Source organism: Talpa europaea, assembly GCF_964194135.1.
Source record: "Talpa europaea genome assembly, chromosome: 7".
In the NCBI taxonomy this organism is placed as follows: Eukaryota; Metazoa; Chordata; class Mammalia; order Eulipotyphla; family Talpidae; genus Talpa; species Talpa europaea.
Genome location: NC_140074.1, coordinates 55,579,216 through 55,651,304, shown reverse-complemented (window position 1 = coordinate 55,651,304; position 72,089 = coordinate 55,579,216). Strand labels below are relative to the sequence as shown.

The 72,089-nt window shown below is 41.7% G+C and overlaps 3 protein-coding genes across 3 annotated transcripts; all 3 read left to right on the top strand.

Moving 5' to 3' along the window:
* Positions 1–8,567: 8,567 nt before the first annotated feature.
* PGAP4 (post-GPI attachment to proteins GalNAc transferase 4) lies at positions 8,568–9,779 on the top strand (the record flags this gene model as incomplete). Its single annotated transcript, XM_084238498.1, has 1 exon — positions 8,568–9,779. The coding sequence occupies one exon, from the start codon at positions 8,568–8,570 to the stop codon at positions 9,777–9,779; it is 1,212 nt and encodes a 403-aa protein (XP_084094624.1).
* A 31,000-nt stretch (positions 9,780–40,779) lies between these two features.
* ALDOB (aldolase, fructose-bisphosphate B) lies at positions 40,780–48,980 on the top strand (the record flags this gene model as incomplete). Its single annotated transcript, XM_084237643.1, has 8 exons — positions 40,780–40,891; positions 41,681–41,892; positions 43,048–43,102; positions 44,014–44,174; positions 44,695–44,778; positions 45,873–46,047; positions 46,462–46,661; positions 48,885–48,980. 8 exons carry the CDS (start codon positions 40,780–40,782, stop codon positions 48,978–48,980), a joined length of 1,095 nt encoding a protein of 364 aa, XP_084093769.1.
* Positions 48,981–66,898: 17,918 nt separating this feature from the next.
* On the top strand, positions 66,899–70,378 carry LOC311174322 (large ribosomal subunit protein mL50-like; the record flags this gene model as incomplete). The annotated part of the gene is made up of 2 exons (XM_084238596.1): positions 66,899–66,990; positions 69,985–70,378. The coding sequence occupies 2 exons, from the start codon at positions 66,899–66,901 to the stop codon at positions 70,376–70,378; spliced, it is 486 nt and encodes a 161-aa protein (XP_084094722.1).
* Positions 70,379–72,089: the final 1,711 nt, after the last annotated feature.

Sequence of the window (72,089 nt, the reverse complement as noted above, 5' to 3'; positions counted from 1 at the left end):
ATTTATACCAATTATAAATGTATTTTCTTTGTCATCAAAACATTTTTTTGTTTGATCTAAGCAAGGCAAAATATTTATCTTGCTACATTAATATCTGTCTTTTTCCACAAGACATGAAATTGATCCTCATAATTCACTCATATATGTCACTTTATTTATAGGACTACCTTCTGAAACTTTTACTCTTCAGACTTAAATGCTATTTATTTCTCAGAAAAAAATCACGATATAAATTGTTTTAGTTTTATATAATCTGTTATATTGTTCAATAAATGATTTATACATATTTTAAAAAATGGTGGGAAGGTGATATTTACATTAAATATATTGATTTTTTTTTTTTATAAATTTTATTGTTATATTCCCCATACAATTGCAGCCCCCCATTCTGACCCCAATCCCTCCCCTCCCGCCCCCGCCCCCCTAAAAGTGTCTCTGGTTCATAGTTTTTTGTTGATTTTGATTTTCACTTTCTTATAGTTATTCATTTTCCTGGTCCCTTATTTAAGTTTTCTAGATTCCTGCTATGAGTGAGACCATCCGGTATTTTTCTTTTTCTTTTTGGCTTATTTCGCTGAGCATGATCCCTTCCAGCGCCATCCATGTTGCAGCAAATTGCATGTGTTTATCTTTTTTGAATGCTGAGTAATATTCCATGGTATATATGTACCACATCTTCTTGATCCAGTCATCTATTTTTGGGCATTTGGGTTGTTTCCAAAGCTTAGCTATTGTAAACAGTGCTGCTATAAACATAGGGGTGCAGGTGCTCTTTGGAATTGATGTTTCTGTGTCCTTTGGGTAAATACCTAGGAGTGGAGTTGCTGGGTCATATGGAAGCTCTATGTTTAGTAGGTCCAGAAATCTCCACACAGCTTTCCACAGTGGTTGGACCAGTTTGCACTCCCACCAACAGTGCAGAAGAGTTCCTTTTTCTCCACACCCTCGCCAACATTTGTTATTGCTAGTTTTTTTAATATGTGCCATTCTCACTGGTGTAAGATGGTATCTCATGGTAGTTTTGATTTGCATTTCCCTGATGACAAGTGATGTTGAACATTTTTTCATATGCCTGTTGGCCATTTGCATTTCCTCTTCAGAGAAGTTTCTTTTTAGCTCTTCTGCCCATTTTTTGACTGGATTATTTTCTTTGTTGTTGTTGAGACTCATCAGCTCTTTGCAGATTTTTGTGATCAGTCCTTTATCATTAGTGTTGGGTGCAAAAATGTTCTCCCAGTTGGTGGGGTTTCTCTTTGTTTTTGTTATTGTCTCTTTTGCTGTGCAAAAGCTCTTTAATTTGATATAGTCCCAGCTGTTTATCTTTGCCTTCACTATCACTGCTTTGGGTGATGTGTCTGTAAAGATGTCTTTGATGTGCAAATCACGTAGTGTTTCGCCTATATTTCCTTCTATATATTTTATGGTTTCAGGTCTTATGTCTAGTTCTTTAATCCATTTTGAGTTGATTTTTGTGTATGGTGTGAGGTGGTGGTCAAGCTTCATTCTTTTGCATGTAGCGACCCAGTTTTCCCAGCACCATTTATTGAACAAACTTTCTTTGCTCCAATGCATAGTCTTTGCTCCTTTGTCAAAGATTAGTTGACCATAAACCTGTGGGTTTATTTCTGGATTTTCTATTCGATTCCATTGGTCTGTATGTCTGTTCTTGTTCCAATACCATGCGGTTTTGATGATTATAGCTTTGTAGTATAGTTTGAAGTCTGGGAGTCTGATGCCTCCATTCCCTTCTTTTTTTTTCAGGAGAGCTTTGGCTATTCGGGGTTTTTTGTGATTCCATATGAATTTCATCAATAATTGTTCTATTTCTTTGAAGAATGACATTGAAATTTTGATTGGAATAGCATTGAATCTGTATATTGCTTTTGGAAGGATGGCCATTTTAATAATGTTTATTCTTCCAATCCATGAGCAGGGGATGTCTCTCCATTTCTTTGTGTCTTCTTCTATTTCTTTTAACAGTGTTTTATAGTTTTCTTTGTATAGGTCCTTTACCTCTTTTGTTAGATTTATTCCCAAATATTTGATTTTTTTTGTTTCAATAACAAAAGGGATGGTCTTTTTGATTTCTTCTTCTTCAGATTTATTGTTTGTGTATAGGAAGGCTACTGACTTTTGCGTGTTGATTTTGTATCCTGCCACTTTACTGAACTGATTGATGAGTTGAATTAGCTTTTCTGTGGAGTTTTTGGGGTTCTCTATGTATAATATCATATCGTCTGCAAATAGTGATAGTTTGACTTCTTCTTTTCCTATTTGGATTCCTTGGATGTCTTTCTCTTGTCTTATTGCCCTGGCTAGGACTTCCAGTATTATATTGAAAAGCAATGGTGAGAGTGGACATCCTTGTCTTGTTCCAGATCTTAATGGAATTGCTTTCAGCTTTTCACCATTGAGAATGATACTGGCTGTTGGCTTGTCATAGATGGCCTTTATGATGTTGAGGTATGTTCCTTGTATCCCAAGAATTTCAAGGGCTTTTATCATGAATGGGTGTTGCACTTTGTCGAAAGCTTTCTCAGCATCTATTGATATTATCATATGGTTTTTATATTTCTTTTTGTTGATGTGTTGGATAACGTTGATTGATTTTCGGATGTTAAACCATCCTTGTGCCCCTGGAATGAATCCAACTTGGTCGTGGTGAATTATCTTATGGATACATTGTTGGATTCTGATAGCTAAAATTTTATTCAGGATTTTTGCATCAGTGTTCATTAGGGAGATTGGCCTGTAGTTTTCCTTTTTTGTGTTGTCCTTGTTCGGTTTTGGTATTAGTGTAATGTTGGCTTCATAAAATGTGTTTGGTATTGTCCCTTCCTTCTCAATTTTTTGGAAGAGTTTGTGAAGGATAGGCACTAATTCGTCTCTGAATGTTTGGTAGAATTCATTTGTAAATCCATCAGGTCCTGGGCTTTTGTTTTTGGGGAGGTTTTTGATTACCATTTCAATTTCGCTAATTGTAATTGGTCTGTTTAGGTGTTCTATTTCTTCTTTATCTAGCTTTGGGTGATGGTAGAGTTGTAGGAATTTGTCCATCTCCTCTAGATTGTTAAACTTGTTTCCATATAACTGTTCATAGTAGTTACTGATTATTCTTTTGATTTCTGCTGTGTCCGTTGTGATTTCTCCTCTTTCATTGATGATCCTGTTTATTTGTGCTTTCTCCCTTTTTTCCTTTGTGAGCCTGGCTAGGGGTTTGTCTATTTTATTGATTTTTTTCAAAGAACCAGCTCTTGGTTTCATTGATCTTTTGGATTGTTTTTTTAGTTTCAATTTCATTTATTTCTGCTTTGGTTTTTATTATTTCTTTTCTTCTACTGGTTTTGGGGTTTTTTTGTTGTTCTTTTTCTAGATCTTTGAGCTTCGAGATTAGGTTGTTTCTTTGCGTTCTTTCTTGTTTCTTGATGTGAGCTTCTATTGCTATATATTTTCCTCTTATTACTGCTTTTGCTGCATCCCATACATTTAGGATATTGGTGTCCTCCTTGTCGTTCAATTCAAAAAATTTTTTAATTTCTTCTTTGATCTCCTCATTAGTCCAATGGTCTTCCAGTAGTGTGGTTTTTAATCTCCATGAGGTAGGAAAGTTCCTTGCCTTCTTTTTATGGTTTATTTCTAGTTTGATGCCTTCATGGTCAGAAAAGATGGTTGATATGATTTCAATCTTGGTGTATCTGTTGATGTTTGTCTTGTGCCCCAGTATGTGATCGATCCTGGAGAATGATCCGTGTGCGCTTGAGAAAAATGTGTACTCCATTTTTTTGGGGTTTAGTGTTCTATAGATGTCTGTTAAGCCCAATTGCTCTAGGTCTTTATTTAGAGCTTTGGTTTCTTTACTTATTTTTTGTCTTGTTGATCTATCCATTGTTGATAGTGGTGTGTTGAAGTCTCCCACTACGTATGTGTTTTCTCTGATGTCTGTTTTCAGAGAGGACAACAGTTGTCTGATATATTTTGGTGCTCCTTCGTTTGGTGAGTATATGTTAATGAGTGTTATTTCTTCTTGAAGTATTGTCCCCTTGATCATAATGTAGTGACCATTGGGGTCTCTTTTTATCTTTTTGAGTTTGAAATCTGTTTTATCTGATATAAGTATAGCTGTTCCTGCTTTCTTTTTTGGTCCATTTGCTTGTAGGATTGTTTTCCATCCTTTAACTTTGAGCCTATTTTTATCTTTTGTAGCTAAATGTGTTTCCTGGAGACAGCAAAAGGTTGGGTTTTGTTTCTTAATCCAGGCTGCAACTCTGTGTCTTTTTATTGAAGAGTTTAGTCCATTTACATTTAGAGTTAATATTGATATGTTAGCATCTGTATTTGCCATTGTGTTTGTCTTTCCTTTGATTTTATTTATTCTTTTAATAACTTTTTTTTTTTGGCCTTCTTTCATTGTTATTCGTCCCTCTGAGGTTCTGGCTTTAGGACTCCTTGTAGTATTTTTTGGAGTGGGGGTTTAGTTGCAATGAAATTCCGGAGTTTCTGTTTGTCTGGGAAGGTCCATATTCTTTCTTCAAAGAGGAAGGAGAGCTTTGCGGGATAGAGTATTCTTGGTTGGCATCTGTTTTCTTGGAGTCTGTTGACTATGTCCCTCCACTCTCTCCTTGCCCGTAGTGTTTCTTCGGAGAAGTCTGATGTCAGCCTGATTGGTTTTCCTTTGAATGTTATCTGTTTCTTCCCTCTTGCCAGCTTCATTATTTTTTCCTTGTCCTGGATTCTTGGGAGCTTTACTATTATGTGTCTTGCTGTATTTTTCCTTTCGTCGTGGAAGTTTGGTGTTCTTCTTGCTTCTTGTATATCAATTTTCAGCTCCTTCTTCACATTTGGGAAGTTCTCTTCAATTATCTCTTCGAATATTTTCTCTGTTCCTACATCTCTCTCCTCTCCTTCTGGTATTCCTATAACTCTTATATTTCCTTTCCTCATGGAGTCAGATAGTTCCCGAAGTCTTTCTTCGTTCTTTTTCCTTCGTACTTCTCTTTCCTTTTCTGTTTTGGTTCTTTTTATTTCTGTGTCTTCAAGATTACTTATTCGTTCTTCCATTTCATCTATTCTGCTTTCATTGCTTTTCCCAGAATTCTTTAGTTCTTCCATTAATTCTTTGATCTCCTGCATTTCTTTTACTTCCCTCTTTAGGGACTCAATTTCTTTCTTCTGACCATTGTTTTCCCTCTCTAGGGACTCAATTGCATTCTTCTGATCGTTGATTATTTTTCCCTTATCATTGTTTTCCTTTATGACTTCTGTCAGTTTTTTAATCACGGCAATTTTAAATTCTCTTTCTGGAAGGCTCAGAAATTCTTCCAAGTTATTGTCGTTGCAATCTGGGGGCTGGCTTTCTTTTTGTGGTGTGCTTTTTCTCTGGAGAGTTGCTAGGTTGCGTGTGGTTCTTCTCCTCCCTACTGTCTGTTTTCTAATTTGCCGTATGCGTTGGGACACTGTGTTGTTGGGACTTGCCGGCATCTTGGGTGGGCTTCTCTGTTCCCCTCTGGTTCTTCCAGGAGTCATCTGTCAGTTTCAAGCAGCCTTTACTGGAGAAAGGTCCCTGTTCTAAAATGCCGATGTGGGGACACACTCCCCTGTGCGCCTGGTCTGCCCCGGCGGTGGGTTCCTGCTCCCCTCTGGGCTTGGACTGCAGGCCAGAGGGGGTCTGGCGTGGGCGAACTTCCCCCGCTCACCTCTGGCTCCTGAGGAAGCCTTCTGCAGGTAGTCTTTACTGAAGAAATGTCCCTGTTCTAAAATGGTGATGTGGGACACACTCCCTGCGCTTCTGGTCTCAGGCACACTCTTCTGCGCGCCTGGTCTGCCCCGGCTGTGGGTGCTCGCTCTCCCTGTGGGCTCAGACTACTTGTTCAGAAGGGGCCCGGTGTGGGCTAACTCCCCAGCTGGCCACTAGCTCCTTCAGTAGCCTGTGCTGGGGTCAAGTCGCTAGGTGGCACCAGAGATCTCTCCTAGAGCCCTTGGGGAGCTGATTTTCCACCCCGTGGGACAGGGAGCAGAGCGGGGATGGTAGGGTACACCTCAACGGCTTTGGGGTGCTGTGTCTGCCTTGTGCCCCACCGTCGTGGGGAACCCACGCCCCTAATTTCGTGCCCCGGGTCTCAGTTCCAAAGCCCTCAGTTCCAGGATGCGGGCTGTAGCCCAGATCAGTGGCGCGGGAATGGCGCCTTTTGAATCCCGCTCCCCTGCCTGGGCACCTTTTCCTGCTCACTCAGGGAGGGCCTCCGCCGTCTCCCCGCAAGCCTAGGTCGCACGGGGACCTGGGCAGCTGCAATCCGAGCGCCGCTTTCGTGCAAGCTTACCGGGGACCTGGGCAGCTGCAATCCGAGCGCCGCTTTCGCGCAAGCTTACCGGGCGGCCGGGGCTGTGTGCTGGTGCTGGTCTCCTCCTGGTGGGCGGGGCTCTCTTTAATGGCTTGTGGAGCTCACCTCCGCGGCGGATCCTGCAGGGTTCGCCTCAGCTCCCGTTCACGGTGTGTGGTGGCTGAAATAGTTCCTTTCCACTCACAGTCCCGCTTGCTGCATCCGTTTTTCTTGTTGGGCGTTTTGGTTTGTTGTTTCCCTCGTCTCTGCCGGTCGGAGAGTGCCGCCTCTGTGGGCGGGGGAGGGGAGCAGGGTTCTGCGCTTCCCTCCCTTCTCGCCCTCTTTTATGGCAACTTTCTTCTTCGGGCAGTTTGCTGGAGTCGTCCGTTTATCTTCCGTGTCCCAGTTCTCACTGGGACCTGCCGCTTTTCCTCCCTATTAACTTTTTTTAATGGGAGATCTTACTCGCAGCGTCTCCTCGCCGCCATGTTGCTCCGCCCCTCTACATTAAATATATTGAAACTTTTATTTTCTATAAGTCGGTACCTTTAAGTCAAAAGTTACAAATAGTACCTAAGCTACTTAGCTCCCCTCTTCCAAGGCAAAGTCACCAGTCTCTTTTTTATATCCTTCCAGAGATAGCCTATGTACATGCATACATATATCTATAAAACCTAGAATGTTTGTGTATATTTCCCCCCTTTTCCCACAAATTATAGCATGCAATACATACTTTTCTATTTCTTCTTTGGCCCAATTCAAAGGAGACAGGTAATGCAATTTCTCAGTAATGGCTCCCAGCTTCACTTTAAAATGACTTCACAAATGTCCCTTTTCACAGTAAGAAGGAGAGAACATGGATATGAGAGACTTGGCACTGGTACATGTGCCATCTTTTCAAAAAGGCAGTTTTCTTCTGGTACATGTGCCATCTTTTCAAAAAGGCAGTTTTCTTCTGGTACATGTGCCATCTTTTCAAAAAGGCAGTTTTCTTCCAAATGAGTACAAACTTTATGATGCTTCTTAGTTAAGAGCTTACCTGCTAAGCTATAGATACCATTCATTTTACATTGACTTTATTGGTATCATACTGACTTGGTCCTTTTAATTCTGTTTTTCGATGCTAGTCTGTTTGCCCTCAGTTCAATAAGTTTACCTACTCTTTAACAGATCACTTACTTTGAACATATGGAAGTATTTTAATGGCATTTTTACTTGGCGTTATTTTGATCAGTAACACATTTACTCCTTGTATTAGCCCCATGAGATAGATATATCATTATCTGTCTTAGAGATAAGGATGCAAGAGTGGACAAGTGAAGTGACTGTCCACCGAGTGTCCACTCTGGGATTCACACCAGCGGTGCCCCTCCTCGGGCCTGTGCTCAGAACCGTCTCTTTGCCTTTCTGGACCAGCTTGGAGCCTGTCTCTTTTGTCTTTATATCTGCTTACCCTTGCCGAAAATCTACTCATGGATCTTCCTTCAGATAGTTCAGTTCCTCTGTCCCCAAAGTCTAGGACTCTAGATTGCTTTCTCTCACTGGTTCCTATAGTTGTTCTGTAAAATATAAAATGGAACTATAGCCAGGATTAAATTATTATGCACCTGTAGGTGTTAGAAAAATTAGAGATTAGAGAAAGGAGAGTAGAAAAATATGAAGGAAAGATCTTGACAAAGACATTTCAGGGAATGCTAAATAGTTCTTGACTTGCGTGGGATGTACAGATAAAAACAAGTTTTTAGCAATTACTATGCATGTTTATTCAACAAGTATTTACTTGCACTTACGTTGGAATTTATTTGGAATATGTATTTCTTCTGTGCCTTGCCATTTTGCATCTATTTTAAGAACCCATCTCTATGTTGCTGTTGAATTGAAATAATGATCTTCTAACCTATCTGGTAGTTTTCTGGTACATTGTAAACCTAACTAAGCCCAACAGGCATGAAAACTTTGTTGGATAGATACACCAAGTTTTCATTACTCATAGAAGTAATAAAAGAATCCCAGAGGTCATGAACAGATACAACCAAAGAATTGTATACTAGAGAAAATACTTCCAAGTCTCTAGTTGGCTGCACAGCCAGGGTTAGAATTTCTGGTCTGGAGTGTGTTGAGCTCTGTCCCTGGGGCTTTTTAAGTCCTCTTGACCATTCTCTATCTCCTTTCGCTTTAGGTCTGACTCACACTGATGTACATTCCAGGATGCTTTGTTCTTGGGATCAGACCTGACCAGAAGTTGACCTCATGAGTACATCAACCTCTCCAGCGGCCATGCTGCTCCGGAGGCTGAGGCGGCTCTCCTGGGGCAGCACTGCCGTCCAGCTCTTTATCTTAACAGTGGTGACGTTTGGCCTGCTGGCCCCTCTGGCCTGTCACCGTCTTCTGCACTCTTACTTCTACCTGCGCCATTGGCATCTGAACCAAATGAGCCAGGAGTTCCTGCAGCAGAGCTTGAAAGAGGGTGAGGCTGCCCTCCACTACTTCGAGGAGCTGCCCTCTGCCAATGGCTCGGTGCCCATTGTCTGGCAGGCCACCCCCCGCCCCTGGCTGGTCATCACCATCATCACTGTGGACAGGCAGCCTGGCTTCCACTACGTCTTGCAGGTGGTGTCCCAGTTTCACCGGCTCCTTCAGCAGTGCGGCCCCCAGTGCGAGGGGCACCAGCTCTTCCTGTGCAATGTGGAGCGTAGTGTGAGCCATTTTGATGCCAAGCTGCTGTCCAAGTATGTCCCTGTGGCCAACCGCTACGAGGGCACTGAGGATGATTATGGCGACGACCCTTCCACCAACTCATTTGAGAAAGAGAAGCAGGACTATGTCTATTGCCTGGAATCCTCCCTGCAGACTTACAACCCGGACTATGTTCTGATGGTGGAAGACGATGCCGTTCCAGAAGAGCAGATCTTCCCGGTATTGGAGCACCTTCTTCGGGCTCGCTTCTCTGAGCCACACCTCAAAGATGCCCTGTATTTAAAGCTCTATCACCCCGAGCGGCTGCAGCACTACGTCAACCCCGAGCCCATGCGGATCCTGGAGTGGGTCGGTGTGGGCATGTTGCTGGGGCCCTTGCTCACCTGGATATACATGCGGTTTGCCAGCCGGCCAGGGTTCAGCTGGCCGGTCATGCTCTTCTTCTCCCTCTACAGCATGGGGCTGGTCGAACTGGTGGGCCGGCACTATTTCCTGGAGCTGCGACGCCTGAGTCCCTCCTTGTACAGTGTGGTCCCCGCCTCCGAGTGCTGCACCCCGGCCATGCTCTTCCCGGCCTCTGCAGCCCGCCGGACCCTCACCTACCTGTCCCAGGTGTACTGCCACAAGGGCTTTGGCAAGGACACGGCACTGTACTCGCTGTTGAAGGCCAAGGGGGAACGGGCCTATGTGGTGGAGCCCAACCTCGTGAAACACATCGGCCTTTTCTCCAGCCTCCGGTACAACTTTCACCCCAGTCTGCTCTAGTGTGCTAAGAAATGCCTTGGTGAAATCGGCCACTTCGTGGAGATTCCAGTGTCGAGTTCGTTTGTTTCGGACGTGGTTGCTGGCAGACATCTGAGTGTCCAAGGTTCTAGGGGTGTGGGCACTGGGACAGCCGAGGCTCACTGAAGTCAAGAAGCCTGGCTTTGCTGGCCCTCTGGCCAGGGCAGCGGCCCGGCCCCCTCCCCCCACACAGCCACACTGCCTCACGTGGTCAGCTCTACACAGCCAAGGGGCATTTAAATACCGGTTATATTCTCCAGTTGTTTCCAACTCTGCTTTGTGATAGAGTTTGTGACTGTAAAAATATATTGTGTGCAGTGATACGACGGTTGTAGGGTTTTAATTTGATGAAAATTGAGATCTTTTTGAATGATTTCTGTCTCGCTGGGCATGACAGTGGATATATGTTTAGAATATATGTCCAAGATGGCAAGACCCTGTTGATAGATTCCATTTGTTTCCTTGACCTGGTGTAATAAAAGCTGATAAAAGCCGTGCAATGCCCGGCATCTTGGAGGCAGGTGATCTGGCTTCTGTTCCCCAACACTTTCTTTTCCACACACCTGTAGTGCACTGATAATCTGCGTCATTAGCGAGAACTTTCAGGCATGGCAAGATCTGGAAGCACCTCTGAATCGTCTAAGCCAGATTGTTTATGTTCAGTAGTGATTTAAATGTTGACGATTTCAATCATATTCTGATTCACTGAAAATTGGACACTGCAGAGTGACAAAAATAGGTGAGCTCGTTATTAATCGTCTGTTCTTTTCCCCTAACTTTGCTGGTAACTATTCACCCTCATTTCATTTTCTTCTAGGTGGCATGATGTCATAGTAGAAAAGTCATGGACAGTGAAGTCAGAAGACCTGACTTCTTGCTTCAGATCTCTGCCATGTCCTCATGGTGTGAATTTGAGCAAGTCTTACCCATCACTGAGTCATAGTTTCTTCACTTGTAAAACTGGGACTGTGATAGCCACCTTTTGAAGTTGCCTTGAGGATGAAATGACAGAATATGCTTGATCCATAGGGGATAATGAGCACCTATTAGTTCTTTTCTCTCCTGTAAGAAGTATACAGAACTCAAGTGTATTTTGGATTAAGATACTAGCGATACATTTTAAAAAGTATGAGATGAGGCAAGGGCTGACATCTATGAAGCAGCTGTTCCAGGCTAATCAGTGTTAGAGTAAAAGCTGATTTTTCATTGTAACATTTGAAGGGTCTGCAGCTCAGCTTTCATCTCACCAAAAATAAGAAGTGTTCATTTAAACCAGAAATGACCCAAGACTCCTGACCCAAGACTAGCATCTGAAAATTACCTTTCTCAAAAATTACAATAAATGTCCTTGGACGAGATTCAACAAGTCCCTCTGTGATGAGGGGTGATTAGAGTCCCAGCAGCAGTCCAGTTTGTTTCGGTGCCAAGTCTCCCATTTTTTTTTTTTTTTTCAATTCCCATAGTGATCTTCTGTGTTGGGATCTGCCCAAGAATAGAGGGAGGACATGGAGTTCCTCTCCACCCTTTACAGATGAGCAAACTGAAGCTCAGAGATGTTAAATGTCCTCTTCAGGTCCACAGACCTGAACAGTAGCAAAGCCAGGACTGAACCATCACTCTTCTGACTTCTAGCCCTGCATGTTTTTCTTAATCCCCTTCATTTTATAAATATCTGTGTCGTCACATCCTCTTATGTAAAATCTGATTGTAACTTGGACTAAATATTGTCTCTGTAAACTAAGATGGTAGCAACTCATTATCATGTTGGTCTCTCTGGACACTCAGGCATCAGTATTCTGTGTTGTGTTGTTACATTGAGCTGTTCTCTATCTCCCTGGAATGTCAAAGTGGACAGAGCTACCAGCTGGCCTGTTGCGATGTTCAGATTCTACTCCTCCGCCTCTCCTCTCCCAGTAATTCGTGCACCTCCATATTTGAGATCTGAACCTAGACCTAGATCCTCACTACAGTTTTGTTACATTATTGATTGGATCTCCTCATGAAAATGATTTATCCAATGACAGGAGAGCTGCATCTAAGCTAGCCAGGGAATCGTTGCTGGTTTACATTTCTGCTCTTTCTAATTCAGTTATCTATTGCATGCAGAAGACCCTCCCCTGATGCCTTCATTTTGGATGGTGAAGGCCATCTTTGCCTTGTCTAATTTCTCTACACACTAAGATGTCTTCTCCCGTGGATCCTAAGTAGAGTCTGCAGACCTTGGACACATGCAGATGCAGGCTCAGTTCTGCCTTTTTATCCCCACCCACTTCTAGATCTTCCTCTCTTTTGTCCCTTCTTCCTAAAGTCTTAATTTTTGTACATTGTCCTTGATTAGGACAGCTGACAGTTTCACACCAAAGCTGAAGTGGCTCACTTTGTCCTAAGCAAGGGGCCAGCAAAGGAAGGAACATTGTTCCCAGGAGGTGAAGGCTCTAATAGTCTGCTGGCCTTTCAGCCTTTCTAGTCAGACCTAAGAAGGCCCCTACTGTGACTGAGTGTATTTGCATTGACTTATCAGTTCAAATAAAGGCACCTGCTGTGCTGAGGCATTCCGAGAAGACTTTGGTCATTTTCCCTTCTGTCGATGGATGAATTTTTCTGATGTGGCAAATGGTGTCAAACACACTCACACTCATATTTACATCATTGTGGAGTTCTAGAAGTATGAAATTCATAACTTGTTTTGTTGTATTTCTTAAATGGAAACATTTGAATTGCGCATTTTTAAAAACTTGTTTTAAGGGAAAAAATGATGAGAATACAGCAGTGCAACCATAGAACACAAATAGGATTAATCTAATGATATGATTGCTTTCATTTCCCTTGGATACCTTTCTAATTTGGGAGAATTTATTTATTCGGGAGCTTAATTTGGGTAGAGAGGCATTCTAATTGGAGGTGATTATGGTGTGATTTTTATACATACCGTGATGTGCTGTGAGTTACAGTAACATGATATAAAATTGGATAATTTTAAATCACATGAGCCACTTCGCTATTTTTATTCAAACTACAATGATTTTGCTGAGAAATGCTTATTAACCGGCACTGTTATTTGAGATTATATTTCATCTCTGGTAAACCTTTGGGGCTGTGTCAAAGACAGTAGGAAAATAATTAGTCCTGAAGGCAAAATGTGCTTAATATGTTAGAACTGCAGAAGACATGTGGACATGTGCTATCCCTTGCAGGTCTCCCCAGTACTTGGGCTGCAGCATTGCTGTGAATCACCGTTCTGTAATGAATGGGATTTTTTTAGTTAGAATTTAAGTTTTTCTTGATCTAACAACTTACACAGACATACAGAAGAATGAACAGATTTTTAAAAATCACCTATGTTAACATAAAGGGGTCATGACAGTGAAAATCCAAAAGCAAATGATGACTGTATCAGTAAACATAATGGATGGCATAAGTATGTAGGACAGGGTTAACTTTAAGACGGCAGAAAGATGATGAGGGGAAAGGAAAAAAGATATAGAGTGAGGCAGCAGGTCTCACATTTATCACTTTTTTTTTTAAGATTTATCTATTTATACAAGAACTGTATTTACCTATTTATGCAAGTCAGGGGCATGGGAGGGTGAGAGGTTTCATCAGAGACAGAGTGGGGAGCAGAACAGGCAGACGGACTGAAGACACTGCTGAGGGGGGCAGCGGGCAAGACAGGAGAGGCCTGCTTTGCCACGTGGGTTTCTTCCTGGCCGGCCAGGGGATTAGCTAGTGCTGCAGAGGCTGAGGATTGCCTCACAGTGCGGTGCTCAACCCTTGCACCACCAGGGAGGCCCTTTAAAAGACCTGATATACTCTTTTTTTTTTTTTTGAGATTTATTTATTTATACAAGAACTGGGGTACAGGTCAGAGGTGTGGGAGGGTGAGAGGATTCACCAGAGACAGTGGGGAGCAGAACAGGCAGATCCACTGAAATACACTGCTGAGGGGAGCAGTGGGCGAGGCAGGAGAGGTCTGCTGTGCCATGTGGGTATCTCCCTGGCCGGCCGGGAATCAAACCTATGCTGCAGAGGCTGTGGAGAGCTTCACAGCACTGCACTCAACCCTCTGCGCCACCAGGGGAGGCCCACATTTGTCACTGTTCTTGTGTGTCTCCAATTCCCTCACATAACATCTTTTATGTAGGCCCCACAGTTATGAACACTTGATAGGACCAGACTATGGAGAATATAGAGGAAATAAACAATGGCTAGACAATGTTCCAAATGAACAATTCATTAGTTTGCTAAGACCTGGCTTCCCATTACATTTAGAATAAAATTCAAATTCCTTCATCTTCACCCAGGCCAGATATAAACTCTGCCATCATGTCTCACCCTCCCACCCTGGTTCTCCAAGCTCTAACCACTGGCTTCCTTTCAGTTCCTTGAAATGCTACTTTGGTTCTCACTGCGAGGTCTCTGCACAGTCTTGTTCTCTGTCTGAAATGCTTTCTCTTGACTGAATTTCCCTGTAACTCAGGTTTCAACTCAGTTTTAATCCCCATAAAGAATTTCCATCTGTCTACTTCTTCCCTATCCCTAGTTCACATGTCATGTTTGGGTTTTTCCTTCCATTTCCCCCCAACATTCCCTAATCCCCACCACCACACACACACAATAGAAACTCCATATTAAAAGGGGTTTTCTACTGTATCCCCTGAGCCTAGAACATTTCCTGACACATAGTAGGGGATGGCAGAGAAGCAGAGGAGGGAGAAAGGAAGAGTCAGTGAAGTAATCTACAGTGGCGCTGTCTGCAGAAAGAGGAATACTGAAAGGAAAAATGGGCTAGGGAAGAAAATTCAAACAGAGTGGGGTCCAAGTGGTGAGGGCTGGTTAGGAAAGTACAGTTTCACCCCTGTAGAAAGCTTTTTACATGCACTGCAAGCAGAAGAAATAGCAAATGCCAAGAGCTTTTCACACCACCAAGTAGCTACGTTTCTTCGTTGTTACAGATTTGTTTTCAGGGTGTGTGTGTGGGGGGAGAGTGTTGAGGGTGGGGTCCCTGTGTGTTACTTTTAGGGGAAGACTGGGTTTTTCTCCTTTCAGGCTGCAACTGCTGTATCTACCTGGTGTTGCCAGTGGGAATCATCTAGACATGAATGCCACCCACGGTGGTTCCAGCTTATCCTAGGACTTTTGGGTAAGAAGACTGGAAAGAGGTGAAACCTCTATTCTGTGCCAATGAAGTTATATCAGAGAAGGGTGAGGTGGTTTAAGCCTCACTGTGTACCTCGGGGGGACAGAGGTCTTTCTGTGAGAAAACATTATACCACTTAACATAAACCAAAAAAGAGGTACACATTCCCAGAGACTGGAAGGGAGGGATAGGAAAGTCTTTGTAAGGGGCATTTTTCTGGCACCTGACTTTTCATGTCTTAGATTTTGTTTGTATAGCTTTGTTTCAATGTGGGAAGTTGAGTTCTCTCAAAACACTGCACAGGCAACATGTTAGACAAAGAATGTAGCTCAACAACAACTTTGTCTTTGTCTTTACCCAGAAAACAACACAAACCCTGCCATTGCTGTGACCCAGGGGCCTGGTGCTTGTACAGCCCGCAGCTCAAATTTCTGAAAACACACAACCGATCTGTGTAGCTTTCTTTTTAGCAACGTGTTTAGGCAATTCCTCCTAGTCCTTCTCAACCACACTCCCTTATTGGCCCCAACACTTACAGGATCATTAGCCAGCTGAACTTCAGCCAGAGAAGCTTGGCTTCTTCCTAGCTCCTCCTCCAGTGAGGTTTATGATAAAGAAGATAGGATTGTATCTTCGTCCTGGAATATACACATAAAATCTATACATGAACAAGAAAATGAAAAGGATCATTCAAAATCATAGTTCATGTATTATTCAGAAAAGCACTACATCAAATAAGTTAACCATAAGCAAATCTAAATTTAATGGTTTATCCTAGTCTTGATAAACACCTAAATCATATTCAGATTATTCAAGCTTTTTTCTCTTTTAGTTCAGCTCAGTTGCTAGCTGAAATGTACCAATCTACAGAAACACTGTCATATTTCAAACAGGAAAGGCTTTGAAGAGATAAGAATCACATGGTCTTTCATTTTACCAGTAAACACCAGGGAAAGAACTGTTTCATCCTAAGTAACCCCTTATTATCACACTTTAACGTTAATCCTCACACTAAGGCAGACACATTAACATTCAGAATTGCATCTCAGAAACCTTTTAGGACAAATCATTTCTGTCCTTAAAAAAAAAAAAAGGCGCCTGGTGTCATGTCTCAAATATCAATTTACATTTATTGATGCCTATGGGGCAGACAGCTACTGTGCTGAGACCCAAAGATGATTGGAAAGACGCCAATGACTTTGGCGTCCTATGGGGAGTTAGTGGTAAGTTCTGGGATGTTGTCTATAAATTACCCCAAAGTCCCAGGACTCTAAATTAATCCCATCTTTCTCAACACCTCTACAACCTCTTTAAAAAAATTTTTTAAATTGAGTTAACATTGGTTTTCAACACCGTGTATGACTTACAGGGCCAGGATCACACCCCCTCAGGTAGATATTATCACACCACACCCACCAGGGCACCCAGAGTCTTCCTGCACAGTCCATTGTGCCCCCTCCCCTGCAGCCTCTTGTCTTGAAGGCGATAACAATGTGGGCCACAAAGCACAAAGGAAACGTTTGGCACAAACATGCATTTGTAGTGGACCGCCAAAGGACTCTGCTTGTCCGCGAACAACCGCACCTTGTTGGCAGCAACTCGCCACACCTTTCTCAAAAAAGGATTAAAAAAAAGCCGCACCCAACCTGTGTTAGTGCCCATCCCATCTTGCCAACAAAAGGTGGTTGAGCCTTCAATGGGAGAAGGATTATGAAGTCCTCCCTCCCTTGAGGGGAGAACTGAAGCTTCCCTGCTATTTCATTGCCCTTCCCGAGTCTGTGGCCTTGGCTTTTCTTGTGTAAAGCCACTTCTTTCTTTGACTCATGTTTCCGAAGCTGACTACAAGTTAGATCCTATCCTGAAATTCTCCTGTCCTCGTGGTTGATGGTAACACCTGCCACGGTTTGCGACTGAGTAAATATAGGGTTAGGACGGGACACGGTGCAGGTTTTCTATGATCCAGCAGACCAGGTAAAGGAGTCAGAGTCCTCAGTGGTTTTTTTGCAGGTCTTTTATTAAGATTTACCAGGCATATGGAAGGCAGGGGTGCTGGGGGCCGGTAGGCTGGCAGGCCTTCCAGCCCCCAGCAGGTCTTCACTCTGGGCTCGCCGGCCTTCTCTCGGCTTCTGCTTCTCTTGCTTCTCTCTCGGCTTCTGCTGGCGTCCCCGTGACGCCGCCCTTAAAAGCCCAGTCTCAGCCCAGGTGAATCCCATCTACCTATGCCCACACCCTACTCCAGGTGCCCGCCATCAGGCATGCATTCAGGACCTCAAGGATCCATCATCTATCCTGATGGCGGGAGGGCAGAAAAGCCTGACATTTTTTCCTTATCCTACAGTAAACTTCTTTGAACTATGAGGAATGAACAAAGGGTCATGTATTTCTTCTACTTATTATCATTGCTGTTACCATATGGATGTCTCCAAGCCTGGAGACTGATCTCTTTTTAAAATTAAAAAAAAAAAAATTCAATACCTGTTGCATTGAAAGGGGGTGTTGGTCAAAGCCCTAAGACTGGCTGTCAGGACACCTGACCAAGCTACAGCTCCACAAGCTACAATATTTCTTAATTCATAACCATCGTGATGACTGAGCTACTGTAATCCCTGCCATGGACGAGTCCTCCATAGGAATGAAAGAAGAGGAACGACCCACAACTATACGGGAAGACCTGAGTGTTCAGCAAATAGAATTATTAACTGATTAGAGAGCATTCTTGAGCTAATAGCTTCTAATTATCACTAGTCCCAAAAGGATCCTCTGTCGGCAATTGTAAGCCAGTGAATACAATATCCAGGTGCAGTAAAGCAGAGCAAGAACTGATGGCTTGACAGCAATGGAGAAGGTGGGACTGGTGTTCCAAAGCACCTTCCCACTGGGTGGGGAGAGAGAGACTTTTAAAATAAACAAGAGAAAGTTGTGGTTAGGGACTAAGGAAATTTGGGTGAATCTTATATGTGCCTCTTCTCTTTGAACAAGCAGGCTCTTCCTGGCTAGCTGTGCATCTTCAAGCTGGCTCTGGCTGGCTTTGCAGCTGGACCTCTGAACAGCAGCAGGTTCCACTGAGAATAGAATAACGTGTACTCAAGTCTCAGAGACGTGTTAACTGTTTCCGTTTTTTTGTATGTTTGTCTTTGTGTGATAACCCTGCAGGGGCAACATAAGCACTCACCAGTAATGAGATCAAGTGTAGTTTATATACTCTTGATTTCTGCAATTCTGATTTCACTTGCCAAGATGGGACAACTCTAGTGAAAGGGGTTGGGGAATAATATTATCCATTTACTCTAAAAGAGATGCTTTTTACATTCTCATGTATTGGGAAAGTATGCTGTAGATTTTGCAGCTTCATTTCAGTGCATGTAGGACAGATAGCTGACCTAGGATATATTCAGCTGCAAGTATCAGTTGGTGCTTAAGCCAAATTGGTACTTAACGGTCTGGGGAGAAATCTGCAGAGGTCAGTCTCAACAATGTCCACAAGAACCTGGGCTTCGTCTGTCTTTCTGTTCTACCATCTTCGGCTGCCTCAAGTTTACTGCAGCTTCAAATATCAAGTCCTCCAAGGGCTGCAAAGCAGGAAGGAAAGGATTGGGGTAAAACTTATCTCCTGTGAAGTTCCGTGTTTTTTCCCTCCGGGAAGAACAATTCCAGGAAGTCTCCCTGCAGAACTCATTGAACAGATTCGGGCCACAGGTCTACTCCTAGGCCAGTCACAGCAGGGGGAATGGGATAAGCTGAATCCCAGTCCATTCTTGTCCTGCTTGCGTAGGATCCTCTTTTCCTTGACCTCAAAGTCTCTATACAGGGCTTTTGAAATGGGGCTTTTGGTAGCCAGGAAGAACAGCTATATGGATGGTTCATGGGCAGCAGGGGCTGCCCTTTTGCTGGGGACAGTGATGAAGATTTTAAAATACTCTTCCTGCTATTGACATTTAATAGGATATTTAGAAATTGAAACAACTTGGAGATTTTTTTATTGAAATTTATTTAACCAGATAGTCACAAGGTAACTACTGCTACAAGATTGATTTGGCGTGTCAAAGGCATTTTGAGAGGCTTAGCTTGTCAGATTCCCAGAGGCCCATAGATTGCATTTTCCTTCTGATATGAAAGGACATCTGAACAGACAACTGAACATGAAACAATAAGATCATTGTTGCTAGTTTCAAGGAAGTACAGATATTTAAACTCACATCAGACATTTACCAGTTATCAATAGAAGGTTGTGCTGACATTTACCAGTTAGCAATAGAAGGTTGTGCTTTTTACCTATTATTGAACTGTCCTGAGTTACTGTTTTGGAGCACGTGAAGGGCTTTTTATTCTTTTCCAAACCCACAATTTCAGAAAGAGCTCCTATTAACCATGCTGCACATTTCTGAAACTCGCTTTGGTGTGTGAACCTCATTCTGCCCCCATTAGAAAGCATTTTCCTGTCTGTATTCAGTTTTTTTTTTAATTTTTTAATTTTTAATTTTATTAAGAAATAAAATTTCTATTGACTAAGTGGTGAGCGGCCCCTGCCCAATGTAGCGGCCCCCCACTGCCCTCCCGCCTCCGCCAGTCCCATGGGGACACTGACTCCCGAAATTCCTCCCAGACCTGACTCCCGCCTAGGGGGAGACCCGGCAGTGGAGTGCAGGCACAGGGACGCCGTGACGACGGTCCCCCTCACACGCTGACCCGCTCCACTTTCACAGGTGTCCATGGGGTCACCTGCGAGCCACCTGCCAAGCAATGGGGCCAGATCCTGAGACTTCCAAGCCTGAAACACATGGTGGTGAGACCTGTTTGCAAAGGCCTGGCTCAGAAGCCACAGGCAGCCAGCCAGGCTGGGCGAGCATGAATACCCCCACTCCAGTGTCCAGAAGCGCCCCTGGCAAGAGCCCAATGAGGCGCTGCCTGCTCCTACGGGGAGGCTCCCAGGGTGCTCTGGTCCACAAGCGAAACCTGGAGGCCACAGGCTGGCCAACAGGGATTAGGATGGACCCTGTCTGTATTCAGTTTTAAGAGAAAACTGTGAAGTTAAAGTCAAACTGTGTTCACCTAGAAAATGAAATATCCCTGGAAGTTTAGAGGTAGTTTCATATAATTGCTAGGGTGACCCTGAAAGTTCTAGCCATTTGAGCAATGTTTGACAGTTTGCAAGAAAGGAATAAGGATGAAGAACTACAATTAATTATGCCAATTAGAATCAGCATTGTGAGCACTTCCAGTAAAAGACATCCCAAAACCCAGTCAGTTCATATATAAGACGTCATTTCTCATCAGCCTGTGGATAAAGGTAAGGTCCTGTTACTATTAACCAATGTGTACCTTCATTTATTGACACACACTTCTCCACCTGCTAAAAGTCCCAGAAATTTCTTGGAGTCTCCAAAAAGCACCTTAATATGACATTCATGCTCATAAAGCAGTTTGCGGGCTGCAACCGTGACACAGTGTCTCTCTTTTCTTTGCTGTTCTGGCTCCATACTGCCTGCAAGGTGGCTCTGAAGAGTCTCTCTCCTGCCCCTCCCTGCCTGTGCCAAGGTTAGCATATGTGAGTGCTTATCCAACAATCAGTTCACCAGGCCATGTTAGTCCATAGTGTAACAAGAACAAATGCCAGTGTGTCAAAGGCTTATCACATCCAAGTTATGTTTCTCACTGCACAATATTTTAGCAAACATCCAAGCAAACCTTTAGGGCAACTATTTTCTATGTAGCAACTCAGCAGGTAGGCAGGAAAGTTTCCCAGTCCCAGAGTTGCCCCATAAGGAGCAGGACCCCTCCACACCCACCCCGGGACTATTTAAGTCCAAATAGGACTTAAAGAACTTGTTTTATGGTCACCACCAGGTCTTCTCTGCTTCAGTCTGCCACAGCCACGGCCCTACTCAACTGCAAGATGGCCAAAAAGTGAAGAGAGGTCTTCCTTGGATGGGGCGGGAGGGTTGATGTTCCATTCTCTCTCTTGTTTTTCCTTTTTCATGCCAAATTCACATTCACCCTCTTTTCCCAAGCCTTTTCTGAGAGACTGACTCATTCACGACCATATCACAAAATCACAGCCTAGTGCCTAGAAGCTAGAAATGTGTTAATGAGTGGGTGGGTGGATCCGCGCGTGAGTGGGTGACAGGCGTCCTCCCTACCTACAGAAGAAACCCAAAGGGAATCTGTTTCTATTTTCTATTTATCCTCTGGATGTTTGTCATGTTGATCCTACTCACAGTCCTTTTGACTTGTTTTTCCTCTTTTGTACAGTGTTTCTTCTTTTGGGGTCTCCCTTTGGACTGGGATCTTGCTTAGGATTAATTATGGGATGGCCAGGGCTTCAGGTTAGGGGTTGAAAACTTTTCAGGGAATTTTAATTGAGGAAGGTGCCCACGCGAACAATAACCAAAAGGAATGTAAAATGCCTTTGTATTAACTGATAGGTAAGCACCCAGTTGTCGCCCAGTGCAGAGACCTTTGATTAACCAAATCAGACTGTGCTATTTGGGCCTGGAAAGCTAGGAAAGGCCTCCATCACGTCTCTCACTCAGGAGTGATGGAAAGAAGAGAGCATTTCGGCAGACACATGCTGGGAGAGGCGAGACGGGCTATGGCCTGTCTGTGCTACCATGGAAGACTGCAGTTGCAAAAGAGGGAAGGAACACCAGTTTACAAACACCAACCTCAAGTAAAGCATGTTTTTGCAATGGCCATGTGCTCCGAACACTTGAGTAATTTCTCCTTTCTGGGGAAAAACTAGTCAGAGGGGTGGACAGAAGGTTTGGGGGCAGCACATATGCCCCTGTCCTGCAGGTCAGGCTGAGGAGGGGGGGATGGGGGGGTGGGAGGAGAGCTGGCTGGAGCTCCCCACCACGCCTCCCTTGTCACTGACTAGCTCTTTACTATTCTTCACTTGGGATTCTGTTACATTTCCCTTTGCCCATGCCCTTCAGTCATTTACTCAGGATCACACTGATTCCACTCCCAAACCCACCTTAAGCTGGTGTTCTCATTCTGTTACATCTGCTTGCTGAAAAGACACGTTCAAACTCTGAGTTTATTACTGCACTTTTGTGTAAAGCTCATTTTTAGTACAAAATTTGCTGTAGGCTAACACTAGCATATGGATAAACTTTTTTTTACCTACTTCTGAATTGCTAATATCGGCTTCATAATTGAAAATTCTGGGTGACCTAATCACAAGGAATAAACTATAGCTAGACTGCTGCTTCCTTCCCTAGGGCCACCATATCAACATATTTGCTATAAAGTAACAAAAAAATTCACTCATTGGGGTGATGGATGTGTTCAGTATCTCAGTATCTTGACTGCAGTGATGGTTTCTTGGGTGTATACATATGTCAAAATGTCAAATGTCATTCTTTACAAATGTACAGTTTATTCAAAGTCAATAGTGTTGTTATTTGAAAAAGGCTTACACATTTGGGTTTTTGTACCAGCCAAAATGAATGAAAGGGTTTATGTCTTTTCGTTAAAAGTCAGACTGCTCTCTAAACACTCTTACAAGAATGTAGGTCAACAGAAGCCATCAGACTATCTTCAGTCTCCTTACATTAGAGCATGCAAATGGAAACATTAATAGACTATAAAATTATATGAGATAAATTATTAATTAAATATATGAAATAGGGAAATTTCTTCTCTAAAATATGACGGCTGCAGCAAATAAATTTTAGAAAATGTCTAAATCAAGTTTTTATGATTCAAGAGGACTTCAAACCTACAAATCACATAACATGAAACCTTAATGAAAAACTTAAATAAAAAATAAAATGAAGTTATCTAAATATATCTGTTGGTTATAATGAGTTTGGTAAGTATGTCTCAGTCCCTAGTTTCTAAACCCTGTCCTACCACCTCAGCAAAGGCTAACCCCTACACTATATGCATAAGCAACAAGTTATGGAAAAATCACCCCTAAAATCTTGATGTCATCTGTCTTGTGAGTTGGACTAGGCCTGTGACTTGTGCCTAGATGAGGTATCTTCCTACCAAAACTTTCGAATGGGAGTAGGATCCTGAATCCTGCCAGTGAACCGGTTACATGGAAGCAAAAAGAGATGCAATTCAGTTGGAAACATCTAAAAAGAGAGATCCCCAAGACCAAGACGCTTGGAAGCATTTATGGTTAAGTCAGTTTTACTTAAGCTCTCTGTTCCCTTCTCTCCAGAAATGCTGATTCTTTTCAGACTTCAGAGGAGAAAGCCGTGAGCTCCCCCTAGAGGACAGAGTATGTACCTGCCATTCCCCATATTGTGCTAAGGACCTGCTTAACAGAATCTTCCTCTTCAAGAGGCTTTGGAGACTCCTTTATTGCCTGCACTTATTACATTATATTATTAGTTATAGCCCTCTCTCCTTTGCATGTGTGATCCCTAAAGGAAAATGGGATATGTCACCCCCCCAGAATGCCACCTTGACATAAAGATTCTTTTGAATTAAAGGTTCTTAAAAGACTACAGATGCAGAAGGGCTCTCTGAACTTCCCTTTTATTCTTGAAAGCAGGCTATGAAACTCCCGTGTGAAAAGTGTCCTCGCCATGCCAAGAAGGAAGAAACGTTCTTATCAGCAGAGGCTGATTACGAGGTTAAGAAAAAAGTGTACAAACAGACCTTGTTAAACTCACTTCTCCATCATTAACTGGTCTTGGTCTTGTCACCTTTTCACAATTTACTACTCTTGTCTGATGTGGTTGATAAGCATTCTGTTCTGACCCCTTCTTTAGCTCTTTGTTTTCCTGTGAGGCCTCCCATGTACATGCAGAAATCAACATATGTGTCTTTTGTTTACCCATCATAGGTTGACTTGAATTCTCAGGTTCAGCTAAAGACCCTAAAAGGGTCAAGTTTTGCCTCTCCCACAGCTTCTTATGGGAAACAGCTGTGATTAACTCTTCTTTGTCCTTAGTAACAATGCCTGCAACCCACTGGGCCCTTGGCAGCTGTATTTGTTGAAGGAGTGAAAACATCTTCCAGAAACAAAAAAATATTAACATTTTCAGTCTGACTAGTTTTGTCTTGTAATTTCTCCTACTTTCTTTTCTGTTTTTCCCCGTTTATTCCATATTTCAGCTAACAATTTCTTAGCTCCCCCACATGCTTGGAGGCACATTTTGTTATCTGCCTCTACTAGACGAGAAAACTGACTTTTAAACAGGTGAAGTGAGTTATTCGGGTCACATAGACAGGAAGCAGTAGAATATAGGAACTAAGCCAAGTTTTTTTTAACTTCAGATCTCATAAAATGCCATTTTGCTCCCATTTTGATTTTTGTGAGCTATAGCCTTAGTTTGTCTACAATGGTGTGTGTCTCTTTGCATGTGCACACACATACGCAATGCACACACATATACAATGCACACATATACAATACACACACACATATATATATAATGCATATTGCACATGAATTAGCAAAATGAAGGTAGCATTCTCCAGCTCCCCCTTCATCCTGTTTTGTAAATATGATCACTGACTATAAAAGATTCAAGTACTAGATCACTGGTTCTCAAACTTGTTTGGATACCGAAATCGAAATCACCCCAGTGATTCAGACTTTATTGATCTAGAGGGATCAGAGCACTCATATATTTTATGTGCTAAGAACCACTGCAATACAGAACAATGTAAAGAAAATTAACAAGAAAACTAATACCCACTGCCCAGATATAACAACCACAGTTAATATTTTGGTGGTTGTCTCTTTTTTTTATTTTTATTTTATTTTTTTTTTTATAGAGGCATGTTATTTATTTGTTTGTTTGTTTGTTTGTTTGTTTTGTTTATACATGCACTGGGTACAGTCAGAAGCGCGGGAGGGTGAGAGAATTCACCAGAGCGGGGAGCAGAGCAGGCAGAAGGAACGAAGTACACTGCTGAGGGGAGCAGCGGGCGGCAGGAGAGGTCTGCGCACCATGTGGGACCCTCCTCCGGTGGCCGGGGAGCAGCCGGGGATCGAACTGGCGCTGCAGAGGCCGGGCAGCTTCGCAACCCAGCGCTCAACCACTGCGCCACAGGGGAGGCCCGGTTGTCTCTTTTTTAATGGAAATGTTTTTTACCCAGTGTTACAAAAACATGCCATTGTACAAGCTGTTGTGTAAGTTGATTCCTTTACCCAATACCTCCTTCCTCTCCAGCATGTATATGACACATATATACATTTTAACACTTTTATAGCATTTTACTGTATGAATATAATACAATCACTTTCAAAATCTCTTACTGATGTTTACATTTGTATTTTTGTGTGTTCAATTTGCACAGCAATAGACAGATTTGCACATGCGATTACACTACTAGGCTCCTTATAGCTATACTATTTATTTCTCCAGTCTGTTTTATGCTTCATTTCAGTATTCTTTCCTCACCCAAATCAAGAAAGGAAAGGTGATGGGAAAGAAAGGTGAGAAAAGGAAAGGAGAGCAGAGACGAGGGGAGAAGAGGGAAAAGAAAGAAGGGAGGAAGAAGCTAAGGGCAGGGAGGGAAAAAAAGAAGAAAGGGGAAAATATATGAAAGGCAAGTTTAAGAAACAGAAAACCTGACTCTCATATATTTTCTTGGTTTATTTTAGAGATCACACAAATTGGAATGATGCTCTTTCAATGCTGACTTCCAAACGAGAGAGGAGGTGAAGTCAGGAATCCTGGCTCCCCTTTCACCCTTTTCCTGTAGCTGGAGGAAGAAGCAACCTCTCCAGGAGCAACAGCAGGGGACCCGCCACCGCTGTTCCCAGCAGGTCCGCCAGGATCCACAAGAGGTCACTAGGGGATAAAGACTGCTGTGTCTGTGCCCGTGCCCAAACTCCTGGCTGAACATGTTGGCTTTCAGGGTGCTTGTTGGCACCTGAGAAGATGCCAAGGCTCTGGATTTATTGTGGACCTTGATTTTCTACAAGAGGTAAAAGAAAATACTTCTTTTCCCAATCACACCACCAACATCGTTTTAGAAATTATTTGTGATCACAGAAAACTTGATCCAAGAGAAGTGGTTAAGCAGAGGCTCTGAAGTCACATGTACTAGGATTCATCTCAGCTCAGTATGACCTTGAACAAGTTACATGAGCGCTCCAAGTCTCCATGTCCTCATCTGGAAAATGGGGATGATGATGATAACATCTATTCAATTAAATAAGTATGTAAAATATTTGGCTCATTTTATAGCTAATTTCTTTGACAGTTTGGTAACATCTTACCCTCTTCTGGCTTCTTCTGCTGTTGAGCTGCCAACTTGAAGTCTGACTGTGACTCCTTTGAAAGCCATGTTTTCTCTGGTTGCTTTTAAGATTTTTGTTTCTCTCTCTCTCTCTCTTTCTCTCTCTCTCTCTTTCCTTTGTAGTGGACATTTTTTTGAACTGATCTACCTTCCAGTTCATTAATTTTCCCTTCCTCTGTACATAATTTGCTATTACATTTATTCATCAAGTTCTTGATTTCAGTTATGTTTTTTCAGTTCACTTGTCTGCTTCTCTTTAAAGGTGTGCTGGACAGTGCATTCGGAAGTTACTTGAAGAAATAAATTGGAAAGACTTTTTAATTTGCTTCTGTCAGATGCCCGAGGTAGGGAGGAGGGCACTTCAAAGTTGTACAAAAGGTTTGGGTTGGGGTAGTGAAGGGGAGGGAAGGACTAGAGTCAAAATAAGGGGGGGTGCAATTGTATGGGGAATATAACCAAAATGAAAATGCACACATAGTGCAAATATGAAAAATGATGTAAGAATTATATAAAATAAACTATTAATTAAAAAGCAAGAATAAAAAATAATAGTGTGCAAAACTTAAAAAAACAAAGGTTTTCCATCTCCTTTTAAAATGACTTATTAAATAACTATTTACACTTTCTTATTCTATTACTCTGAAGTGCTATAAATCTTCAATCTGCTTTGGAAGTGTGAGCGCATGATCTAGAACTATATATTTCTGTCTGTTCAGGAACCTGCCCCAGCATCTGTTCTTTACCTGATAATATAATGCTAAGGTCACACTTCATTGTGCTTCTAAGTTTTTAGTTCAGCAGATTGTGCTGGCATCTATGAACTACATACATATTTTTTCGTACGCCTCCTGAAGGCTGTTGTTTTTTATCGCTACTCTTTCTCTTTTCTTGCACATCTAACTGCGATTTCTCAGGAAAATAGCGCCTGCTCTTTCCTGGAAGGTCACAGGGGTTTGCTCTCAAGGCCAAAGTCAGGAGACTCCCCTGGCTTCTGCGCTGCAAGTAGTTCTCGCCGCCTCCAGAATCCAAGTTCTGCGCACTCCGCGCCGGGATCACGGCGCCCCTGTGCGCCCCTGTGCGCCCCTGTGCGCCCCTGTGCGCCCCTGTGCGCCCCTGTGCGCCCCTGGTGGCTGCTCCGCCGGCCTCTCGCGGACGTTGGGGACGCGCAACGGGTCTGCGGGCTCTGAGTGCTTTGCTGTTCCCTCGCGACTGCGCGCCCCAAACACCACCAGGCCCAGCGACACCCCTCACCCGCGAGAGAGCGACCCGGTCTGACCCTGGGCTAAGCGACCTCCCGATCGGCTTTCCCCACCCCGCCCGCATAGAGACCATCTTCTCCACCCCGCACCGCGGCTGCTCGCAGGCTTCAGTGTGTGTTCTTTACTTTTTTTTTTCCCCTCCCACTCATTTGACTCAGAGCTCCTCTGGGTCTAAAGCACAATGGCCTTGCTGTGGATGCGTGGAAACTGAGGCATCCTTGTGCGATGGCTACTAGGTCTGTGCCTGCTGATGAACAGATCTTTGAAGAGCTGTAGGACACTGAGCATAATATGCAACACCCCCCTTTACCTGTCTGCAGTGTGAAAACCTGCTGTAGAAATTGCTGACCCTCAACTCCAGGGAGTGGCACTTTTTAAAAAATTTATTTTGTATTTTTTAATGATTATTTTTAAAATTTTATATATTTTTACATCATTTTTCATTTTTGCACAATGTATGCATTTTCATCTTGGTTTACTTTTTTTTTAAGACATTGTGAAATTAAAATGGATATTTTTCTAAAGGAATGAGTGCCTCAAGCTTTAAGGATCACATTTAATAAAGCACTAGCAGCATTCACCATGAAAAGCAATAAATTAGAAATAATCAAAAAAGCATACTGTCATCACAAAAAAAAAATGGGCCTTTTGCCTTTAAATTTTAACCAATGTACGTACAAGAAGCTACTCAAAAGGGTTAGAGCAATTATTTGGTTATATTTGCAGAATACTCTTTCTCTCGGTTTCAAATTTTTTTAAAAAAGATTTATTTTATTTATTTATAAAGGCACTGGGTACAGTCAGAAGCGCGGGAGGGTGAGAGAGTTCACTAGAGCCCAGCGGAGAGCAGAACAGGCAGAAGGACCGAAGTACACTGCTGAGGGGAGCAGCAGGCGGCAGGAGAGGTTTGCGTGCCATGTGGGACCCTCCCCCGGCCGCCGGGGATCGAACCGGCGCTGCTGAGGCTGCGGGCAGCTTCGCAACCCAGTGCCCAACTGCTGCAACACCGGGGAGGCCCTGCTTCAAAATTTTTACATGGAGGAAAATCATATGAAAACCTATCATAGTGAATTCTTGAGGTCAAAATAGCCAGTGAGTTACTAAAGAACTAGCTTTTCCATAGTAAAAGAAATAGATTTTCTAACAGCATTAATCTTAAAAATTCATAGGAAAAATGTTCCAATTAACATAGTAATAATAGCAGAAAATTTCCTAGAATAAACTTCCTGGCCTCCAAAATTATGAGAGGAAAAACATTTGTTGTTTAAGCCATCCAGTCTACAGTATATGTTTCAGCAACCCAAGCTAAGACAAGCAGATTCTGTTATTAGCATTTAAGAATATGCATAAGAATATAATGCACTTAAGAACATGCATGACTCACACAATTAACTGCTTGGGGAAAAACACATCTAAATTCAGCTTCAAAGCATTCATAGAAATAAAATGTATCTGAATGAATTAGTAAATTATTAAAAATAAAAACACCAAGAACAAAAAATCCAAAGATAAACATACAGAAAACTAGCCAAACTGATTATAATAAGCTCTCTCTACAGTCTACCACTTGATAAGGGTTGGCCAAAAATTCTTCTCTGAATAGATCAGCAGGCAATGAGAAATGAAAACTTGGCCAATTAAGAAACTTCTCAACGTTATAGAATAAATAAAACAGATTGTCCAGGAGAAGCAATTTGCTAGTACTTAGAATGATTCTTAATTCTTAGCTCAGACAAGAAATTCTGTCTGCATCTATCAGAATGAGCAGTCTGTGGTGGGATGATGGGGCAATGGCCAGCAAGTGTGTTGCACAAATTTAATTTTAATGATGGCCGCAGGCAAGTGAGATGGTGTCATGCCAGAAGTGCACTCGTGTCCGTCCCAAAATGATCTCAGCAGAAAAGTGAGGACTTAGGGAAGCCAAGCGCACTGTCTCCATACTCTGATCTTTTCCAGGTTGGATGGAGTGCATATTATTTATAGAATCCTCCACAATATTTCCTTCAGGTGATATTTGATAAATAATTAGGGAACTTGAGTCCAAGCTGATGCTCCTTTCTTGTGGAATAAAGATCTATGCATCTAACACTCATCTGTCTGTCTGTCTATCTGTTCGTCTATCTATGGTTTTCTCTGACCATGACCTTCCAGGATATAATTAATTTGAAAATGTTTCTACCTTTTCCTTCCCAGTTTTTAAAGTGATAGCTTTTATGCTGTCGCTGGGGTCAGAGGGTTTCTGTTCTCACTTGGCAAATGATCCAAAAGAGAGCCAACAAAGTGAGTGGCAGAAGAGGACTGCTGAGGGCAGGAACAGATGACAAGAGGCTGACTCCTCTCTTCCATTCCAGAGGACAGGGCATGTGGCTGATCATGCTTATACCACATGCAGCCTTCTCTGCCGGGTGCCAGTGATGGCACAGGACCTTCCTGGGTGCCCCAGAGATAACTTGTTCCAGCCTCTTATTTGTACCTCCCTCTGCCAACCCAGCAGGGCCTGGCACACCCAAGTCACTGTGCCTCAGAGGACAGACATGCAGGGCCACAGGCCAGCCACGCAGCTTGAGTGCTCAGCCCTGGGGGAAATGAAGTCAGCTTGTCCGCCTGCCTGGCAGGGCAGTTCTTCCTGCCACTCAGTCATTTTTCTAACTCCAGAGTGTGGCCTCATGGTCTTATCTCTTTATTAATCTCTCCTCATTCATTCCCCTTTACACTTTTTACAAATGATATTTTCTTCAACCTCCCAAACCTATTTCTATTTCACCACCACTTTCAGTGGATACATCATACTTTCCTTTGGTTAATCTAACAGGTTAAGGTCATCCTTCCTTGTCTACAGCCCCACTATGCTTGCAAGGGAAGCACACCTCTTCTTAGGCATAGATATGCAAGTTTTGAGATGGACTCAGGGTCCAGCTTAACTCTCATATTAACTAGAGAAAGATTTTGAGGATGGGAGTGAGATGGGAGGATTCAGAATGAAGGATTCAAGTGATATGGCTGGGGGTTGTGTGGGCAAACATTTTGTAATTATTCCTCTTTGGTGACAGAGAGGAAGAGGGGAATTTGGAGGATGAGGAGAGGAGAAAGAAATGATGATGATAGGGCCTCCCCGGTGGCGCAGCGGTTGAGCACTGGGTTTGCGAAGCTCCCTGCAGTCTCTGCGGCACCAGTTCGATCCCTGGCTGCTCCCCAGCCACTGGAGGAGGGTCCCACAGGCCACCGGAGGAGGGTCCCACAGGCTACAGGAGGAGGGTCCCACATGGCGCAGACCTCTCCTGCCGCCCGCTGCTCCCCTCAGCAGTGTACTTCGGTCCTTCTGCCTGTTCTGCTCCCCGCTCTGGTGAATTCTCTCACCCTCCCGCGCTTCTGACTACCCAGTGCACGTATAAACAAACAAACAAATAAATAAACAAATAAATAAATACATGCCTCTTTAAAAAAAAATGATGATGATAGCAATACCTGTTATTTACACAGAGCTTGATTCTTGTCAGGCATTATGCTGAACCCCTTTCATTATTCCATCCAATTTTCCAAAAACATCACAGGTCAAATTCATGATTGTCCTTTTGCTGCTGAGGCATTAAAAGGTTAGAAATCTTGCCCAAAGTAACACAGCTAGCAAGATTTGAGCTGGAATTTGAAGAAAGTTCTATCTGACTTCAGTGCCCAGCTTCTTAATGAAAAATATATTGACTTGCCAAGAAAATTTATGACTGCACCTTCAGAAAGCAGAAGGTTGAGTTTTTAGGTGGCTGGATTGGTGATCCGGGTGCTGAATGGCCTTGTCCTTCATTTTGCTGCAGAGTAGCTGGCACCCAGGTAGTCACTGAGCCATTGCCAGGCCTACTGTGTGCATGTGCCACCTGGCTGCCCTGCCCCCACAGTCAGGGCCTTTTAACCAGTTTTCCAGGGAAGCATAAATCTGGATCTGACCAGCCTGGCACTCGTCATTCCTCAAGAGTGCTGAGGTAGGGGGAAGCAAATCCAAAGACTAGGGGACTAAGGGCAAGGTGGGGGAGGGTGAGGCTGTTGGAACTCCCCAGTTTCTCCTCTGTATGCTAAAGTGTTCAACAATAATTCTCCAAAGAAAACACTCTGTGGTCTAATCTCAGTTTCTTATATATTTTTAAAAACCATTTCCTTTGTTCAAGGAAAACATATATGATAAAACCATGAAGTTTGTGGGGTGGAAAGACCATATTATCAGCCCTTCCTTCACTGTATAGTTGATGAATTCATGGTCCTAGAATGGCTTAGGCTTAGGATGGCTTAGTCATAAATTTTCTAGAATGGCTGGCTTTAGAGTCACAGATTTGTATGTCAGCCCCTGCCATGGGAGCAGTGTGATGTCCGCTTCCTGAAGTAGCACACTTTCTAACACTTTGCATTTCTGAAGGCTGTGTAGTTTTCAAGGTGCTCACCTAGATAACACTGTTTACTCATCACACGATGTGGTAAAGATAAACAGGAGAGGTATTTCTAGGACCATTTGCACATGAGGGTGGAGAGGTTGGGAGAAGGTGTTTTCTGTCTGCCCCATGCTAGTCACAGGTAGGACGAGACACTGCTAACACCTGGAGCCTCCTCACCAACCACTCTCCCACCAGCTCACAATGTCTCCCCGCCGTCAGCTAAACAGTTCCAGCAAAGAGATAAAGAATAGTGAGAGAAATATTACTAGGTCAGAGGACATAAATGACATAAGTAACTGACAATTCTGATTAGATAGTGTGGGAAAAAATGGACTTTGAGATGATTGAGCAAAGGCAAAGAGAAAATACTGATACGGTAATAAACAGCCTACTGGGAGGAACTATGGGAAAAGGAGCTTTGGTGGTCAGTGCTGGCCATGGTAGAATTTGTAAACACTGGCCACTCAGTGATTTGTGAGATTCTGCAGTCCATTCTCTCTGCCTCTCTCTGCCTCTTCATCACCCTAATAATAGAAACCAGTATAGTTTAGAAGGAAGCAATGGTCTTATTCTGACTCTTAATTATTTCAAAGAATTATAAGACAAGTTACTCCAGACTTTTCTGATATTGAGATGAATGTAGTCATATATTTATTGATTCATTTAGTCAAAAAAAATTGGGTACCTACTGTACTCTAGACATGGTACTGGGTGCTGTAGGGAAATAAGACATCATTGCCCCCATCCTCAGGTTTTACAGTCTGATGAGCTGAATTGATTGGTACAGAGTATGACTTGGCCACACACACAAAAAATCCTTTTATGTTACTTCATGCAGTATTCTATGAACACTGCAATAACCCCCACCATGGTCTCTTGGTACTTACATATCCATTCTCCTATTTAGTTTGATCTGATGAAATCCTAACCTCAGTTCTCTACCCCCGCCCCACTTCTTAGATTATACATTTCTTGAGAACAGGTCAGTCTTACTCGTATTCTCCATGAAAGTGTATCCTCTACAAAATGGCTCTGTAGCTAACAAAATGTCTCACACACAGAACCTCAACAAAAAAATTTGTGCGCTATGCTGAGATCACACCAGTCCTAACTCTGTGATCAGGATAATGATTGCTGACTTCAGGTCCAAAAATCATCCCACTCACTACAGCAGATTGCAATCCGATAGAGTAAAATTTGTATTACAAATTGGAGAAGATATTTTGGAAAAGCTATTTTGGAAGATCGATTGGAAAAGATATTTTGGCTCAACTATAGTTCTTCCTTGCATTATGTAGATGGGGCCTGTTTTTGTGAAAGTTCTTTTTCTATACCATTACTGTTCCGATGGAGTGCAACCCTATGATACAGGAGATTTACGTGCATATACAAGTTTGTCTGTGGACTCAGATCTCATACTGTGCATGGGGACATTTAACTCTCAGCCTATTGTTTGACTTATATAGGCATCATATTCAAATCAGGAGTCTTTAGAATGGGATATGGAATGTAGAACAAATGTGGCAACTGTTGGAGGGATTGTCAGTAATGACCATGACTGACCAGTTGGAGGCCTTTAAAGCAGAGTTATGCATTCAGACATTCAGACCCAGTTATTTCATGAAAACTTACCCTTGTATTAAGTTCCTGGTCATATGTTATTTCATTCATGCTTCATCATCAGTTTCTGACAGAGGCATACCAGCCCACTGAGTCCCTGGGCAAGTTAGGGTTAATTAGGCAGCTTCAGGGACAGTGCAGGCAGGGACTTGGGGAGAGTTAAAGAGGCTTCTGAGATAAGAACAGTAAATTCTAAGAAGTGCTAATCACAATATACTCCAGAGATGAGGTCAGAAAGTCCAGGAGACTAAACAAAAACAGTTAAATCAAGAGAGTAAGACCTTGGACAGGAGAAAAGGGTTTAAATACCCCTAGGGTTTAAATACCTGGGGTCACAATGTCTTCCTTGCTGCTCCTAAGCACATCATACCTGGGAGTTTACTTTCTTCCTTTAAATAAACTTTTCTTTACTCTCTGAAACAAAGTTTGTTTCCCTCGACTTTACTTATCTAAAATGTCTTTGAATTCCTTTTTTTTTAAGATTTATTTATTTATTTAAATATTTATTTATTTATTTATGCAAGCACTGGGTACAGTCAGAAGCGCGGGAGGGTGAGAGAATTCACCAGAGCCAGAGTGGGGGCAGAGCAGGCAGAAGGACTGAAGTACACTGCTGAGGGGAGCAACGGGCGGCAGGAGAGGTCTGCGAGTCATGTGGGACCCTCCTCTGGTGGCCGGGGAGCAGCAGGGGATCGAACCGGTGCTACAGAGTCTGCGGGCAGCTTCGCAACCCAGCGCTCAACCGCTGCGCCATCGGGGAGGCCCTGCATTCCTTTTTTATGGCTTCATGGGACAAGAACCTGTGGTGGTGGTGGTTAACAGCGCGCACTGGTGTCACCATGTTGTAGATGATGAAATTGAGAACCAGAGGGTTGGGGGATTCCACAGTGTTTCACAGCCTCTTTCTTCATATCACAATGCCTTAATTTTTAACATTTTACTGAGTTAAGAGACTTAAAAAAAAAAACAACCAACAACAAAATCTTCCAGCAATTTCTTCCATCAGGAGTAGCTGTTTCTCTAAGGTCCAGTAAGCCTTAGCTTTGCGTTTCAGCTGCACATCAAACCATGGGGGTGGCCAGATGCTGATGTCATGGAAGCAGTAGCAAGCAGGTCCACTTGGAGACAGGCATGCTCGTGCTCTGCTGACATACTTGGCCAGGCTGTTGTTCACGTGAAATGGTGCCCAGCAAGACCAGGGCCACCTAGGTCTGCGGATGCAAGTTATTTCCCCCTCATTAATGCCCAAGGTTATATACAGCTGGGAGGGGGCGAGGAAAGATCTAATCTATGCAGTCTATGATCACCAAAATGCAAGCAGCTCTGCTTTAGATGACTGACTTACAGTGAGACAGATTCTCCGTGTACCTGCCTAGGATTAAGCAAGTTATCGCCTTCTCTGAATCAGTTTCCTTATCCAGAAAATGGGGTCAGAAATCTTTTGACAGAGATATGCTGAAGTAGGAGATCATGTATAAAAAAAAAAAAACAACAGATGCATCATAGAACACCAAAAAATAATCATTGTCACTGTTACAACAAAAATAATAAGTACTCGTAGCATAAGTAAACTTATTTTTATCATATAAATCTCAGCAGGTGGGATGTTTGAACCACAGTCTTGAACCCCAACAGTGTTACTAAGTCCATTCTCCATTATTTGATCACCATGCACCTCTTCTTCCTTCATTCTCTTTAGACAGCCTAGTTCTCTGCTTCTTTATCCTTCATCTCAAAAAGACAGTGCTTTCTCACCATCAACTGTAGTGTTACATACTATACTGGGCTTTGTCCCTCATCCCTTTCCTGCATTTTTTATCAATATGTTCCTAAGAATTTATACTTTTCTATCATAGTTATTCCATTATTTTTATAGTTCCCCATAACTTTTATTTGTCTCAAGAAGCAAACAACTTTTTTTTGTTTTTTTTTTTAAAGATTTATTTATTTATACAAGAACTGGGGTACAGGTCAGAGGCACAGGAGGCGAGAGAATTCACCAGAGAGAGTGGGGAGCAGAACAGGCAGTCGGACCAAAGACACTGCTGAGGGGAGCAGCGGGCGAGGCAGGAGAGGTCTGCCACGCCATATGGGTTTCTCCCTGGCTGGTGCCACAGAGGAGGCCCACAACATTTTATTTGTATTAGATTTTAATTTAATGCTCAGGAAAAAATTCTGTAGACTAAACCCACTCTAAGACTGCTGATGGCTTGGATTAATCATGTTGAGTTTTATACTAGTTTTTTCCAAGTTTGAAGACAAGAATATAAAGATTGAAAGAATATAAGAATAGAGTAGGGGGGCACTGTTCTGGCATTGAAAACATTAAGGATCCCAGTATGGTTTGGGGTCGTTAGGTAGGGTCTTTGAATGACTCCTACACGTAAGGATTTTATGAATTCATTTAATGCTCTTATGAAATTGAGGTCCCACTTTACAGAGGAGGGAAACAAAGCTCAGGGAAGTGGAAAAAACCTTGACCAAGGTCATATGGTTAGTAAGTGCTGGAGCTAAGCCAACATTCTTCCTGGGAGGACTCTGGGGCTCAGTCAGTCCTGACCTGTGCGATTTAGGGGTATTCCCTCATCCTCTGTGCTTCAGCTTCCTTACCTGTGAAATGAAGTGTCTGGATCAGGAGCTCTGTGGCCTCAGACATCCCCTGAGCTTTCACACTGTGGGAGTACAATGAGTTGTGTGAGCTTGATTAGGAGGATTGGCTGTTTATGAGCCAATCAGCGGTATTGGAGAAACGCCTCCCTAGCAGGCCATGGTGAGACAGGGAGGGGAAAGGTTAAAAAAAAAAAAACAACTTTGATGTGAAACCTATAAAAACTGTGTATTTCCGAAGATTCGTCCTATTTGGCAATTGCTGCCTCATCCACTGCTTCTGATACTTAAGAAATCTCTCTTCTCCCAAACTGTAAGTAAAAGAACTTCTGTCTCCTGGATTGCACCAGGGAGTAAGGTGTTAATGATGGCTCTAAGTGTGTAGAGGGGAAAGTTCTTTTGCTTTTGTTTTCAGAACAAACTTGCTGGTGGCTGAGAAAGGGATAGATCTACTGAAATGATTTTCTCCAAGCTTCTCCATTTTTTCTCCAAAGGGGTGATTGTTTCACCCCTTTGCTGGTTCTCAGAGTGGTGGCGAAATGCTCAAGCTTAACGCCAGAGACCAGTGTCACCTGTCAGGGCTCTGCTGAGTCTCTGACCTGGGAAAGAAGATTTGACTCCTATGTGCTTAGGTTCAGTCTTTGAGATTCCTGCATATTCTCTTCCCTCCGTAAAAAAAATGTTTATTTCCAAGCTTTATTTCCATATCTGTCTCCTTCTGTCATTTTCCTCATTCTCTTCCCACACCTTCTAGTACTAACACTGAAGTTTCTTTGTCACAGAAATAAACTCTCGGCGTGTTTTGCCCTCGCCTTCACCCACTGCTCAAACGAGAAAAAGGAACAGGCTTGGAAACGTCACACGCATAGCTGGCATCTGATGATGTCTTGTCAAACTTGTTTGATATTTTCTGTAACATTTCCCACAGCACCAAACACTTTCATGACTCAAAGCTTAAGGTATTAAAAATCAAAAGCTGTTGATGTATTTTGGTATCTTTCTCCTACTATTTGAAAAATAGGCATATTGTGAGGTTTTACTGCCTTTAGAAACAAACTTCTCTTTAAATAGTTCCTAGGGCTCCATTAACCAGTCAGAATCCATCAGAGGCTTGAGCTGTTATGGCATGTCACATGAGCCAGCACAGATCTGGGGAGCACCCAGGCCCAGACTAGAGCCGGGCAGCTGGGCAGGGGAGGGAGGGCAGTTGCTGTAATTCCTGTGACTTAAGGGTCAGGTTAGAGGAAAGCACTTGGGGCTCTTTCTGAGTTGGTTCACATTTGTTCAAAGGCACCAGGGACCAGGCTGTCCTAGAGCATCTCACTGCACATGTCACTGTGGCATTGGCGTGGTATGAAGCTGCTGGCATTGAACCCATACATATGGAGAGATATAAAAGTCCTGCACACAGTGCCTGGGGATCACAAGTTTTCAGTGAATAAGCCCCTCATTTTATCTTCTTGAAAATCCATCTGTCTTACACAGGGAGAAGCAAATGGAATCTTCTACAGCCCTTCCCCAAAAGTTAAATATCACATTTTAGAAATTATTATCTTTTTACAGAACCTCTTCCAGGAAGGTAGAAAGAACTAGACTATAGGGTTCCACCTGCTACTTTGCTGAGGAAGGATTGGAAATAGGATTCTAAGTCATTAGTCTGTAGGGTGTGACTTAATAGTCCTAGACAATCACAACATAGAAGGGGCATCACATACTTCTTCTGGGCTGCAGTGTCTCTATCTCTAAAGCTGGCAGGATCTGGATATTTCCCAGGTCACCTGTAGCTCTGTTTTTCTGTATTTATCTTCTGTTCATATAATTTCACATTTACAACATTTTCCCAGATATATATATATATATATATATATATATATACACTGTTAGTATTTTATGTAGAATATACCAAACATTATAAGATAGCCATTAAGTGAGACATGAAAGTCATTGCACTCATCCCATTCCCTGCAATAACCCAGGTGGTTATTCTGTTTATAGACTCACAGATAACATATGTACTTACCATATTTTAATTTAAAAAAGAATATCTTATAATGCATATTTCTAGGACACTTGCTTTTTTTTCCATTTGACTATATGATGTGAACAACTTCCCATCATACTTTTAAAAACAATGGTTGACTTGAGACCTTGGTGAGAAGGGGCTTGGGGGCACAGAAATTATTCTTTATCATTACCCACTTTGGCTGTCTCCTGTCTCCTGGTGATGAACATTGGCCTGTGACCCTGTTTTATGATTAACAGAGGGGCAACATTTGTGCTGATGTGGGACAGACCTTTAATCCCTCTGTAGAAGTTTAACTTCCTATAAACATATTGGTTCAATCTGACCTTTTCTCTGTTTTTCTGGCTGAGTCAGCACACCCAGACTAAAGAAAACAGTTGGTAGCAAATAGAAAACATGGAAGTCTCCTAGGCAATTTTTTTTTTAAAGAGAGAGAGAGAAATAGCCATACCTGACATTTTCATAGTGCTTTATAAAGCATTTTCATGTTTCTCATACAATTCAACAAATAAATATTTTGCACAACTACCATGAGCTTGTTGCTCACATTGGCCCCATTTGAAGTGAGATAACCAGAGCAGTTATTTATCACCATTTAATTCACCAGAAACTAAGACCCAGAGACATTACCAACTTGCCCCTGGTCCCAGGGAAGAAGAGGCACAGCTGAATCCGGGGAGTCTGGCCTACCAGCAGCAAACCCCTGTATCGCTGTGCAGATGTTTATGAATCAGAAATGTCAGTGGTGTGGGGACAATGACCCACAGCCCAAGGTAATCATGGGTGTCATCAAGGACATTAGAGGTGTGCAAAGGCTGATCCTTTTACCAGACTCACTCTTCACTTGAAAGAGGAGAGTACTACCCCTTATCCCAATTTTGGGCCTAATTAGCAATCAAACACTCTTATATTCTTTCTCTTTTTATTATATGTGAAGGAGAAAAGAAATCTACTTTCCTATTGGGGTTGTTGTGAGGAATAAATGATAATGTGTAAGTAAAGCAATTAGCAGAAAGCTTGGCAATAAATGATAATTTTCTATTATTAGACTATTTTTTTCCTTTTAGTTCATTAAAAGAAGACATCTTTATTTTTTGGTCATTGTATTTCATTTGTGCAAATATCTAAAGTGAGAGAGAAAATTTGTACTTTCGTCTGAAGGTCACCAACCTCAGATTGGCTTTTATCCACATGAGGAGCAGGAGACCAAGCCCAGAGCGAAAAAACAATATTAGCAATCATGTATAAACAGGGCAGAAGAGTTCCTCCAGAAGGCTGGTATGTAAGGGCCCTTGAAAGGTATTCTTCTCTGAAGATCCTTATCTACCAGCCTTTAATAGTACCCTGGCGCTCCATCCTTCTGGGTTAAAACAAAAACCCATGTTGAGGCAAGAATGGCAATAGTGAGAGCGGTGTCAGTTGTCCCTTCTTATCAACTAACTCAGTAAACAGCTTCTCACATCAAGGGACAAGGTACTGAGAGCCTGCCTTGAGGGAATCAGAAAGTGTGGAGAAATCAATTTGTCATGAGAGGCAAGATAGGGTGGGAAACTGCCTCATCCTAACAGGGACCTTGGGCAAATCAGATAACTTCTCTGAGTCTTAGCTTATTAATTAATTAATTAATTGTTGGGCATAATAGTAGTCCTGGTTCTCTCTTGACTGATTGTATCAGATGAGAATTGAGGTGTGTTTGGGCTCCCAGGGAGTAGAAGGTGGGCACGGGACATCTGTGTATACGAGTGAATGAAGTGACTGGAGAAAGAAGGAGGACTGGAGAGGAAACAGCTGCTGAATCTTCACAACCATATTTTTGTCTGATAATCCAACCTATGCAAAATCACTCTCATATCCAAGTGAGAACCCTGTGAGCTTGCATTTTCAAAGACTATGCCAAGGTAGGAGTAGACCCCTGGTGGGGTAAAGACCCCCTTCAGAGGACCATTGGGAAGGAGGTTGTTTGGGTTGGGGATCTTTGAGCCAGATTATCTCTTTGCTAAAGAAATAAAACTAAGAATTACTTGAGCAGTGATGGCCATATGACTTCAGCATCCTTAGACCCCATGGGAACCTCCAGCCCAAAGGCACTTAGGGAAAATACCCCCCATCTGCCCCAAATGATCTCATAGGTGACTGAATATAAGGATAAAAGTCTTGTACCCCACCCACCCTCTTGCCTCAAAGGTGACAGGAGATTAACTTCAAGATTAACTTCAAGGCCAAATGGTGGCTCTGCTCCAAATCTTGCAGTCTAAACAATAATCTGGTGGGACTATAAGCTAACAGAACAAAATGGGGGATGATCACAAAGGTCAAAAGTCTCACTGTGCTGGACTCAAGCTGTCCAGGGCACCTGACGCATTGGGAATCCACATACTAGAGAGATGGTCACTTACTGGGCTGGACTTTATTTGTCAGATTCTAGCTAGTCACTAACTCATTCAATCTCAAGATCAGTGATCCCAAAGCTCTCCTGGAAGGCAGGAGAAGTTCGGCATCCCACCTTCATCCATCATGGGCAATTGCAAATCCTAAGATTAAAGATGAATAAAACATACCTGACTTGTTTTCATGGTTGTGGAAATCAGCCAGAAGTGTGGAAGGGGCCTACAGCGCTTCGCAGCACGACCCAGTCATCTTGGTCACGCATCCATCAGAGTCACAGTTCTGCTCATGCCGCTGCTACACTTTTTCTAGACCTATCGCCATGGCTTACCGATTTCCAGCCCTCACCCCAGAACAGAAGAAGGAACTCTCAGAAATTGCCCAGCGCATCGTTGCCAATGGGAAGGGGATCCTGGCTGCAGATGAGTCTGTAGGTGAGTGCCAGGAACATTACAGGGCAAGCACATTCTTTTCTCTACATGTAGCAAAAGCCACTTGATAATCACATTCTTTCCCCTCAGAGGAAGTGAAGGCTTATGTAGACAGGAATGGGAGTAGAAGGCTCAGTAAGCACAGACATTTTTTGTCCTGTACTTCCAGTAGGCAGATTTCTGAAAATCAAGGGAAGAGGCTCAAGCCTTCCATTTTAAACTCTCTTGCTAGAGTTCATTTAAATCCAGGCTCTAGCAAGGCCAGGAACTCTGGAACCAGAATGAGGTCAGACATGTAGCCCCCTGCTGCTAATGAGAAGTCAGTTTAGTGTCAGGCAAGGAAAGCAGGGAAGTTTCTGCATCTGAACAGGGCAGGGCTTGTGGCTGAGAGAATCCCTGGATGTGCAAGGGAGAGCTGAAGCTGGCCTGCACAGTCTGCGACACAAGAGCAGAAGTGGAGAAGTCAAAACTTGCACTACCTCCTCCTTCCACTCATGTGTGTCCAGTCAGGGTAGGAACTGGGCTGGGCCAGGGCCTTACATAGCCACTTGGATTCAACAGTATTTTCCACCCTGGCTCTAACATGCCAGGCCCACACACTTCCAACTGCAACCAAAGTCTTTCACTGGGAGACCCAACACCGCCACCCCCCCCCCCCAAAATGGCAGGAGCTTGAGGTCTAGTTAAACAACTGTCTTGCTGTCCACCTGTGAGGGTCACAGGGACAGTATGGAGGAGGGTGGCAGAGAGCCCCAGCTGGCTCTCTAAGCTACTTGGGCCTTCCCCTCCTAGGCACCATGGGAAACCGCCTGCAGAGGATCAAGGTGGAGAACACGGAGGAGAACCGCAGGCAGTTCCGAGAAATGCTCTTCACTTCGGACAACTCCATGAACCAGAGCATCGGGGGTGTGATCCTTTTCCATGAGACCCTCTACCAGAAGGACGGCCAGGGAAAGCTGTTCAAGAACATCCTCAAGGAAAAGGGGATCGTGGTGGGAATCAAGGTGATGCTTCTGTACCCACCTTACCTGGACCAGGCTCCCAGCATGGGGGCTGGGGCAGGGCCAACACTGTATTCACACACTCCTCAATTTCGGTGTTCGTTCCTTTCCATCATCATCCTCCCACTGAGAATCAGATCCTCTTCTAGACTTTCCTTCCAGTGCCCTCTTTTTCCAAGTTTTCTACAAAATACTATTTAACCTCTTTGTGTCTAATTTCCTCATTTCTATGGTGGGACTAATATTAATACAAGGTTCTTATGAGGATGATGTGAGGTTTGAAAACAATTCCCGTCACAGAATTATTCCTTAGTTAATGACAGCCATTACCAGCACTTTTACTAGATCTGATACAACAGCTTCTCAAGAGTAAACACTAATTCTGTGTTTACAACTCTAAGCCCTCATTTAATCCTCCTCACAACTTCTGATGGTAGATTTGATTACTATCCTTATTTTATTTTATTTTTAAAGATTATTTAGGCATACAAGAACTGGAGTATAAGCCAGAGGTGTGGGGGCTGAGAGGACTCACCAGAGACAGAGTGGGGAGCAGAACAGGCAGACTGACTGAAATACACTGCTGAGGGAAGCAGCGGGTGAGTCAGGAGAGCACCATGTTGGTTGTTCCCCGGCCAGTGCTGCAGTGGCTGGTGATAGTTTTATAGTGCTGTCTTTAATCCCTGCACCACCAGGGAAGCCCCTTATCCTTGTTTTAGAGTTGAGTTGAGAAAATGGAATTTCAAAGGGTGACAGAAATTGCCCACAGCAAGTTGGCTCTGCTTGACCTTAGCCTCTGCTCTGTTAAGAGTAGAGGCTGCATCCGGTTTCCCCTTTTATCCTGTAAATGATGAGATGCCTGGTATGTGCCATAGGCAATACATTGCTTTTGAATAAATGAATGAATGAAGGGAGGGGAGCTGCTCTTTGGCACTTGCCCCAGGCCTGTGCTTTCCATCCTCTTCCATTGTTCTTTCCAGATAGCTTCCCTTCTACAAGGGGCTGACCTGTGCTCCATCTCCTCCAATGATTAACCTACCTGCTAATTCAACTCCTCTGTTTGTGACTAATAGAAACTACTAATAGTAGGGGCTCTGCTTGTGTTTTACTAGGATACCTGACACTTGCTAACTACTTATTAATTATTAATATTCACAGTTAGATCAAGGAGCTGCTCCCCTTGCAGGAACAAACAAAGAAACTACCATTCAAGGTAAGGATATTGTCCACTGATCTGATCTATATGATAAGATTGGTCATGCCAGTAGAAACTAGGAATGAAGGCAAGGAAAGAAGTGAGCAAGGGAGAACAAAGCACGATGGTCACAATGGTTGTTGTACAGCCACACACGTGGTTTTCAATTCCTATTTAATAATGGTGTCACTTTAGTATTCTGAGTCTCAAATGAAATGGGATGATATTACATACTTTGCAGAATGATTGTGGGGATTAAAGCAGACAATGTACATGAAATGCTACCACAGTGACTTGCACAGAGAAGATATTCTGTACCCGTGTTATTTTTCAAGAAAAATCCAGCAGCAGTAGTAAGTAAAGTCCCAAACTTTGAGATCAGCATACCCGGGGGTAAATCTTGATTCCATCACTCAAAATTTAGATAATTTTACAAGGTACTTCACCTCCCAAGTAGACAAGCATTAATCACAGTATTGGGCTGGCTAAGCAGAGTTTGAATCACAGTTGTTACTCTTCAGCTACGCAAACTTGGAAAAGTCTCTAACCTCGAGGAAGCCTTGCTTTCCATGTTTTCTAAATGCGTGCAATGTGAACTACTGGGGTTGCGATGATAATTTAATTAAAAAAGCTGTGCAAATAGTCTAGAATCATGCCTGGAACATAGTGAAAACTAAACAAATTATATCAATAGTTCCCTTTACTCTTCTTATGGAGTACCCAACATGTTCATCCAAACCAAAATATTTGTTAAATCCAGGCCTTTTGGCTCAGTGATGTGATTAAGGTTAATTTGCTTGGATGTTTTCAGTTTTCAAGTTCTGCTGACTGAAAACTAAGCCAAGGCAGAACAATGCTTCTTTATCAGAGGCCTCGTGGGTCAGGGATCAGGGTATAAAGAAAGTCTTCCTCTCTTCTGTGACTTGCAGGGCTTGATGGGCTTTCTGAGCGCTGTGCTCAGTATAAAAAAGATGGCGCTGACTTTGGGAAGTGGCGTGCCGTGCTGAGGATTGCAGACCAGTGCCCATCCAGTCTTGCCATCCAGGAAAATGCCAACGCCCTGGCCCGCTACGCCAGCATCTGTCAGCAGGTGATCTGCTTCCCCTGGGATAGAGAACTGTAGTCGAGAGCTTTCTTCAGAGCTTCTTTTTCCAATTTTGACATAACTACACCTGTGTCTTCATTCACCAGTATACTCAGGTAGCATTTTTAAAATCTCTTTTGCTATAGCCAATGGTAATAGAGAAAGATTTGATTTCACAAGTCAGTTATGAGGCCAAAAGGCCTCTTTCTTAGCGGTTTAAGCTTAATTGCCCTATAAGCGAGATAGCTAGGTTATGCGGGAGCTAGAATAGTTTCTAGAATAAGATACAGATATTAAAATTTGCTTTTTTTTTCACACCCTTGCCAGGAAAATACTTTTTAAAACCTTAGTGTTCTTATTTGGCTAAGCTAAAATTCTCACTAGACATCCCATGAGATTTCTTTTCACTGCTTTTAAATCTCCTCTGTGGAGTATTTCTCCATAAGGCTTCATTTTATGCCATTTACAACTGTTGAATATCCCAATGAGCAGAGCTTTAATTCGTCCCCTCTTTTCCCCTTTTTAGAATGGACTGGTACCCATTGTGGAACCAGAGGTAATTCCTGATGGGGATCATGACTTGGAACACTGCCAGTATGTAACTGAGAAGGTAAGACTTGGCTATAAAGATCCTATTTCCAGTTGGAAATTCTTGCTTTTAAGTAACAGCTGTCACAGTATATAACAGCTGTCAAATATGCAATATTCTTCAGTTGAACTCATTATGTAGCCTTGAGAAAATAAGGAGATGCTTACCAAACATTCCACTTATTTGGTACCCAGAAAAAAAAAAACCCAAAAACAAACCAACAGGATTTGCAGTACCAAGACTTAAGTTTGAGAATGTATGTTCCCGGTTGTGGGACATTTGATTAATCATATTATCTTTATATGTGGACGGCATGGTGCTGAGAGGGTGAGTTAGTTGTGTGAGATCATGGGGTTAAGAGTAGCGGGTCCAGGACTGTGTTTTTTCCACATGGCAGATCCAGTTGAGAATAGCTGGCTGTTACAAATCAGTTGTTTTTATGTCCTATGAATAGGATTTTCTTGGTGGCCAAAATAAATAAAAATTTGCCAAAAAAAATCATATTATCTTTATGGACCTCTCTTCCATTATGTATAAACTAAAAATGTTTTAAATAAGATGAGGCTTACCTGAGAAAATAGAATTACAAAGTGCTTTTTCATACTTGACTTTGTAAATCCCACAGTATATCTTTAAGAAAGTAAGAGTCATAATGGAACCTAACCTCAATTGCCTCGCTTGTAAAAGACTGAAATGAGATGAAAAAGCATTTCTGTCTCTAAAATGTATGTTCTTATGACTACTCAGCTTCTATAGGGATGGAGAATGGAGGTTGGTTTAAATAGTTCCAACTAATTAAATCAGGGCAGTCTCAATGCATTAATTGACCAAAGGGTATAATGGAAAGGAAGAAGTGAAGGCTTCTGGGAGGCAGAAGCATGCCAACAGTCAAGCAGTGAGCAGTTAGAGTAGGGATGGTGGGATAGGCCAGCTTGGCTGTGTCAGTGGCTAAGATTTATAATGCATTGCTCCGATAAGGCCTAGGGGCTTGCTGGGAAGTGGTGGTTAAGCAATGCACGGGCACTCTCATCCTGCATCCCCTACAGTGTAGGAGCGCCAACATCTGGTGACTCCTAAACTTTCAGTTACACCTGTTTGGACCTCTTATCCTTCAGGTCCTCGCTACTGTCTACAAGGCCCTGAATGACCATCATGTTTTCCTGGAGGGCACCCTGCTGAAGCCCAACATGGTGACCGCTGGCCATGCCTGCACCAAGAAGTATACTCCAGAGCAAGTGGCAATGGCCACGGTCACAGCTCTCCACCGTACTGTTCCTGCAGCTGTTCCTGGTAAGACTCTCTTTTCCCTCTAACTTCAGGTCTTAGCCCTTATCCTTTGAAGGAGTTCCATAGGCTTTTGTGCATGTCCAGGGTCTGTTTCTACTCATGAAATGGGCTTATGCTGTCTCAGGCAGCCAGCACTTCCCCTACATGCCACGATCCCCTGTCACCTGAGTCTGTCCGAATACATACAGTCCGTTGATTTCCTCAATATTTCATTGCCTTCCTTATTTAGGAAAGCACGTTTATCTCCTTAGTTCAACTAGCCTCAGCAAACACAAAGTAGTTTCTCTTACACAATCTCATACAAATCAAGCAGAGATAAGACTGAGACATGGCTTTTCTCTATGAACCATTGCTTGCTTTCCCAAGCAAGGTGCCTGAGCTGGGACTAGTAGAATGGAATGGTTTCTCTCCTTCTAGGCATCTGCTTTTTGTCTGGTGGCATGAGTGAAGAGGATGCTACCCTCAACCTCAATGCTATCAACCTTTGCCCTCTGCCAAGACCCTGGAAACTAAGTTTCTCTTATGGACGGGCCCTGCAGGCCAGTGCACTGGCTGCCTGGGGTGGCAAGGCTGCAAACAAGAAGGCAACACAGGACGCTTTTATGAAGCGGGCCCTGGTAAGATGTGCTACCTCTTCTCCATCTGATCAAGTAGAAACTTAAGGCCTGTCTCTCTCACACAGAGAAGTGTTGCTTTCTTCAAGCCATAAGTTATCTTCAGGTAGTACATACTGGGCATTTGAAAATGTGGCATTAGAGCTCAATAGAAAGGTTGGGGATAGAGATAGTGTTGAATTGTCATACTGGAAGTATAGTCGATGACAGCAGATTGAAGGACAATTCAACAGAGACACCTTGGAAGGAAGATAAGAGGGTTAAGGACTGAACTGGGGTTACCTTTCATTTTGGGACAAGAAATAATAAAATGACAAGGATTCTAGGAGCAAACAAAAACAAGTTTCAAGGGGTCAATAACACACTACAGAGAGATTCAAAATAAAGGCTGAGAAAAGGCACTGAGATCAATGTTTAGGAGCATATCAGTGATCCTCAACAAAACAATTTCAATAAAGAAGAAAGGTGCCCATTCAAGAAATTTTTAGGAAAACAGCCAGCGGGATTACCAGGGCAAGAGAGAGTTTAATACAATTAGTAATCATTCCTTTTTAAATACCTATTTTGAGCCAAGATCACGGTGTTTTAGCAAACACAGCTATTGCCTTCAAAGAATTTAGAGGTTAGTCAAATAGATTAGAACTTGGCATCATTGAATGTAAAGCAAAAGAAGTTAGAGGAGAGATTAAAGGGTGGGAATAATTGAGCGGAAAAGCACTTAGAGGAAACAGTATTGCAGGAGACTAGATATTAAATATAGGTCTTAGCAAGGAAGAAAAGAGGCTGCAGAGAAGAGAATGGGTTTGGAATTGTCTATAGAGATGAAGAGACTTAGCAGTTGGTACAGCTGAGAACATCTGTTGAGAGTGATCAGGGGATGGAGATTTCAATATTAACAGTGGGGAAGCTTGGAGTAGCTGTTGAATTGCCTCCTAGGAACTGACCAGACCTTATGGCCAAACATTAGGCACTCTCAGCGGAGAATGAATTTGTGGCACATTAACTTAGTCACCACACTTCCCTAACAGTTCTACATGTGCAGGAAGAAGATTCAGATAAGCCTAAAGAGGAAATAGGGTAGACAACTAAAAGGTTAATTGTGAGATGGAAGAGTGACAAATTTGAGGGATAACCTCATTCATTTTGCTGATCAAAGAGGAGCCTTGGCAAGGAATCAAGTATAGCCAGAAGATTAATGATGAGGCACTAAAGGAAAGGAAGTTCCCAGAGAAGCTAAGGAAGCATCCGAGGGCATAAGAGGGGTGTGAGATTTTAGAAATGGTGCTTTATCTTGAGATGATGGAGAACTGGGTGTGTCTAGGCTGGTGTGTGGCTGATGAGGTGGGGAGATGCAGATGATATGATGAGGAATTGTAGGAGTAAGGATCAGAAGTGCCATGTGCATAAAAAAAAAATGAAGCTGAGTTTATCATCTAGGGAGGTGGTCCTCAAGCTTGAGCTTGCATCCAGATTATTTGAAAGGAACATAGACACTGAGTTTCCAATTTGTAGATCTGGGGTCAAGTTAGAGAACTTCTATTTCTAAGAACTGCTTAAGATCATGAAACCCATTTTGAAAATCACTGTGGATGTAGAAACCAGCCCTGGAGAGAGGAGATGATAGCAAAAGTGATCTGAAGAGGTGTTACTGCTGAGTGACATTGAAATATTATTACAGGTTTCATAATTCTGAATTTATTCTAAGGATATTATGATAATAACTATGTAAAAATCACACATTCTTGTGGACAAATACAGAATTTTAAAATTTTTATAAATATGCCCTTTTTCCTCTATAGTATAATTTTAGCTGCCCCTCACCCTATACTTGGCCATAATCATCTGATCAATTTCCTAGGAGAAAATTCAACAGCTTTTCCAAGCTTCCTTATTGTTATGATTCACACCTCTATTCCCTTATCACTACATAAATAAGTAGTTTCTCAACTTTAGTTTAGAGTGCCATAGTTGTATATTTTTGGTAGGCAAAAGAAACTTTCTCAACAACTGAACCAAATCTCAGGCTTCCTTGAGAAGTGCTCAGAAAACTGGCATATTAAAGGAGATACCATATTATATGAATTTTGCATCAGCAGCAAAATTCAGCAAAATCACTATAAGGGGAAAAAAATTCAAGTGAAGGTTTATCTGGTTTCAAATGAGAAGCAGAGAGGGGGGAGTACAAGGTTGCATTTGCTCTAACAGTCTTCTCTACATGTTTTTTAGGCTAACAGCCAGGCAGCCAAAGGACAATACATTCACTCAGCCTCTTCTGGTTCTGCCTCCACCCAGTCACTCTTCCAGGCCTCCTATACCTACTAGAACCCAAGGATGACCAGCCTGGCTCCAGCTCTTCTAGGTGCCTAATAGGAGGGCTAAAAGGGAACAACCTTTTGACTGACCCTGAGAATCAGACAAAATTATATACATAATTTTGTATATAGATAAAGTAGTATATATAACTACTGGAAATACAATGTTAAATTCTTAGATACAAGGGAAAAAAATCTGTTATTGAAACAACAGTCTGAATATCAAGGATCTGATGAAATTCCACACAATGATTTCCTTGCAACACTTCCAGCTCCCCATGCCTCAGGGTATCCACAGAAAATAATAGACTTTATAACAAAATTGTCTCTCCACCAAAGTATAACCACTGAATGAAACACCTTGGAAGCTGAGTGCAGAGAAGGGCATCTTCACCATAAACCAGTTTAGCAGCAGTAGGGTAAGAGAGAGGCAACTGGCATCAAAAAAGAAATAAAAGATTCTAAGACCCTTTGGTTGGTATTGGGTGGTACTTTTACGCTTTTACTTTGAAAGGGCTCAGTCTATTTCATTTTCTTTTTTTTTTTAAAGATTTATTTATTTATTTATACAAGCACTGGGTACAGTCAGAAACGCGGGAGAGTGAGAGAATTCACCAGAGCCAGAGTGGGGAGCAGAGCAGGCAGAAGGACCGAAGTACACCGCTGAGGGGAGCAGTGGGCGGCAGAAAAGGTCTGCACGCGAGCAGCTGGGGATCGAACTGGCGCTGCAGAGGTGGCAGGCAGCTTCGCAACCCAGCGCTCAACAGCTGTGCCACCGGGGAGGCCCTATTTCATTTTCTTTGAATCTGTTTGGCATGACTGTTATTAATGGTCAGGGTCCTCAACTTTGGCTACTCATTGGAAACACCTGCCAAAAAGAAAAACAAACAACAAAAAGCACCCAGATGCTCAGTCACACTCCAGGCCAATATGAGGAGAAACTGTAGTTGTGAGGTCCTCTATATATCAGGGTCCTTTAAATCTCCCTTGATGATTTCCATGTGCAGTCAAGTAAGTTAGAGAACTACCCATCTAGATTTCAAGTTTGAGAACTTGAAAGCCAGCCACAGCAGGAAACAAGCTAAAATGCAAAATGGCTTCAAGCGTTACTTGGAGTGTACTAAGAAAGTCAATGTGGCTTCACTGCTTGGAGCTTGCTCTTCTCTTCAAGCAGCCTGAGTACCTTCAAGGTTTAGAGACACATCTTCCTCTGAATTTCCAAGCACATGTGCTAGTTTTGTGGTAGATACTCTTTATATAATTATACTTCATTGGCTTTTAATTTTCAGAATTAATGTATAAAAATGCACTAAGGACAACCATAGTTACAAAAGAGAATTTAAACCTTCTAATTTTGAACTATGTAAAAGTAATAAAGTCGATGGCAGAAAAAAGTAATAATTTAAATGACTGAAGTTGGGAAATTCGAGGAGGAGGTGAAATGGAGGAAAGCAAAGGGAGCACTAACACACTCAGCAGGCAGTCAGGATCCTACATAAAATTAATGGATTAAGAAATGCTTTAGTCTATTGAAGTAATAAAGGAAATGGATATAAATGATTATAATATGTGTATCTATAATTAAACTATAGAAGAAAATAAACTAAGTTATTTGTCTTGAAGAGCACCAAGACAGGATATCGTTTACAGCAGATAAGTTACATAATAGCAGCATGAGCGTATTATTTAGATGAATAAGACAGAATTAGTACAAAGAGGCTTCTTCTGAGAAGAAAGACCTGAGAGTGGGTTGGAAGGAAGCAAAATTTTTCTTATCATGTGCCTCTATGACATTTGAATATTTATTTCCATATATTTGTGTTACTTTTCTAGACACAATTATATTCATACAAGCAATTTAAAGCTGTCATGTAGGACATTTATTTTTATTTTTTTTTAAACTTTTTTTTTTTTAATAGAGGCATGTTTTTATTTATTTATTTATTTATTTATTTGTTTGTTTGTTTTTGTTTTATACATGCACTGGGTACAGTCAGAAGCGCGGGAGGGTGAGAGAATTCACCAGAGCCAGAGCGGGGAGCAGAGCAGGCAGAAGGACCGAAGTACACTGCTGAGGGGAGCAGCGGGCGGCAGGAGAGGTCTGCGCGCCATGTGGGACCCTCCTCCGGTGGCCGGGGAGCAGCCGGGGATCAAACCAGCGCCGCAGAGGCCGCGGGCAGCTTAGCAACCGGGGAGGCCCTCATGAGGACATTTAACCCAACACTTTCATTTACAGGTCATAAAGCCAAGCAAAATTCTTGAAAATTTTGCTGCGCGCCATGTGGGACCCTCCTCTGGTGGCCGGGGAGCAGCCGGGGATCGAACCGGCGCTGCAGAGGCTGCACGCAGCTTCGCAGCCCAGCACTCAACCGCTGCGCCACCGGGGAGGCCCTCTTCTGCATTTCTTAATTGCTTTCATTCAACCAGCCAGCAAGGATTTGAGCTTCTACCATGGCCAAACTGTTCTAAAGGCTGGTAACATGTGGTGTGACAAAGCTCTTCTGCCAGAAAATGTTTATCTAGAACTTATTGAGCATCACTGACCCTATCTTGTACAGAAGCCTCTTAGATACTCATTTGTGAGTTAAGTACGAATTTCAAACCAAGGCTCAGTTACTTATCTTTTGCTCAAGGCTGAATTATTTATTTCGGTGGGTAAGGGTTTGTATTAAGAATTTTCCCTGGCTATCATCTGATATATATCCCAACTAAAAGCACTGGAATTTCAACCCTAATAATTTTCTCCACTTAAAGCATTATGAAGACAAGTGTTATGAGGCTACAGCCTTCAATTTCCATTAGCTGTATTATCACTGAATGAATATATTAGTGACTTCCTAGCATTTGTTACACAGATTTATTTTGCAGTTATTGAACACCTGCCAAAAATAAAGCCTTGTACTTGTAGGCACTGAAAGTAATTAACAGAAGTTTCAGTTTGAGGGTAGGTATGTCTTTTACATGCCAGACAATGAAGCTTAAGTAACTAAGCAGGAAATACAAATGCCACTGAGTGGGAGTTGTGTCCACAGAGGACTCAGGTGATGCCACCAATCCCCTAAGCCTTTTCTAGAGAGAATGAATTAAGACAGGAGTAATAGCAGTGCTCTATGCAACCCCACACAGGTCCTATTCCATCACTCTAATACTGTGCACATGGCTTTCTAGCTGTAACCATTTGCTCCAAGCCCCTGAAATGATCTCTAATACTCAGTATTGGGCATTGATCTACTAAACATACATGAAAACAGCCAGCAAGTGTTCTTTCAGCACCTACTGTCAGCTGGTAACTGGACTGTACGGTCCTTGTGCGCTTACCATTGAGATGAGGAAGACAAGAATTCAGTTAGGAAACAAAATGGCCCGTAATAATGAGCTAAATCACAGTGGTGCTGAGATCAAAAGGGAAGGTATGCTGTACAGGCAGTGAGATGAGTTACAGGCAATTTTATTGCTTGTTATGTGATCTTGGGAAACATACTTGGTTTCTCCAAGTCTCAGTTTCAGCGTTGTTGTGAGGTTATTAATATTTTCGGGACAGTGCCATATACATAAGTCATTGATAAACACAAGTTTATTTCCCTGACATTTTGCTCTTAAATAATGATGAAGGCACTCAGGTGGGAATGATGAATTGTCTGTTTCCCAACTAGAGCACAGATAATAGATGTTGAAGAAATTGAGGGAAATTAGATGAGAATGGTGAGGCCAAGGTGAGTGGCACAGTGGAGAAGGGGAATCTGGGCAGGGATATTATGGAAAGTCACACCTTGAAGTAATGAGCATGGGGAAAGAGTACTGCTGGGAATTCCTTTTCAGAATGTAGAAGAATGAAAAGCCAGCTAAGTGTGTATAATAGCACCTGACATGGGGCCAGTTCTCTTGTTGGTGTAGGTGGGTGAGTAGCTATTTTTAAATAGAGGAAATCAACAAAAAGCTCTCCTCATGTAGCATAGGCACTTACTACTCCAATAAAATTTCTCTTTTATTGCAAGATGGTAGTACTGGGACAAATGGAAATTCAAAATTCTTCCACATCCGCGTCTCAAAAAAAGCTTCTCTATACACACAAACCCAGTTCTTTAAATGTGGTGGCACAGTTTCTAAACACAACGCTAATTCTTCTGATAGTTCAGAACAACTGGGACAAGGCTGATGCCCAAGTTTGCAAATGTCAGAGAATTCTATCATGTCCTGCTAGCAATTCCAAATCAAGGCCTCTTTCTGCAACCCCTTCCAACATTTCTCATCCTGCCCTGGTTTTGCCTTGGGAAAAATTATAAGCCAAAGTCAGTGTGCCGTTCTCAGTTCAGGGATGCAATGGCTATCATATGATGTGGATTTCTACCTTAGCCACTGGACTAACATGAGATATTATTTTTGAGAACAATGCTCCTAGGTAGGAAAAATCACAAAGTTAACTACTATGCTTTCTCTCTTTATGCAAAATGCTTATCAAAACTGTGTTTGGGAAAATTAGATGATTTTTCTCTGGTCTTTTTTCTCTGTAATACATACGACTTACTATCTACTTCCCAGTTTCCTTAGGGGAAAGACTTGCTTGCTGCAACTATGTAACTAATAGAGTATTAACATAGCACACAGCAGTTATTTTTAAAATAATTTAGTTCAACTTGTCCTATTTGTACAGTAAATATATCTGTCCTTTTTCCAGTTGTCCACTCAGTAGGTCTAGACATGGCTTTAATTTAAAAGCAACCCCTACCAATCACTCACCCCCACCAATCACCATGAAAGGGACAGAGAAGATAAAATGGGTAAAATGCCAGTTTTATTTCCTGTGCAGCATAGCCACATCTCCGTTAACTTGGGTACCTCTCTACTGTCTCAGGCCAGTTCATGTGCAAACATCTTTAGAAGCAGCCTTTCTCCACACTAGCTGCACTTTCAACCCCCCAACTATCTCAGTGAATAAAAGTATCAACTGCCCAAACCCAAATTTTGAATCTTCACCCTGCTCACTTTCCACATCTAACTCACAGCCCACTTTTATGCTATTTCTTCAAACCCATCTCCTTTTCTCCCCGCCTCCTGTCTTACCTGAAGATGCTGTCACTTTTCCACTGTGCTACTCTGTTTCTTGAGATTTTACAAGGGAACCACAAGTCTTTGAAACAATACTTAGGGGCACAGATCTAAGAAAAAGGAACAATCTTTCCCCTCCTGTCCACCTCCACATTTCCTCAAGTTGAAGTGGAGGCACAAGGTATGTGTTGTATTTAGTGTGTGCATCCGTAACATTTCTTAAGCTGGGTGCATCAGTGTTTTGTGAACATTCAACACTGTACACTGTCCATTTCACTGTCTCTCTCACACACCCCTTCTTAAATACAAGGAAAACATTACCACAGAATTTAAATAGTCCTCTGTTTAGCAGGACAACTGCTCTTTTGACCTACACTTGTTTACGGGGAGCCAACCTTCCTACCGCATTCCCGTCACCAAGCAATCAGTTCACTCTGCAGCTACCAGCTCTTCTCAACTCTCCAACTTCAGACCTTCCTGGGTACCATCTTAAGCATTGTCTCTCTTTGAAGATTAAACTTTCTTGTTCTCTCCTCTTTGATGAACTTCATATCCCTCCCTAGAGCTCTCTGCATACTTTTATCATTTTCTTAGTAAACAGCAGTGACAACTGCAGAGAAGTTGCTTTTGAAAATTCACCTGTTGGATTGTTTTTCATAAGCAAGGCATTGCATCTATGGTCAAGCATTAGTATGAGTTTTCCTCCAGATTAACATAAAAAGATGTAAAAAATTATAATTTTAGCAGGAATATCTCATGGCCATCACTCTAAATTACATCAAGTCAGTTTCTGCTAAGCTATCAATAAGAAAAAGACCTAACTCCAGCAAAAAGCAAAGAAATGTGTTCTAGCGTGCATACAGCAAAAACACTTTGAGCTAGGTTCTTTAAAATACTAAGAACAGGTCTAAGAATCTCATTGCAAGCTGAGACCCTATACCACTGGCATAGAAGAAACGGGGGAGATTCAGGGCAGGATAGTTTTATTGAAGAATCACATACAATTTGTTGTTCTAAACTTCATTAAGCTACAAACTGTTTTGAAAAGTTAACTATTATTTAAAGGAGTGCACAAAATTGGTGTCTGTAATATCCACATGTAATTTGCATATGTGTTTTTCAGAGATGGGAAAATGGAAAGTTTGGAGGTGAATTTTAGAATGTGTAGTGCATAGGAAGAAGGTAAGTTATTTCCTCAAACTGTCAGAAAGTTCAAATTAAGAGTCTGATCACTTGAAATTCTATATTCAGAAGTTAAAGAACTTGGACTTAACCTTAATGGAACATTCCCCCAAAAGGTAACTAGTCACAGGTAGAATGAGAGCTATATCCTTTAAATGTGGTTCTAGCTTATAAATTCAGTAACATGAATGACAGGATAGAGTTTACACGAAAATAACAAAGAACTCTTACACAAAAAAAATAATAGTTTAATGATTAAAACAGATGAATCAGTAAGTTTATAACCATTAACTAAGGGAAGCCCTAGAACTGGGAAATAGGTTTCTTAATTGCATGCAAAGTCTAGTTACCATAAAAACCAAAGCAATATCAAAATATTTCTGCTTCCTAACATAGACTCCAGGTCTTTTTATTTCCAATTCTTGGTAATCAAAATATGTACACTTTCACATGCTACTGGTAGTGCAGGAATATGGTTATTTGTATAGGACTACAAATATCTTTCACAGATTGAAGGGCATAAAGAGAAATGTCTTTCCCCATTTTTTGGTGCCCATCCTGGAAAAAAAAAAAAGGCACTCCCAAAAGGTTCCTTGGTAACACCTTTGCTAGGTATTTTAATTACTCACATAATTTTTACATGTAAAATTAATGGTCCATTCATCTCACATATCTGGGAACAAGGCATTAGAACTGCCTTTAACTCACATGCCAAACAACTGGCTTTCTGAAGCAATGACAAAAACTTTCAATACCAGTTATATATAAAAACCAAAACAAAAACCACCAAAAAACCATTTGGGCTGTTTTTCTTACTGAACGTTGACATGCATGGCCAAACATATCACAGAACTGAAAGGACTACCATATTGATGATGGCAAAGGTTCCTTGAATAATTCTAGTTTTCTACTATTAGCTGGTTCCAGCTCTCTCGTACCAATGCAACTTTGTCTTCCTTTTAATTATAACTAAGTGCTCTGACCATGGGTTTAACCTCTCTGCAAAGATTTGTTAAAAAAAGATGCTTACATAACTCACTCAGTCCTTGTCATCAAAACAAAGAATAATGTAAGTCTTCAAATGCCCATAGGCATTTGCCCATTATTCACAGAATCTTTAGAAACCATTTGGGTGAAGCCAAGGGAAATCTGCTTTACCAGCAAATATCTAAGTCAGACTCAGGTTGAGCCATATTGAAACTGCACTTGGGTAGCTAGTCTCAAGTCAAACTGAACTTAAATATTTCTCTTACATTTACTGCATCCATGTAGTATGCAATTTTTGATGCTGAATAAGAGATAAGCGGCAATTGAAGGCTTCGCCACAGGCATCACATTCATGAGTTTCTTGATTTTTCACCTCTGTGTGGATCTTCTGATGGTTGACAAGGCTTCGCTGTTGACTAAAACTTTTGTCGCACTTCTCACACTTGTAAGGTTTCTCTCCTGTGTGTATTCTCTGATGCTGAATAAGGCCCGAGTTCCGGCTAAAGGCCTTGCCACATTCATCACATTTATGTGGCTTATTACCTGTGTGAACACCCTGATGTCGAATAAGATTGCAAAGTTGACTAAAGCTTTTGCCACACTGTCTGCACAGATAGGGTCTCTCACCAGTGTGGATTCTCTGGTGTTCAATAAGAAATGAGCTCCGACTGAAGCTCTTTCCACATACAGTACATAAGTAGGGTTTTTCACCAGTGTGTATTCTTTGATGTTGTACAAGATGTGCACTGACACTAAAAGTTTTCCCACATTCATCACATTTGTAAGATTTTTCCTTAGGGTAGACTTCCTGCTGTATAACAAGACTGCAACTTGGATCAAAACTTTCCTTAGTTTCATTGTATGAGTAAGTCTTCTCTCGGGTGTGAATTCTCTGATGCTGAATAAGACCTGAGCTTCTACTAAAGGCTTTTCCACATTCCTCACATTTATGGGGTTTGTCGCCTGTGTGAATTCTTTGATGACGAGTAAGGTTACAAAGTTGACTGAAGCTTTTCCCACACTCTTTGCACTGATAAGGTCTCTCTCCTGTATGAATTCTTTGATGTTCAATAAGAAATGAGCTCCGACTAAAGCTCTTTCCACATTCGATACAAAGAAAAGGCTTCTCACCAGTGTGGATTTTCTGGTGTTGTATAAGGTATGTACTTAATCTAAAGGCTTTCCCACATTCACCACATTTATGGGGTCTTTCCCCAGTGTGAATTCTCTGATGTTCAACAAGTAATGAATTTCGACTAAAGCTTTTCTTACATTTGGTACAATGATAAGGTTTCTCACCAGTGTGAGTTCTCTGATGTTCAATAAGGTGTGACTTCCAACTGAAGGCCTTCCCACAGTCACTACATTTATGGGGTTTCTCACCTGTGTGAATCCTTTGATGCTTAACAAGGCTCCTTCTCTGGCTGAAGCTCTGTTTGCACTGATTACACTGATAGGGTCTCTCTCCAGTGTGGATTCTCTGATGTCTAATAAGGGTTGAACTCACACTAAAGGTTTTCCCACAGTAATTACATTCATAGGGCCTTTCCCCAGTGTGAATTCTCTGATGTTCAATAACAAATGAACTGCGGCTAAAACTTTTCCCACATTCATTGCACTGAAAAGGCTTCTCACCAGTATGAACCCTTTGATGTTGAATAAAATGGGCCTTACGGACAAAACCCTTTCCACACTCTTCACATTTATGGCATTTCTCTTCTGAGTTTGGTCTTTTACGGATGTTAGTGTTTCCTCTAAATGTTCTCTGTTCCTGAGTCAAAGATTCCCTTGGTATTTCCCATAAGAAGATTCCTCTCTGTTTATCTAACCTACCAACAAGTTCAAAGGTTTCTCTACCCATGGGATCCTGGTCAATTTCACTTTTAATTCTTGTAACTATTACACCCTGTGGTTCCACTTCTTCCTCAATTTCCTCGATTTCTTGTTTCACAGTTGGTTCCTCATCTTTATCTCTGTTCAAAACATCTAAAATAAAAAATAGAAACATTAGCCAAATTCTTGGCTAGCAAGGAGAAACTGTCAGAAAAATAAGATAATTAAGATACATTACAGCTATAAAGTGTAGTGTATTATCCACAGTATTGTTGTAAGGATTAGTTCATATTTATGAAGACTTTACAACACTGCCCCCCAAAAAACAGTACAAGATATATAAATACTATTATTTAGTATTACTTAAATGATGTGATGAAATGTTTTCCTTGGAGAAGAGGTATGAAAGGACTATTTACTAGGCAAAGAACTATCAATAGGGGCATTTATTGTTGTAAATCAACAATAAATTTTGCAAGGTAAGATGGGCAAATAAATGGAAATAGAACAAGCAGTGGTGGGATAAACAAGTCTATCATTGAAGAAAGGCTAACAGGGGAAGAAAATGCTAGGTTCCAGAAAATTCAGGATGACACTGCATCACAGAAATGTTAATAAATCAAATAACTGACAGAAAGGAAGACATAAAATGATGCTACGAAAGTCAAAAGGCAAAAACCAGGGGAAGCATCAGACTGTTCATTATTAAGGATTTTTTAATTGCAATCAAAAATATTCCAGGCAAAGTAGTATGAACTAGGATTCAGAGATAAGACAGAAGCCCCCTGCCAAATGGAATAGAGGGAAAGTATAAATGGTGAAAGAATATAATGGGTTGAAGTGACATGGAGTCTGATATAGCAAGACAGAGGAAAAAGAATATAAAGGAACATGGTCACAACTAATAGAAGAAACAAAGAAAAAGAGAAGCCTGGGAAAGCTTATGACTTCACCCATCACAAATTATATCATACTCTTCAAGTATACATGATTCTAACTCTTGTGATGATACAAAATCCCAGTTGGAATAAACTAGTTCTGAGAGTCTGTATGACATTTGAGAAATGAAAATCTTGCCTCTGCTAGAGGAAAGACAATGGTCTCTGTAGTAACAGAATGGCATACAGGACACTTAGAAATCTGTCTCTGACCTCTTTCCTGATTTTCTTTTCTTGCTGCCTGTTGGGTAACTTCATTAGAAGATTCAACACTACCAAATTTATATTTGGCCCTAAACAATTTCCTTTTTCAGATTCCCTTTTTCCTCTCAATTTTCCAGTTTTCTAAGTGGGAAACATCTTTCAATTTTCTTTTCACTAACTTCAAACTGCTCATAAATTATTTCATTCCAGAAAACCTTCTCTTATTCCCCTAAGAAATTACTAGACACTTTATTTCTATTTAGGATCCTTATTGTAATCTCCCAAATTCACTTTCAAACTAAGTGTATAGTTTCATGCAATGAAAAAGGATGAGAGAACTTCTTTAACTTTCTGCCCCTTACCTATAAAATTGTTTGTAACGGTATATTAAGAAATATACCATTTCCATCTGAGGTTAATCTACCTACCCCATTTTTATCTCAATCACCTCTCATTACTTGTTCAACTATTGCCATTTTTCCCTCTTTCTGTATTTTCCATTGACACTTTCCCTACAAGCATACAAATATGCCCAACTTTATTTGAACCTGAAACCCTTCTTCTGATGAAAGTATAGATTTGGGGCGGGGGAGGAAAGGAAAAAAAAAAAAAAAACCTTAACATTTCAGGACCAACCATTTCCCATTCAATGTCTTCTACAACTTAATACAAAATCTAGTTTTTGTTTCTGTATCTAGAGAAACTTAATAAATCACCAATGACTTCCACATAACAAATACAATGGACACAATGGACTTTTTCAGCCCTATTTTACACAGGAGCATTTGACACTCTTATTTCTTGACACTTTTTAATTTTTATTCTATTATATTCTTCTAGTTCTTCCCCTATTACTTCTTTGGCCTTTTCTAATACATTCTTCACATTTATTACTCTACCTGTCAACTCTTAAATGTTACTGTTACCCATGTTTATATCCTTACCTTCTCTAAATAGACTCTTTGAATAGCTCCACTTAGATGTCTCAAAAAGAGCTCACAATTAACATGACTGTCATCAATTCTCGTGTCTATCTCCAACTCTATTATCTTCTCTTTACATTTCCCCTGAAGTCTCAAAGCAGGAAATCATCCCAGATTTTTGTTTTCTTTCAATCACCAAAACCAATGCTTTTTCTTTTTAGCATCTCTCTTTTTACTATGACAACCATGTTCCATGGATTATTGCAAAAGCTTATTATTTAAAGCTTACTATTTAATAATCTGTGGCTGTTCTTTCAGCTGCCCCCTCTACATTGATTTCATTGAATCCAGAGAGATCATCATAAAATGGATTCTATTCAAGTCACTACCTGTAGATTCATCAACAGTTCACCACCTTTAAGATCAAATCAAAGCTCTTTACACTATGATAGTCAGCACTTCATGGCATAGTTCCCAAAGCTCAAATTACCCCACTTTCCACTTCAAGTGGGTAAACTGCTTGTGTTGTTGCGTCCATGCCATTTCTTTGCATAGCCTGTTTACTAAATGTTCCCCAAATGGTTTATCTCATGAACAGGCTTTCTCTTTAAGATCCAATTGAAAGCAATAGTTCCTCTGCAAAGCCTTCACTAAGTTCACTAGACAGAATTTTTATATGACCAGCCCTTATCCATAACTCCATTATAGCTACTATTATACTGCATCTTAAAATGTGTTTGTTCCTTCCATTGGATTGTAAATTCATTGGGAAAAGATAATGTCTCCTTTCAATACTAACCCAACGAATACTGTTCCAGGGATCTTACTCAAAGGAATAAGAAATAATTATCATCATTATTTGCTGATGATATGAATGTCTATCTAAAATTCCTAAAAGAATTAAAATATAATAACAAGACTAATAATTAAAATAAATACTGTTTCTTACTACCAGGAATAAGTAGTCAATATTACAAAAATACTTGTAGAAAAAAATGCTCTTCACAATTATAACAAAAACCATAAAGCCTAGGAATAAACCTAACAAGAAATGTGCAAGGTTCTGAGACAATCATAAAATTGTCTGAAGGACATAAAAAAGAGTTAATAGAGTCAACCAAATTGCAAGAGTCAATATGAGTCTTTATTGTACCCCCCAAAACAATCTATAAACCTAACTGCATTCCAATAAAAACTATCAAACAATTAAAAGGCCCCAATGAATATTAATTTCAACCAGAAGAATGAAGGAACAAGTATATACTGAAAAAGAATAAAAGTGAACTTGCTTTATTAGACATGAAATGAACAAGGAGTTTAGGTTTCCCCACAAAGCAGCCCATATATGACCGGCCATCCATTCCATTGCCTTGGTAGTGCTATAGTCACCTTCTGGAGTATCTGCAATGCTTGTATTACAGGTTCCCATCCCGTGACCATAGCTTATTTGTCTAGACCAGACAATTGACTCAAAGTGCATCTCTCCCAAAAATGTGGAACTGAAATGGAAACTGTCTAAGAGGGGCAACTTGGGAGGTAAGGAAGAGACTTAAGCAGAGAAAAGCTGAAACTGACTAGACTTATGACTAGACTTTCAGAAACTGAAAAGACAGAGGGGCATGGACATAGGTAGAAAGACTAGTCAGCGAGAAAGAAACAGAACACAAATATAGAATTCTTTCAGTTTTAGTTCCAAATTCCTGGGAGAGATGCACTTTGAATCAACTGTCTATCTTAGTCCTTTTCTGATGTCCCGTTAAAATCCTGCACTTATATTCCATAAGCCATCTATTCCCTGTAATAACTTTTCTTGTTGGCTTAAGCTAGCTTGAATTGATCCGTAAGGAAAGAGGAGAAGAGAAGGCAAGAGGAAAAAGGAAAGAGAAGGCAAGAGAGAATGACTGAAGTTTGGGACAGAACAGGAGTTAGCAAACTTTTTCTGTAAAGGACCAAATTGCAAATATTTTTGGCTTTGTGAGCCATATAGTCTCTGCTGCGACCACTCAACGCTGCCACTGTAGTGTGAAAGTAGTCACATATAACACAAAAAGGATTGGACATGTGCATGTTCCAATAAAACTTTATTTACAAAACAAGCAGTGGCATAGATTTGATCAGTGGACCATAGCTGCCAACCCACCACCAACAGAATATAAAAAGAACAGTTTTCTTGGCAAATAACAGAAAATGAAAGAACTTGAATTTGCAGGGTTAGCACAGTGCTCGGTAACTATTTATTGAATGAGTACCTGAACAACTTTTTAAGTGGGACGCTAATAAAAGAGAAAAAATGAATTTAAGGTTTTGCAGATAAAGCAATTCCTAATGCTGTCAAGGTCCAATATGGCTCAAGTAGACTGGAGAGAAGCCATTAACAGGGAAGAAGTTGATTTCAATGTAAAGAACTGGAAGATCAAGAACTGAGAAATCAAGCAGTCAGCTGTACCATCAACGTAGTTATTAGTTTTTTTTTTTTTTGTTTTTTTTTTTTAAGCCAGCATGGAAAAGAAAGGTATAAATGAAGAACTGCAATTACAAAGCTAGAAAACAGTTGCTAAGTAAAGCGAGAAGATGAAGTAGAGGAAGCAGTACACTGGAACAGCTGAGTAAAACTGCTCTCATTTAAAAAGTCTTCATCAAGGGAATGGACAAAGTCTAAAGAGGAGGATGAAAAGACAGTGAAGGAAGACACAATAAATGATTAAAAACTGCATTTCAGCTAAAATAAAAGAGAACCTAAAAATAGGAAATTGCAATGGGCTCACTGCCACGCCTTTGTCCATATGGTACTCACATTTTGCAGGAGGGACAGGCAAGGCCGGGCGTTTGTCTGGTTCTATCAACTAGGATACCATATGTGTAGATAAAGCTGGCAGTAAAAAAAATGGCATATTGAAAAAAAAAAATCAGCAGCTGGTAGGACTGGAGAATGAAGTGGTGTGCAGGAAATAACAGAAGAGGCTAGAAAACTAGGCAGGAGCTATATTGGGATAGGTCCCAGTATATTGGGTAAGAAATGATTTTTATCTTTTAAGCTATCAGCAATCATTAGCGGTTGTAAGCATTTAGCTAATACAAAATCACTTTGGTGGCAGAAAAGAGAACGTATTAAAAGAAAGGGAGACTAGCTTATGGGTTAATGCAATAATTAAGCCAGAGGTATTGAGTGTTAAAATAATTTAAATGCTTAAGAAGTATACAATAAACGCCTGGCTTTGTGCTAAGTGCTAGAGAAATCAAATGAATAAAATACTCGTGGAGATCAATCTAGTGAGAGGAATCACATAAAGAATAATTATTGCACAGTGTGATAAATTCAACAATGAAAGTATATTCAAGGTAGCACAGAGAAAGGAGTGCTTACTTCTGAAGAGGAGTTCCTTCAGGTATTAATGGATTTGCAAGGTGTAGAGTTATTTATGTGGTTTTCAAAAGGAGAGTACTATGAATCTGGAGCTCAAGAGAAAAGACAATGATAAAAGCAATCAACATTCACAATGCATTTACTGTACACTAGTCAGTGTCCTGAGTGCTTATTTATTAAGAGGTGGCTGCTATTATTTCTACTTTATGAAAAGAGAAACTAAGGCACAGAGAGGTTAGGTAATTCACACATGGTCACAAGGTCCAACCAGGATTTTCACTTAAGCAGTGAGATTCCATATTGCTTCTCTTAGGTGGAGGTAAAAATTTGGGACTTAACATCACAGCTGGTGACCTGCATACATATAAGGTCTGCCAAGGAAATTATAAAGACCGAGAGGAAATCTAAGAATGCAACGCAATGAAAGGAAACAACAAAGAATTTGAAATATCTATAGAGGTAGAATAAAATAAGATCCAGAAATAGTCTATTGAGTTTGACAATTAGGTCATTGCATTTGACAACTGTTTTTATATACTAATGTTAAATACTTTCAGGGAAGTAGTGGCAAGAAAAAGAGCTGAGAAATAATGAGCGGTAAGGCAGTATAGAATTCATATTAACTACTCTTAAAAATAAACCTGGCTGCGAGGAGAGTAAGTAGTAGGTTCCATGGAGTGGCAAGAGGGAGACTGTGGCTTAAGAGTTTTCTCTTTATCCTCCTCCTATTGATAAAGTTATGACCATACTTATCAGAAGACAGGTACTAGGGGAGAAGGAATAGACTGAAGCTACAAATTGGGGGTGGGGAGGAATAAATGACTGATAGCTAAGTTCTTAGGAGAACTGAGAAGACAGAAGATGTCTTGGCACTGATAAGGGTAGAAAAATTGAAAATTCATGTTTACTGGCTTCTACTGTGTGGAACAGGTTAAGGTCCGTAGTTGAGTACTGGATTCAAGAGAACTCTTTGAAGTTTTGCAACAGTCTTTTAACGAACAAAGGACTGAGTAAGTTAAGGATAAAATAATTTGCTGAGGTGTAAAAACCGGATGGAAAACACAAGGAAAGTTGTACACATGTAGTAAGTATCAGTCCTTCTGCTTAAATAATTTCTCCTACTGTGTTTAGCAACTCAGGTGGAAGAAAAAAAAAAAAACAAATTATACAAGCTACACAAGATAAGAAACTGAAGAAGGGGTCCAGGATAATGACAAGGTGGCAAAAGAGCATGCCAGTGATAACTTCTATATAGGTCTATAGATTAGATGAGGAGGTGAAGTCAGGAGGAGATTGATAAGATTGGTTAAAAAAAAATTGAGGAATCAAAGAATAGGAAACATCATTAATAATGAATGGGTTTCATTCTTAGGGAAGGAGAGATAAGGAGCAGGAGAGGTAGAAAGGTAAGAAGCGCCATATGGGCAGAGATGATGTCTGTTTTCGTTAACTTGTTTGGTCAGATGAAAAAAAAAAAATTGACAGTGAAAAGAAATTGGGTGGGTAGAGCAAAACTTCGGAGCTTCAAAGGAGATGGATTTTGTTTAAAGTAAAACGAACGCTTTGGGAACAGCACTGAAAAGCTGGGAGATCAGTAACTCCTCCCTTCCCAGTCTTAAGACAAAGGATAGGAAGGAAGAGGATGTGGGAGAATAAGCAGTGCCTGCCAGAGAAGTGTCCTTGGGAAAGTGCCAGGTTTCAGTGAAGGCCAGGAGGGGTAAGGAACATTATGTGAAGAGGAACAGGGGCTCCAGAAGGCAGAGTGAAAAGGGTGGGAGTAAAGTAGTGGGAAGATGAGCCAGGAGGGAAAGTACAAAGCAATATGGGAATGAGATTATGAAGATAAGAGGCAAGAAAAGCTTGTATTTTGGTCACTACCAAGACTCTAGGGATAACGGTATGGAAACAATTAATGGCTAAAGGGTTGAAATGGAAATTTGGAACAAAGCACCTTTGGCACTGGTACTGGTCCAAGTGTTCTCACAGACTGATTTCTAACAGGCTCTTAGATATTTTAATCAGAGAAACAGCAGATTCTTACCCAGTGAGACCAGGTTTCCATAATTCTCCATCATGACATCTTTATACAGGCTTCTCTGAGTTGGATCCAGATAATCCCACTCCTCCTGGGTAAAAAACACAGCCACATCCTCAAATGTCAGCAACCCCTGAAATAGTATGATTTCTGTGGTCAGTTCTTGTTGTCTCAAGGACAATTCTACCACTGAGAGTAGCAGAAACAACCACTTATCTGGGTCCCAGAGGCCAGGAGGAACATGATAACTAAGAGTTCCAAATGGGGCCCAATTCTGGGAGCCGACTGTAACAGACTGGCACCTCAAAGAAGAGGAAAACAGAGCCGGAGCTGAATCTTAGGGCAAGGTTGTTATGGTTTAATAGTCATGGACTAATATTTTAATTTTAGAAAGGTGCCCCCAAGGCCTCTCCCCAAGCTTCCTTCATCTCACTGTCAGCCTCCAACTCTCCATTTGCAATGGCTTGTGACCCAGGTCAGTTCCACGAAGTTTTCTAAACATCTACCTTGGGTCCAGGCATCCTAACACTCGACACAGGGGAGAGTGAAAAATGGTGCCTCACTTGGAAAAACTAAAAAATGAAAGCGACAGTTCAGAGCATATTTTCTTTCGCTGATTTATTAAGTCACTCTTGGGGGGCGGGAGGGGGGAAGGAAGCAGCGAACGGTTTCGTCTCCACCCACAGCCCATAGGAGGGGGTATTTCCTTGCACCGCGCTGGCCCTAAAGACCCCGGTGCAGGAGGTGGGGCGCCGCTGGCGCGGCCTAGTTGGGGTAGAGGCGAGAGAACCGGATGCCCCGGGGGGGTGACTTACCTTTGGCTCCGGCGTGGGGCTCGGGGAAGCCATCTCCCAGCTTCAAAATCAGGGCAGGAACACCGGGGAGCGCACGGAGAGCAGCTTCTGGCGAGGCCTACCGGCCGCTGGAAATTAGGCCCGACGAAGGCGAGGCCTCCAGGCTGGATCTGGCTAGGTCCTGCCTCGGTCCCTAAGCGGTCACGACCCCAGCAGCATATCAGACTCTCCCCTTGGCCGCCCCACAACTCGAACCCTCGCTCCTGCCTGACTGCGCAGCCATCCAGGCCTCGCTACAGCCCCTTCCCGGTTACCAATTTCTCCTCCTTTCAGCCAAGTACAGCTATGACCGCCCGCCCCCGGACCAGAAGGCGTCACCCGGAACCTTCCCGGGACGCCCCCCGACTACAACTCCCGTCATGCTCCGAGGCAAAGCGCCGGTCCGGCCTCCGCTGGCAAAGACTACTGGACTACATTTCCCGGCGTGCAAAGGGCGAGGGCGCCTCTGGTGCGTCCGAACAGGAAAACGCGAACGCCTGCCTCTAAACTTGTACTCGATTGGCTGGCCTGGCGAGTCACTGCCGGCTGTGGGCGGGGCTCTGGTCTGGAACTCTCCTTGGAGATGGCGGCGCTCTCAGTGATCGGAGTTACCAGAAGATGTTTCACGTGCGCTTTCTTAAGGGCTCCACGCAGAGGAATTTGGTCTCGATTCAGGTAAAGCGGATGGTTGGACGGAGGGTCACGTTCACGGAAAGTGAAAGGAGCTGAGGAGGATGAAGGGACGAGTTCAGACGTGTCATGCTCTTGAGACGGGGCCCTGGGCCTGGCCTCACCTGGCGAGGGACGGGCAGGTGCGGTGGGTTTCTGAGTTCCGCAGCCGCGCCCCGCGCCTGGTGGGCCCGCGAGTCTTCTCCTGGCCGCTGTTTGTTCATCTGGCAAGGCAAGATGTCATTGTCACCTTTCCTGTCTCTTTCATTAATTTTCTAAAATGCAAACAGCGCTGATCATGCGTTTCAGGCATCGAGGGCTCTGTGTCACGCAACAAATGGCTCGTCCGGATCGAACAATTTAAGGCACGAACGTGCAGCTGCTCTATTAATTTATTTGCGGGCTTATATTTCTTAATTAGCAAGAATCAGTGATGAAGTCCAGCCTTCTCATTTTGTCCGTTTGTTCATTCATTGGTTCAATCAATAGATGGTTATTAAAAGTCTGCTCTGACCCCGCGTTTCTCTAAGAGAATAGAGCTGACATGAGGAAACTGAGGCCACACTGATAGAAAGTATTTTGCTAAAAGTGACAAAACAAATGAATGGCAGAGATGGATCTAGAACCCAGGTCTCTTGGTTCCACTTGCTTAAAAGGTAAGTCTGTTTGACTCTGTTAGGGCATCAACATTTTGACAATCTCAGGGATTGTTATCTGCCTTCTCAGATTTTTTTTTTTAAAGATTTATTCATTTATGCATACAAGAGCTGAGGTACAGGCCAGAGATGGGGGGCGGGGTGAGAGGATTAATCAGAGACAGAGCTGGGAACAGAACAGGCAGAATAAAATATACTACTGAGGGAGGCAGTGGGCCAGACAGGAGAGGTCTGCTGGCCATGTGGGTTTCTCTCTCTCTTGCTGGGGACCAAACTCATGCTGCTGAGGCTGCTGATAGCTTCATAGTGCCGTGCTTAGCCACTTGGGCCACCAGGGAGGCCCTGCCTTCTTAGATTTTAAAAGAAAAATTCCTTCAGCCCAGAAGGATTTTTTTTTTCTCATCAGCTCACATGTTTATTATCTTCCTCTCTTTTTTGATTAGTATTTGTTATTATCTCTGATTGTTTTCAAGTTTGTTTCATTCACTAATCCAGTAAATATTTATAGTATCTACATGTCCCTTGTCTAGGTGTTAGGGATACAACTGTTTTATTAAAATATGCAAAATCTTTGTCCTCATAGAGTATATGCTTTGGCGGAGGAAAAAATGAACAAATGTAAAATATAATTTCGGAAAGTGGCAAATTTTGAAGACAACTAGAGCAATTGAAGGGATTCCTGAGATGGCAGGAATGGATTACATTTCATTCTGGTGAGATGTGAGAAGTTTGAGGAGAAAATGGAAGATGAGGAAGCAGACACTAGACACTTTTTGAAAAATTTTGTTGTAAAGTTAGCTGAAGGCGAATCTGGAATATTAGAGGAATTTTTTTCTTAAAAATGGGAGATAATACAGCATATTGTGTGCTCTGAGAATACTCAAGTAATCTCTAATAGATAGGGAGAAATTGATAAGAATTGATTTAGAAAACAGAATTAATTGCTGGAAGAGACTTTGAGTAGGCAATGAGGATAGCATTACAAACCATATGTTGGCCAGACATCATTCATTTCTAGTACCTCTAATTCCTGTAGGGGTGATTGACCCCAATCAGATGCTAACTTCTTGGAAAATAGGAGTCAATTCATGAACAAATCTTTCATTAAGCACTGAAATAGTGAGTCAGGCAGATTCTCTCACATCTGCAAATTGCTGTTAATCGAGCAGTTTTCAAAGAACCCCAAAGTCAATAAAACGTGTCTTTGGGGCCTCCCCGGTGGTGCAGCGGTTGAGCGCTGGGTTGCGAAGCTGTCCGCGGCCTCTGCAGCGCCGGTTCGATCCCCGTCTGCTCCCTGGCCACCGGAGGAGGGTCCCAAATGGCGCGCAGACCTCTCCTGCCGCCTGCTGCTCCCCTCAGCAGTGTGCTTCGGTCCTTCTGCCTGCTCTGCAAACCCGCTCTGGCTCTGGTGAATTCTCTCACCCTCCCGCGCTTCTGACTGTACCCAGTGCTTGTATAAATAAATAAATAAATCTTAAAAAAAAAAAAACAAAAACCGTGTCTTTGTATTCAGGAGTTTATAATCTGGTACAGTGGTTTTTAACCAGGGGCAATTTTGTCCACCAGGAGACATTTGAATGTCTTGATTGTCATGCCTGAAGAACAAGAATGCTACTGACATTTCGTGGGTACGGGTCAGAGGTGTTGTTAAGCGTCTTACAATGAACAGGACAGCTTCACAGCAAGGAATTATCTGGTCCAAAATGTCAGTAATGTTTGGGCTGAGAAACCTTCCTCTAATAAGATAAGTAGTTTGTATATAAAGTTAGAAGTCAGGTAGGCTGCAGTGTGCTCTGAGAGCAATAAAAGTGCAATAGGACATCAGAGGATCTTACAGCTATATTGATTGGGGAAATTAAGTAAAGTTTCGCGCAAGACAATGTTTTTGTTCCAGAACTTAAAGGATAACTAAGATTTATATGGGTGGAGATGACAAATGGGCATTTCATACAGGTTATAACTTGTCAGGAAAATGGTTGAAACAGGGTGCAGTTTAGGCAGTACATGGAGTATGTACAGATTAGTGGTAGATTAGAGATGTGCATTGAGTTTGGATCTTTTGGAGGACTGGGAATCCCGGACAGAAAGATTTGCCTTCTTTACTCATTCTTGGGCATTCTTAGAATATTAAAATCTGTAATTAGCTTTTGTTTTGTCTGTGCCAGCTCAGTTGAAATGTAAATATTCTAAGAGCAGAGACCTATCTTCTCTCCACAATGCCACACTTAATTTGTAGGTATGCAAATTATTTGTTGATTTTGGTGAGTCTGGTGTTTCAGTTTGTCAGTTTTATTAATTCTTTGAACCAAAGATTTATTTATATATTTGTTTTTGGTCATTCCAGAAAAGAGGAAAAGCCAGTGGTGACTGAGGTAGTAGAAGTTGAAGAGGTGAAGAAAGAACCTAGCCTGGTGTGTCCACCCTTACGAAGCCGAACATACATCCCACCTGAAGATCTCCAGAGTCGTTTGGAATCACATGTCAAGGAAATTTTTGGTTCATCTGTTTCTGGTACTTGGCAGGATGTCTCTCTGGAAGATGTTCACCTGAAGTTCAATTTCTTGGCATGTTTAGCTAATGACTTGGGCCATGCAGTGCCTAACTCCAGGCTTCACCAGATGTGCAGGGTCAGCGATGTTCTTGATTTCTATAGTGTACCTGTTCAGGATAGATCAAAATTTGATGAATTTATTTCTAGTAATCTGCCTCCCAATTTAAAAATCACCTGGGGTTACTGAGCAGTTAAGAAGAGCTTATTAAAATCATTTCCCCCCTTTGGGCAAGGGAACTGCTTCTCAGACTTTTCGATGCTTTACCATGTGATGTGCTATTAGAACTCTTCTTTATAAACCTGCTTTTTCTGTGGAAGAATGTATTTCCCTTTTTTCCCCCCTCATACCATGAATTAATAACAGGATTTTTTTTTTCACATTTGCTGAAACTCACTTTTTTAATGGAATCAGGTCATTAATAATGTATGGATTTTTTCCTCCAGAGGACACTGTGATTAACTTGGATTTAAGATGGGAGGCCATTACAAGCTCAGGTGTGGTCTTTACTATTCAGAACCAGAAAATAGTAGTTTCAAGAAAGTTTGGATCCTCTTAAGAACTCTTAAATAGGGGATATTATTATATAAGTACATGTGCAAATAAAGAAACTTAGATATTCATAAACATCTAAGTCAGAATACTTTAGAAAGTTGTTTCACTGTTTGCTTTACTGCACAAGAGAAATAGAAAATTATAGCATTCATTCTGGATTGATCTCTTTTGGAATTAAAGTAGGTTTCTTAAAGTGTGTTGTGTGAGTTTGATTTTTTTAAACTCAAATAGTTATTAGATGGTTCTGAATGACAAAATTAGTGATTAAGGTAGGAATAATTTTTGTTCATCTTTAGATATGGCTGGGGAATAATAGTAGGGCAAAGAATTTCTTCCACTGTTTTAGCTTAACTCAGCTGATGACTGGAAGAAAAATGATAGAAGGGTTTTGAACAAAGGAAATTACATTTATTCTCTGTCTCAAGGTAACTCCATTGAAAAGGGTAAAAATCAGTTTGATATATAAATTCTGGCATGTTTATAAGAAAAAGTACAGTAGTAACATGCCCTGTAAATGTCACAGCAGACAGATTTTGAGTATCTTCTACATTTAAGAACTTCAGAAGTGTTGGCATGTCTGGAACCTGTCATTAGAGCTGTTAAATCCTTTCTTTTGTGTGAGAAGGGTTCACCATGGAAGCATGAATTTTATATAGAATTTGACTCTCATTTCCCACACAACTTTTACTTGTGATGTGGAGACAGAAAATGTGCAAAGGGCAAGATGGAAGTAGGGGAATGGTAAAAGCAATGTAGAAAAAGCAATGTAGAAAAACACTAGGTTACAACTGGAGAAGCAACTTTAAAAACCAAGCTTCTTGTGTCATAAATGCAAAAGAAATCCCTTTGTAGACTGGAGCAGTATTTCTCAGTGTACTTGGGGGTCTTTTTAAAATGCAAATTCTGTTCAATAGGTCAGAAGTGGGTCCTGAGCGACTACATTTTTTGCTTCAATTTTTATTGATTTGCCACATTTGCATAGCTATAATTTTGGGAGTACAACTTTTCACCTCCATAGGTGCACATGCCTCACCCTCCACCAAACCTTTGTTCTATACCCACTCCGCCCATCCTCTGCTATTCAGTATGTATTTTCACAGAGTCTAAGAATTAATTTTCTTTGGTCATTTATATTCTGCAAATGAGTGAAACCATTTAGTAACTCTGATTTCATTTAGCATAATCACCTCAAGAATGATCTATTTTGTCCTAGAAAAGACACTATTTCTTGGTTTGTTTGTTTGTTTTTTTTTTTTTTAATTTTCTAGAGGCATGTCTTATTTATTTTTTCTTATTTGTTTGTTTGTTTGGTTTATACTTGCACTGGGCACAGTCAGAAGCCCGG